The sequence below is a fragment of the Eptesicus fuscus genome, chromosome 16, assembly GCF_027574615.1.
Source record: "Eptesicus fuscus isolate TK198812 chromosome 16, DD_ASM_mEF_20220401, whole genome shotgun sequence".
Classification (NCBI taxonomy): domain Eukaryota; kingdom Metazoa; phylum Chordata; class Mammalia; order Chiroptera; family Vespertilionidae; genus Eptesicus; species Eptesicus fuscus.
In genome coordinates, this window is record NC_072488.1 from 7,301,575 (window position 1) to 7,372,934 (window position 71,360).

At 49.4% G+C, this 71,360-nt stretch overlaps 2 protein-coding genes across 2 annotated transcripts in view; both read right to left on the bottom strand.

The window, feature by feature from the left end:
* MATN3 (matrilin 3) overlaps nt 1–1,735 on the bottom strand; it is a 17,342-nt gene extending 15,607 nt beyond the window's left edge. The window contains exon 1 of the mRNA XM_008138369.3: nt 1,516–1,735. Coding sequence (XP_008136591.2) covers nt 1,516–1,735 — 220 coding nt within the window. The remainder of the gene's footprint in view (nt 1–1,515) is intronic.
* Nucleotides 1,736–5,172: 3,437 nt separating this feature from the next.
* On the bottom strand, nt 5,173–24,442 carry LAPTM4A (lysosomal protein transmembrane 4 alpha). Its single transcript, XM_028140354.2, has 7 exons — nt 24,177–24,442; nt 13,049–13,169; nt 10,240–10,316; nt 10,022–10,144; nt 7,478–7,573; nt 6,878–6,976; nt 5,173–5,790 (listed from the first exon to the last, which is right to left on the bottom strand). The coding sequence occupies exons 1-7, from the start codon at nt 24,285–24,287 to the stop codon at nt 5,716–5,718; spliced, it is 702 nt and encodes a 233-aa protein (XP_027996155.1). The 5' UTR covers nt 24,288–24,442; the 3' UTR covers nt 5,173–5,715.
* Between the last annotated feature and the right edge of the window lie 46,918 nt (nt 24,443–71,360).

A 71,360-nucleotide genomic window follows, 5' to 3' on the forward strand; every position in this document is an offset into this window, starting at 1 on the left:
ACTGTCCGGGCAGCCGCATTGCACGCCACCCTGCCCACTTCCCTGGGGTGAACACTGCTCCAGAGTAGCCCTAAGTCTCCCTCTAGCTCAGTGGTCGGCAAACTCATTAGTCAACAGAGACAAATATCAACAGTACAACGATTGAAATTTCTTTTGAGAGCCACATTTTTTAAACTTAAACTTCTTCTAATGCCACTTCTTCAAAATAGACTCGCCCAGGCCGTGGTATTTTGTGGAAGAGCCACACTCAAGGGGCCAAAGAGCCGCATGTGGCTCGCGAGCCGCAGTTTGCTGACCACGGCTCTAGCTGGTCATTAATTCATGGTTAGTGAACTCAAGGGCCCAACTAGCCCGAGCTACGTTGAAAGTAGAAAGAGGGATGACAACTTCGTCTGATTGAGGCATGTTAACTGCACTTCCCACTCGGTGGGTGTTTCTTGTTTAAAGAAGCAGAGATTGGGATTTGGTACCAATCCCACGTCCCCATCAAACTCTTAGTCACCTCTCTTTCATTGTTTCTTTCACCAACGTTTTTTTGAGGGTGGGGAGAGGAAACACTTCCCCACTGCTCCCCAATCCCCCCAGGGCAGTGGCGGCCACTGGCTGCTGGGCCTAATCTAGGTCAGGAGGCTTAGAGAGAAGCCAGTTATTAAATGTCTTTTTCCAAGTCATTCCTCCTTTTCTCCCAACACACACACACACACACACACACACAAACACACACACTCATCACACACACACACACATACACACACACCGAGTCCTAAATGGAAATAAGATCCCTGGGCATTAATTGTCAATCAAAGTTCTTTCCTTTCCTAATAGGGGCTGGAAGTTGATGCTACTCGAAGGCAATCTACTCAAGTGAGTAGGGAAAAGGTAGATTCAAAATAAATCCCTAGGCTAAGCATGGGACAGGAATTATATAACCCTATAGTTTAAAAAAAAAAAAAAACCCTGAAAATTATCCTTTTGGTTTTATCCTGCTGCCTGGAGGTATTCGATTAAGAAAATAATAATATCCTACCATCAATAACACTTTAGAGATCACAGGGTACCAACACAACAGTCGGAGGTGCAGAGGTTGCTTTTATACCCATTTTACAGACAAGAAGCCTGGGTCTCGGGGTGGGGTAAGAGCTAGAGAGTGGTAGATCCTGGATTGGACTCCAGGTTTCTTGACTCGCAGCCTACCGGGCTATTCCCCGCATGGTTACCTCTCTCCGAGGCAACGTTTTCCATCACAGAAGTCAGCATTATCTCCTGTACCTAGTAAACATCCCGCTGCTCTGGAAGCTTTTCCTGCCACATGAACCAACTACTGACTCAAAGGGGAAATGGCATTGCTCCCAAAGACCCCCCTAGCCCTGACTCCTTCCTTCTTGAACCTCAGTTTGCACCAGGGAGGGAAGGAACGCTCTGACGCCGGGATTGCCCTGACCACCCAAGCCGGGCTCTCCCTCCCACCGCGCCCCCTGCCAGGTGCCCCCCCTAATCCCCCAGCCCGGACGGTACCTGCAGCACCGGCCCCTCCGGGCTGGCCGGCCCCCGACGAGGGCGCGCGTGGGGGGACGCCCGGAGCGAGGCGGCGCCCGGGGCTGCCCCCCGGGCCATGGGTCCCCCGCGTCTGGAAGCCCGGGCGGGCCAGGGGAGCGGGGACAGTGGGGGCTGCGGGGCTCGGCAGCAGCAGCAGCAGCGGCAGCAGCAGGAGCAGTCCCGAGGGGATGCGCCGCATGGTGTCCTCGCAGGGTGATCGCTCGCAGGCTGGGCTCCTCGCGGCCCGGACCACGCGCACCGACGGATTTAAGTGAATGGCCCGCGCCTGGACCAGCGGCCACGAGCCAGCGGAGCCAATGACTGAGCAGCTGGGCCAAGGAGGCGGGGCCAGGTTTAAGCCAATGGCCCGCCCCCGCCCAGCGGAGCCAATGACTGGGCAGCTGGGCCAGGGAGGCGGTGCCCGGACCCCCTCTCCGCCCCCTCCCCCCCCCCACCCACCGTGGTGGCTGGGCCTCCGCTGGGTGGGCTCAGCCCTTGCCGCCCTCTCTAAACCCTGGAGGGGCCAGCCCAGGGCCTCAGCCCGCCCGCCCCTCCACTCCCGCTAGAAGCCACCTGACCTAACCCCGGGCGCCTCGGGCCGTCCCTAGCATCCCCGGGACGAGGCCCGGGTCCGCCCTCCCTCTCCGCGCAGCCCTGCCCCAAGTCTTGATCCTGCTCCCCACACTACATTCCTTGGCCTGGCCGAGGGACCCACCTTTTGCGGTGGGCTCTCGGTTAAAAAAAAAAAAAAAAAAAGCCTCAGATTCTAGCAGCATGAATAGCAATGCTTTCATCCCGCTTCAAACATCTGCACACACTATTGAGCTTACAGGGGTGGGCAAAAGTATGCTCCCCAGAATAGAATGGCAAACAAACATTCCCCAGAGGCCCTACTAGCTGGGGAAGCGAAGACAAGGCAGCCTGCGAGGCGCTCTCCCGCCCACATCCTCGTTCTTCTCCGGCAGGTGGCCACCTGGTCTGGAATGTGTGGGTTCCTGACTTCAGGCAGGAGAGACTTCACGGCAGCGGGTATTTTGAGAGTAAGTTTATTGAAACAAAGGAAGGGTTTAGGATAGAAGAGGCACATCACAGCAGCAGGAGGGAGCCTCGATGGGGCTACCTAGACTGAGGCGGGGGGGTCACATTAGTTAAAAAGGTATTTTCCACGACAGCACAGAGCTGGAAGCTGGCCAAGGGAGTCCTCCAGGAACTCAGTCTCCTGGGAGAGAAGTGATAAAAACAGGTGACTTTTGAGTGAGTCATAAAACATGATAAAGAACATGAATTCCAGTGGAACCTTTCCGGTCTTCCTGCTTCCAGACATTGACCCTTTAAAACCCACGCTCCACACAGTAACCTTAAAGTCACTTCTCTTCTTAAACCCCGCACCTTCACTTCCAGGACAACCCCAACTGTCCGACCCACTTGGTTGCAGGCTCCAGGAGGACAGGGCCGATGCCCGCACTGTTCGCTGCTGAATTCCCCTAGGCCAGTGGTCGGCAAACTCATTGGTCAACAGAGCCAAATATCAACAGTACAACGATTGACATTTCTTTTGAGAGCCAAATTTTTTAAACTTAAACTTCTTCAAAATAGACTCGCCCAGGCCGTGGTATTTTGTGGAAGAGCCACACTCAAGGGGCCAAAGAGCCACATGTGGCTCTCGAGCCGCAGTTTGCCGACCATGGCCCTAAGCTCTACCTCACCACCGGCAGGTTCAGCCTATGGTGGGGCTGAGACCTCAGGGAATGGAAGATGATACCACAGAGCTGATACCTAGCTCTTCCTGGGCAGGCCCATGAGCAGGAATGACAGTTTGTAGAAGAAAACACCTGGCATTGCTTTTTCCAAGAGTCTAAGGACGCCGAGGAAATGGCTTTGCTGTTTCACTTCACTGCCTGGCAAGACAGCTCTGTGCTGGGCGGTGCCCCCTTCCTCTGGCCTCCTCCGCCACCCGGCTCCTTCTCTGAAGCTCAGAGGGAGAAGCAACATAAAGTGCTAATGGTCTGCTTCAGCCCATCTGCATGTAGGCATATGGAAAATTTAAAACTATTTGGTTAGACTAGGGCATAAATTATGGTTAGCTTTCTTTAGAAAGTCACGTTAATACTGCTGTATTGTTTTTACAATTCTAAAAGGACTATTTATAGTCAGCTCTGGCAAGGTTCTACTGTGGTAACTAATGACCCCAAAATCTCAGGGTCTTATCACAATAAAGATGTATTTCTTGTTCTGTTACATGTCCTTTGTAGGTTGGCTGCAACTTTTCTCTACATGGTCGTTCTGGCACCCAGACTTGAGGGGTGCTGGTCCCAATCTGGGGTACAATGATCATGTGACAAAGGAAAGACAGGAAAGATGGCAGAACAAGAGGATGGATCTTAATGCTTTTGCAAGGAAGTGGCTTACATCAATTCCACACAAGTCACACAGCCAAGCCATAAACTCAAAATGGATAAAAGACTTAAATGTACCGTAAGGCGCAAAGCCATGAAAACCCTACAAGACATAGGCAGTAAGATCTCAGACATCTCTCATAGTAATATTTTTGCCAATACATCTCCTAGGGTAAGGGAAACAAAGGAAACAATAAACAAATGGGACTACATCAAACTAAAAAGCTTTTGTACAGCAAAAGAAACCATCAACAAAATGAAAAGGGAACGCACTGCATGGGAGAACATATTTGCCAATGATACATCTGATCAGGGGTTAATTCCCAAAATATATAAAGAACTCATACAACTCAACACCAGGAAAACAGAAAATCCAATTTTAAAAATGGGCTAAGGACCTCAATGGACACTTCTCATAAAAGGACATACAGTGGCCAATTAGACATATGACACAATGCTCAACGTCACTAATCCTCAGAGATGCAAATTAAAACTACAATGAGATATCACCTCACACCAGTCAGAATGGTTATCATCAATAAACCAACAAACAAGTTCTGGTTTGGTGACAGCCAGAGGGAAAGAGGGAGGGGGGGTAGGTGAGAGTGGGCAAAGAGGGTGGGCAAGTGGGGATGGAGAGAGTTTGCTTGGGATGCTGGGCACATGACAGTGTGCAGATGATGTTTTATTGAGTTGTATACTTGAAACCTGTATGGTTTTGCAAACCAATGTCACTCCAACAAATTCAATGTAAAAATATGTAAAATATGTACGTCTATAAGCTAGATGAGCACGTCACCACAGCTGCATTCTTAGCAAGATGCAAAAGGGAATATTTTCAGGAGAGAACGTCAGCTGTGGCGCCCATAAGCTGCAGTTTGCTTCTGCTTTCTGTTTGGTTCCCCGCTGGAGGTCAAATGATGCCTTTCAACATGAACTGCTCTGATGAACTCATTACCCAACTAAATGATCTCAACATAAAAGCAGAGCTTGCCACACTACCCGCATAATTTTTCTATCAAACCATTTATGTTAATTTATGACCTAAATTAACATAATAGTCTCTATAAGGTTAAATAATACTTCAGAGTCACTGGATTAAAGAAATGCTTTATAATAAAGAAAATCTAGCATTATAGTCTCAAAGTATCAAAATCCATGGCAGTCTGAGCTTATTATAATGAAAAATATTAGGCTTTATCAAAAAAAAGGGTAATAGACTTCTTAAAAATGACAACAGTAAATTTTAAGAAATTTATTAAAGCATCTTATCACAAAATGGAAACATACAAATTAGAAACATGCAACCGTCATTTCCACAGTCAAGTTAAAACGTCATACATTTTTTCCTGTTTTCACAGCTGAAAACTTCAGATCTTATACCTAACTCACTCACCATGAATATTTTATTCATTCCTCCTGAAAGTATCCAGGGCAGCAAATAACCAAAATGCAAACTATTATATAAAGGAAGTGCAAAGTTAAAAAAGAAAATGTGTAGAGAGCACCCCTCCCCACCCCCCAATTAAAGGCAAACAATGGCACTTTGCTCTTGCTTAACTAGATTGTCTTCAAAAACTACTAAAATGTAATAGACTTAACAAAACAAAAACAACTGACTTCTAATAGATGTCCCAAAAGCTTGTTAGTGTTTGAAAATAAATGCTTACACAAGGAAATGTAGTTTATATCAAACAAGTTTAAGAGCCCTGTATTGCAGCATTCTGTAAAACAAACACGACAAAAGGCTGGAATAGGGTTTATTGACAAAGGCAGGAGGTCTTCAGGCGGGTATGTAAGGAGGCGGTGGTTCTTTTTCAGGCATCTTCACTGCCATTTCATAGGTTGGCAAAACGTACTAGAGAGAGAGAAAAGCTGTATCAGACTCAATTCTCCTTTAAAATCCTACTTGGAATAATTCAGCTTTCAGATTTTAAGTCCTAAAAAGGGACACACAACCCCACAGAGAAGAGCTGAAGAAACGGTTAGCTAAGCAGGTACTGAGAGGAGAGATGACTAGTAACCTGGACCTGTACATGCAGATGAGACATCTGATCCCGAATGTTAGAGAGGGATGAAGGGAGGAGGGAGGAGGGAGGAGGAGGGGAAGGAGGGATGGAGGGATGGAAGGAATGGCAGAATTTTGCTTCTGAACTAACGCTGGGGGGCTACCAAACACCTGGACAGGAAGCATGTGCCCCTGCTCTTCCCACCCTTCCCATGTGACTGATCCAGTACCAGCCACACGTCCGGTAGTTGCGTGTCTAGATTAAGGGCCCCAGGAACCATGCTAAAGGAAGCCTCCCATAAAATGCTGCATCCTGGAGTTTCATCATCATCTACAGTCAAAGGATGGGTGCTTATTTCTTCTGGGGTAGAGGGCACATCTATGTAGGAGAGCAGCATTCTAACCTACTGACTCCAAGTGTGACAGGCTGCCCCTACACGGGCCACAGAGATTCTACATGTTGAAAACCTGGAAAGAGTCGAGTAGCAACTAGAGGGCCCCACGAGGTGAGCATCCCCAAAAGACTCGTGGAGCCCATTCAGTCATCTCCCCACAGAAAGTCAGCTTCTCCTTTGGATCGTATGCATGTTTTATGAAAGCAACACAACTGATGGCCCCTCCATCCTCAAGAGTTCCAGAACCCACAAGCCTGGCATGGGTCACACTGCTGTTTCCTGCCTACTCTCCCCCCAAAATGCAATACTCTTAGGAAGCACTTAGGAATCAAACCTAACAGCCAAACTGAGTAAGACTGGCAGTGCAGGCTGTCTCTCGCCCATGTACCCAGGATTCCAACTGGGAAATGCTCAATCTTGTGGATTTAAGCTATTCATGCCCTAAACCACAGTCATGGCATTGAAGAGAAAGTCAAGACCCAGGTTCTTGAGAATAATCAATAATGGCCAGTGAAGTTTCAATATATTAGAAGGTCATTCACCTGTGGAGGTGCTTCAAAGGCAGGGTACACAGCAATCTCTGGTGTGTTTCTGTTGTTGATGTATTTATAGCAGTTCCAAACACAGTTGATTAGATAAGCCTAAATGAATAAAAATAAAATTTACATATGCTAGAACTCAACAGACTACCTGTTCTAAAACTAAGGGGCCTTCTAATGCTTTCCCCCACGGTTCTCCATGGAGAAGGAAACTGACCCCCTACAGGCCAGGCCCTATCTCCACTTGCTCTCACTTAATGTCACAAGTTTTATTATCACCATTTTACAGAAAAACCAGATGTGGGGTATCAGGTCTGATAACCATTGTTCTGCAGAAGAAATTCTATTTCTGAACCTTGGGAATTTTAACAATTTTCAATCTAAATCATGAACCACTTCTAAAAACATGACAATCCTTAATAAGGATCCTGGCATTTCCAACCATTCTCTGGAAACAAGAGGGAGGACATTCCCTGAGAGCTCTCTACTGCTGTCAAAATGAACAGTCACTTACCGTGAACTGTAGGGAGATAAGGCAACAGGAGGCTTAGATGGACAGTGTCACAGTCTAACTGGCCCCCAAATATTTAGTCAGCAACTCACCTTAAAAATGATGAATAAGACAAAGAACGCAAGAACAATGAACAGGAGGCAGCTGGAGTCCAATGCCAGGAGGTCATCTTTATAGGGAAAATCAGGCTATAAAAAAAAAAAAAAAAAGGAGGGATGAAGAGGCAGAGCAGAGAGGATTTCTAGGGCAGTGAAACTATTCTGAACAATCTGTGATGAATACATGTCATTATACATGTGCCCAAATCTGTGTGGAATGTACACCAAAAATGAACCCTAATGAAAACCATGGATTTTAGGTGATAATGATGTGTCAATGCAGGTTCACAACTGTAACAAATGAATCACTGTGGTTTGGAATGTGGGTAGTAAGAGAGGTTATGGGGGCGGAAGTAGGGGATATGTGGGAAACTCTCTGTACTTTCTGTTCAATTTTGCTGTGAACCTAAAACTGCTCTAAGAAATAAAGTCTATTAAACATACACACACTTATAATTCAGCCACAGCACCCGCACTCTGTGACAACCTAAAGAGCATGGCACAAATACAAAGAAAAGGCCCCCAAGTCAGAACTGGTATTCTAATAAAAACTTACAAACAGAATTTAACTCAAAATGCTTTAAAGCCTCATCATTAATGCATGTGATTGATCACGTAAAATACATTTGTTTGAATATTCAGAAGAGTCCTAGGAGTCTAAACTGAGCTTACTATCTTTTCAAAATCACTAAATCAAGAAGTGCTGATATTTATCTAAAGTCCACGGGCCATTTGGTTCTACCTGGGGAAAATAATTCATCTAAAAGCCAATCGTCAGTCTCCCTGCTCATTAGGAGGGGCAAAAGAAGGCATGCCCTGGTTATAAAGCCAGGCGGATTACATGATTTGCTGCAGGCATACCACGTTCTACTGAGAAGGATCAACGATATGTATTCAAATATTTAGTTAGCATTTACTGTGTGCGAGGCAATGCGCTAGGTTCAAGGAGAAGGGCATTACAAAAGAATCGTTTAGGATGTACAAGGTGGCCAACAGACCAAGTCCCTTCCAGGCGGAGAGACCAAGTGAACAAAACGGAGAAACCAGAGAGGTCTGTAAAAGTAGTAGTAAACATTTCATTTTCATGGGTTTCCATATAGCTCATGTAATCGTTTTAAACCAAGTTTCCCAATGGAAATGTCAACACAAATAGTCTCACATTTTCATAAAAAAGTAGCACAAAGAAATCCCAAAGGACCAAAAAGAAAGAAAAATCCACACAAGAACCCCAAACTAAGTGTCCCTTGGGACAAAACAATTCTTTAAGCTTTTTCACCTGTAAATAAAAGGACAAACACACAATGGAACCAGCTCATGGCAGAAATGCTATGACTTTATTCAGAAGGCTTGCAATTTTCAGCCAGCGATGACATAAGCAGAGAACTGTGTTTAGGCAGCTGCTGACCAGGCCAACAGGCCCTGCCTGCGCCTGGCCACCTCTCTCCAGGCTCACCGCATTCCTCCCTCCATTCCTCTTGTGGCCAGCCACCAGTCCCCTTTCAGTCCTGGCCACCACCCATGCTCCTTCCTGCTTCGAGGTGTCAGTTTTACCCGGAACATTTTCCTTTGCACTTTCCCTATCTTAATTCCTACTTAGAATTAAATCTCGCTTCCCAGCTCAGGCCTGATATCCACTCACACAGCAGTCTCCACTTTCCCTTCACAGCTTTTACCACAATTTTAATTCAGTAACTGTCCATTTTCCAATTCCTTCACTAGAAAGTTCTACTGACATATCCCTAGGACCCAGCAGTGCCCTGCACATAAGAAGCAACCAACAAGTGTTTTTTAGAATGAATGATAAATTTGGTGGTACACAAAATGGATTAGGCAGAAAGTCTGAAAGTGGGGTGAAAATTCTTGAAAGGCAGAATTTTTTAAGTGAACTTTCATCTATCTGGGCCCCACTCCTCCTTCTAGACCTTACTTTGGTCCAGAGTGTTCCCTGCCCCTCTGACATACAGCACTTAAGCTCCGCATTTACCACCGTCCTGTGACAGCTCTAGTTCATTATCACAGATAACATCTTCATGTCCTGACTCCTCAATGGTTTGCTCCTTGAAGGGCAAGTTATCTTTTTTTTGAGGGGTGGGGTGTGGGGAGGGTGGTTCTTTATATCTACATCATTCACCAACAGTTCGCCTAGAACAGAATAAGCAAACAGCAGGCACTCAAATATTTGCTATGAAGGCTTGTAAAAATAAAAAGCTAATACTTTAATGAGTGCCAAGTACAGTCGAATTATTACACTTGTAGTTTATTCAAAACAAAAATTGAACTATTCTTCAAATTCCATAATAACCATTTTTAGGGACTTCTAATATTGACTATCCAAATGGTATGGTAAGAAGATAATTCTATTTTCATCTTACTGGTTTTCAACATGGTAGTTAAGAGTAGTGATATTATTTTAGAACACCTTAAAAAAAATAAACAGGGTCAGTTAAAATAAAAATAGTGCCTAAAAAACTAAGAATTTAAATTTAAATATTTTACTTAAAATGGAAAAAAATAAATTTAATTAGCATACACACTTACTAATTGATCCAGATATTCTTTGATTCTTGGCAAGTAAGTGAGAGAACTGATAGCAACCAGGCAACTGAGGACGAAGTCAAAAAGCCGGTAACAGAAGAATGGAATAAGCCAACCCACTTGATACTGAAGAAAAAAAACCACATCATCACATAAATGGAAGTACTAAGTACCGCTCAGTAAAAAGCAAAATCCAAAAGTTGAAAACATAGGATACTTACAGAAATTGCTCCATATACCAGCATTGAACTGATTATAAACATAAGAACAGAGACGGCAAAAAGAACACAGGCATTATCTAAGAAAACAAAAACCAAAATCTAATTAAGCGACTTACACAAAAAGAACAAAACTCTTCATAACAAAATAACACTTTAAAGCTAGCTTACAAACATCAAAGTATTTTCAAGATTGGCTATGAAAATAATCTAAGAGGGTAAAAAAATTCAAAAGGGTTAAAAAAAAAATCTGCCTCAGCTTTAAGTAATGAAGCTTAAGCAATTAGTCCCTTTGTTTTCTTGTTAAACTGCTACAACTCACTGATACTTATTAAGGACTGGAGACCCGGTGCACGAATTCATGCACCAGTGGAGTCCTCTGGCCTGGCCTGTGGGATAGGGCCAAAACTGGCTCTCCAACATCCCCCGAGGGGTCCCAGATTGTAAGAGGGCGCAAGCCAGGCCAAGGGACCCCACCTGTGCAGGATCGGGAGCAGGGAGGGACACAGGAGGTTGGCCAGCCAGGGAGGGACCACGGGAGGGCTCCAGGGCATGTCCAGCCCATCTCGCTCAGTCCCAATTGGCCAAACCCCAGCAGCAAGCTAACCTACCAGTCGAAGCATCTGCCCTCTGGTGGTCAGTGCACATCATAGCAATGGGTCAACCAGTCGACTGCTCCCTGGTGGTCAGTGTACGTCATAGCGACTGGTCGACGGGCTGACTGCCTGCCCCCTGGTGGTGAGTGCATGTCATAGCGAGCGGTTAAGCAGCCTTAGCATATCATTAGCATATTACGCTTTCTTTGGTTGAACGGATGACCACTTAGCATATTAGGCTTTTATTATATAGGATGGCACATGAACCAGGTACCCTGCTAGGGAGACAGATCTCTGGCCAGAGTCTAAGAGGCTAAGATGTGCAAGCAGAGAATTATAATCCAAAGTGGCAAGTGCTATAATAGAAGCAGAAACAATCAGCTTTGTCTGGAGAATCAGGAAAAAATATATAAAAGAAATAACATAAGTTGGGTTTTGTGATCTGAGCAGGGTTTAACTGAAGGGAAAGGCTGGTATTTCCTTAAAAGACATGTGTATTACACACAGAATGCTACAGATGCCCCCTTGTGCCTTAGATAAAATACATGATCTGAAATTAAAGGTTATCCTTAACTACTCTCCTCTTCCCCACCCCAACACCCATGCTCACTGCTCTGCATCCTTCAGCTGGGCATCTCTGCTATATTCAGGTCTGTTTTCTTTGTTTCTCAACTTCCTCATATTGTTCCAAAGAAACACAGATACCACATGACCAAGAACTATGTATTTTTCTATTCTCTCCACAGCAAGGGCTTTTGTAGAATTATAACTAATAAAAACTGATAATGAATACATCCGCTTCTCTGGAGAGTTACAATCCTCATGCAACATACAATAAACTTGTGACTTCACACCTGGAGCTCTGGCCAAGGCTGGGAGCCGGTTGTACAGACACACAAGAATCTCAATAACCCTGAATCCTTTTCTACACCTCCATTTTAAGAGAAACACACATGACCAGGGAAGAGGCTGACATGAGGAGGTTCAGTAACATTTTATAACCTAAAGTAAAATTTTATAAATACCATAAATGGCCATTAGGAGCTAAAGTTTATTTAGTGTTGTATCTTGGTTTTTAAATAAAAACAGGTAACTCAAAAACAAAACCAAAAAAAAACAAAAATGCCAGAAGGAACGTTTCTAATATGTTCTTGGTATTTTTTCTCACATTTGACAAAAAAATTAAAGGATTATACTATACTTTGAAAAGACCATCAGGAGACCCTTTTTTAAAAAAGCACCTTAGTTACAAAGTGTGAAAAATTGTTAGAGCTTTCACAAACGTATGACGGATGCCCACAAACCACTCCCTGGCTCCTGGAAACAGAAGTCAGCCCTGAGGACAATGAATCATTTGAATTAACCACCAAATTTAAAAAAAAAAAAAAAAAACTTCAGAAATTGATCAGAGCAGGTCATAAATGTAACGAAGCACACAACTTTATAATAAAAGCTAATTATTTTTAAAATGATCATTCAGGTCCTGTAATATAACATATAACATATACAGTGAACTGGGAACATTCTTCTGAAGTGAAATTTTAAAAAAATCAACATAAATTATTTGCATTGAGAAGTCTGATGCATAATTTCCTGCTCAAATATTAAATTTCTAACATAATTTATAATAATGTAAAACTACAACTTTTCTGCACCTGAACCGTAGAGAAGATAAATGAAAATACTGCTATCAGGAAATGCATAAGTTTAAAAAGGTAATATCTATGAATGTCCTAAGGTTCCTCTATTTTTAACTCTAATGTGGTCTTTTTCCATCCAAACAGAAATATATTTAGAATAGTGACCCTAAGCAAAAGATATCACCAGATATACAAATAATTTGTATTTTATATTTACCGTAAGTCTTTTTGTTTCATGAGCAAATCTCCCATCCTCTGCTACACTTGTCAGCTGACCCTCAAAGGTTCACAGTTTTTTTGTAATTCTTTCTTTCCCTCTGATCTCCACAACACCAAAACAGGAGGCAAAGTATAAAATACCATTTCTAGCCATTACATTATCTGGCTAGAAATGCTCAATTATACTAGTAATCCTCACTGAGTATCTTTGAAAAACCCACAAAACACTTTTCTGCCTCACCAAGTTGAATAACTTAAACAGAATTTAATTAATTCTCTTCAAAATAACGTGTGTGTGTGTGTGTGTGCGTGTGTGTGTGTGTAATTAGCAGGAGATATTTTCACCTAAAAACATACCTGTCATTCTCTCAGATGAATAGTAGTTGCCAATGACTTCATACTGAATGTTGACAGATGGCATTGAGTTTGGATGAGTTACCTCCACAGTCAGCAAAATTGCCATCAACAGGTTAACCACCTATGGAAGATAATTTTATCAATTATATTAGAGGCCTGGAGCATGAAATTCTCACACTAGGGGGGGGGGGTGGTGGTGTCCCTCAGCCCAGCCTGCGCCCTCTCGCAATCTGGGACCCTCAGGGGATGTAGCAGTGCAGCAGGCAGCCAGGGAGGAGCCAGAACCGGGCCGCTTGCACTCATCCCAGCTCGCTGCACCTGCTGCCCCGGCTCAGTAGTGCTGCCACGGAGTAGGAAGAGGCTTCTGGCTGAGCGGTGCTCCCCTTGTGGGAGTGCACTGACCACCAGGGGGCAGCTCCTGCATTGAGCGTCTGCCCCCTGGTGGTCAGTGTGCATCATAGCAACTGATCAACGGTTGTTCTATCATAACGGTCGCTTAGGCTTTTACATATGTAGATTATTAATCAGGCAGCAGTTTGCAGCACAATCTTTAAATGTCTTCCCATATTTAAAATTGTTTTACTTGAAGTAAGAAAGACATGTAATTGGAGACTACCTGTGAGATAAAATAATATGCAATACAATTATAAGAATATTTTTAAAATAAATAAATGATAAAGTTAAAGTACAAACTTATCTGTTTCCAAGAAAAGATGACTGATTTGATTCAATACAAAAGAATAAAACAGGGCAACAATTAAACACAAGGGACCATTACAAATCGTTCGAGTCACATCTTTAGATGTCTGGTATTGAAGAAGCTAGTTCATCCAATATACTTACCCATCAGATAATGTAACAGCCATCGGACAAACGTACAATGAGCTATCATAAAAGCTTGAAACCCCTCCACAATATTTCCTCTCCAGTGATAGAGAACTATTTCCTCTTGACTAAATGCTGTAAAGACTTCCCAAGATTTTGACGATGTCACTTCACATACTAGTCTTAATTCTGCCCTTTGAGATAATCTGCTCCCCGTTCTGAGTAAGTGCTCCTCTAACACCTACGCACAGCTGACATGTGCCGCCAAATAAGTCTTTTCCAGAGCAAACCCTCAGGTTCTTAAACTGCTTCTCTCACAAGCATCCTGCCAGCTACGTCACGAACTCCCCTTTGCTCTCCTCTACACACATGCCCCAGTTCGCTGGACACACCATTCAAGTGAGCTAAGATGGGCCTGGAGCGAACACAGGGGGTCCCAGCTAACATATTTCAGTTAAGGCAGCCTGAAATCGCACCGGCCTCCTAAATGTTTTGAATGTTATATGAGAGTAACTCCCTGAAACCCCTAATTCTTTTCCACACTTGATCCCACTAGGCTGCCATCTGAACCTGTACAATTGCGTTCAGAGGCCCAAGCATAAGCCCGCACACATTTACAACAGAATTTTATCTTATCATACTCTTGCCTGTTCAGACGTTTCTCAATCTAGATTCTGATACCATACGGATTTCCTCTCTCCCTGCATCCTGCATTTGAAAATATAATCAGCATGTAATCAGTATTTCCATTGTGAAGCCGGCTGCCAGAGGCTGTCTGTCCTCTTCCCATTCATCAGCAACGTTTCAGTAAAGTTCTTTTTCTGATCCAGAGGAACATCTTGAGACCTGGTCAAACACCTTGCTGAAATCCCTTCATAATCATCTGGTAAATTTTCCGGGGTGGCATGGGCGGGTTGTAACTCCATTTAAAAAGGAAATACTCATGCCTCTAGTTTTGAGTCCCTGCAGTATCCCAGGAGGCACCCGGCCGTTTAAATACTCAAACTGGTACTCATGATTTCATAGGAAAAAATCGCACCTAGAATTGGAGTCAGGCTTTCCTATCTCGAGTTCACAGAATCTGTCCTTCTCCCCTTTTGAAATTTGATACTTTCAAGGAATGTTTGAGCCTTACTTATCATCAGAAATTTTTGCTGTTGATAATTCCCACCCGGGGCCTGTTGATTTGTAGACAGAGTGGAAGGGAGGGTGAGAGACAGACAGATGTTGGGGAGCACACAAGACTTGGTTGGAAGTCTGTAAGGAGGACATCTGATAAAAGGGAAGTGTGTGGAAGGCCGCCTGCCGTTCATCGGAATTCCGGCTTAGGGGAGTGTCAAAGGCGGCGCCCCTGGTTATTCCCTGACTTTTCCAAACAAATCTGTGCGTGTGCAGACCCCCGGGTGTTTACTGGAATCCTTAATCATTTTTTTATAATTTTTTTTATTGTCTAAAGTTTTACATATGTCTCCTCTTTCCCCAATTGACCCCCTTTCCCCCCAGCCATTCCCACCCCGGGCAAGCCCCCACCGCCCCAGTGTCTGTGTCCATTGGTTATGCTAATATGCATGCATACAAGTCCTTTGGTTGCTCTCTAACCTCCCCATGCCCTGCCATTTGTCCCTGGATCTATTCTTGTTCATCAAATTATGTTGATCATTATATCCCACATATGAGTGAGATCATGTGATATTTATCTTTCTCCGACTGGCTTAATTTCGCTTAGCATGATGCTCTCCAGTTCCATCCATGCTGTTGCAAATGGTAAAAGTTCCTTCTTTTTTACAGCAGCATAGATTCCATTGTGTAGATGTACCAGTTTTTTAATCCACTCATCTGCTGATGGGCACCTCGGCTGTTTCCATATCTTAGCTATGGTAAATTGTGCTGCTATGAACATAGGGGTGCACGTATCCTTTCTGATTGGTGTTTCTGGTTGCTTGGGATATAGTCCTAGAAGTGGGATCACTGGGTCAAATGGGAGTTCCATTTTTAACTTTTTGAGGAAACTCCATAGTGTCTTCCACAGTGGCTGCACCCGTCTGCATCCCCACCAGCAGTGCAGGAGGGTGGAATCCTTAATCTTAATCCCTGGATGCCCTTGCCTAGAGGACAATGTAAACACATGTGTCCTCCCAAGATTGTATGTAAAGATAAAAATTGCAATAAAGGCTAATGAGGCAGGCAATCGAGGCGGCCTGGCTTCAGCGGGCCTTTCCTTAGCCCTCTCCCCTCAGTGAAACTGTGTCTGAGTAATCTGTTCATCCGTCCTTCAGGAGCTGCTGGTCAGCCCTGGCAGACAGAGAGAGAAACATCGATGTGAGAGACACACATCAGTTGGTTGCCTCCCACACACACCCTGACCACGGCCAGGGGTCCAACCTGAAACCAACGTACGTGCTCTTGACCTGAATCGAACCTGTGACCATTCTGAGGCTCCAATCACTGAGCCACACCAAATAACTACAACTATCATCAGAATTTTAAACAAATGGTATTACGTAGCTTTCCTGTCCACCCTGAATGATAAGTAACAGTTTTATCAGCACTTAAATTTTTCTAGAGGTGTTTATCACTCATTACACATTCTCTAAGACCAAGTCTTTATCTTTAAGATAAGGCTAGGAGATCTAAACAGTGTCACAATATCAAATCCACTAGTATTTCTGAAGATATACTATATACCAAGTATTCTGATGTATATCACTTCACTTTACTTAAGTGAAGTAAATATTACTCAAGTCCACTTGCAAATGAGGAAACTGAGGTTCAAAAAAGCAAAATAATTTGTGTAAGTTCACAGAGCTGACAGAGGATGGAGCTAGAATACAAATCTGGCTCTTTTTAAGACAGCCTGCTTCTTAGCACCGGAGGTCTTTCCAAAACAAATGATTACCTAAGGCTATAAAAGATTTATCCTTTACTCTCCAAATAAATGTTCAGTAACATGCCTTCTAAGGTACTTTATCCTTCAACTCCGGAGAGGCCTTACAAGGGAAAACCCTATTTGTGATGGCTCCCAGCTGAAGGCTGACTTTTCCATTGTCCATTTTCATTGCAATGGGTGTTCCCAGTGCATACGGTACAAACATACGAGTTAGTATGATTAGATGCATTAACCATGGAATAATCAGATACATCTACCAAAGTTATTATCTATTCTGTTTAAAAAAGCTTAGAATCAATTCAGCCAACTCTTTGCTAAACACAATATACTCATAGCTAAAAAGCTCTGCATAGAAAACCATTCTTATGTCAAGAAAAACATGCAAACTCAATTATTAATGAAGGACATGACACATCCAGAATATTTAGAAGTTTATTTTTTCCCTTTTTAAATCTTTTTTATCCCATATAGAACTTATTAAGAAGTCTTTTCTTACCCTGGCTGGCCTGGCTCTCACACAAAAGGGTCTCTGGTTCGATTTCCGCTCAAGGGCATGTACCTGGGTTACAGGTTCGATTCCCTGTCCTGGTTCAAGTGAGTTCAGGAGGCAACCAATGGATGAGTCTCTCTCACATCAATGTTTCTCTCTCTCTCTTTCTTCCTCTCTGTCTCTGTCTCTCTCTCCTCTCTCTCTCTCTCTCTCTCTACCCCTCATTCCTCCCTTCCACTTTCTCTGAAAATCAATGGAAAAAATATGCTCAGGTGAGGATTAACAACAAAAAAAGTCTTTTCTTCTCTTCCATGGATAAGTCACAATCATCCACTATTATCTTCTTCTATTACTGACACCTCAAATTTCATTTCAGTGTGAGTCATACCCCTGAATAATAAAACAAATCATGGGTCTAATCAAAAGGACCAAGAAATGGTAAAATAAATTTCAGTGCTACTTCATTAAAAACAGACAATTTTTCAAATCTTCATTGAGTTAATTATACTCCATTACATCACCATATTTCATTAGAACCCCACGTCACATTTTAAACTACTAGCCTGGAAACTCATCCTTGAGGCCTTAAAAGATTCACCAATACACACCCATCCTGTGCTTAAATACAGGCAATTCACTTGATTTCAGTTGATTATTTCTAAGTTCCATGTAAGCATTTTTCAAAAAATACATAAAACTAATTTTATAGTCTTGCGCTAGAAAATTTCTCTGAAAATAGCAAATATGTACAATTCCAGAATATTTATTCCCAATTCATTTTTCCCTTTATTATACTTAACAAAGAAAATTAACAAAAATGCAATTTAAATAATTCATTTCTAAATCTAGTATTATGGAGAGGTATAGAATGCAGCAACTATGCAAATATGTTAACACCATGGGCAATGGACAAACCACTCAATGTGGGAATGGTACTAAAAATTTAGTGGGTCAAAAAATATTATCTTATTTTTAGAGAGAGAGAGAGAGAGAGAGAAATATATAGATGAGAAATGCCCGCCCCCCCCCCCCCCCCCAACCGGGGACTGGGCCCAAAACCTGGGCATGTGCCCTGACCTGGAATCAAAATCAAGACTCTGGTACACAGGATGATGCCCAACCAAACCACCCTGGCCCACACAGTTTGCATTATACTTGAAAGCCTTTTTCACACCTTATATAAATAAACAAACAAAAACAACAAAAACCAGAAATACTAGATTTCACTTGTTACAAAGAAACAGGATCAGGCCATGGAAGCAGCCCTTTGCTTTCTCATTTCATTGCCTCACTCAGCCCAGAAGATTCTTTTGTGGACTGGTTTTTGTTTTTTAATTATTATTCTTGACTTTTCCCACAGCATATTTTGCCACAACCCAATATCTGTGGAGACTATAATTAAAACAATGTGTTTGCTTCAAGGCATCCCAACAGGGTCTCACAGGCAAAGAAAGGGGGAATCCACAGGGAGCTAAGTCAGCAAAGAACTGTCATCAGATAAAGATAAAAATTAACTATCTTTAACATTTAATTCGTGGAGGGATTAAGCAAAATACAACCAACCAGCCAACAAACCTCACAGACAACAGTACGGTGATTACCAGAGGGAAAGGGGGTGGAGGGAGGTTGGAGAGGGCAAAAGGGGGATAAACAGTAACAGAAGGAAACTTGGGGTGGTGAACACACAATACAAGGTACAGATGATGTGTTACAGAATTGTACACCTACAACCTTTATAACTGTACTAATCAATGTCATCTCAATAAATTCAATAAAAATAAAATAGAAAATTTTAAAAAATTTATAGAGATTTTAAATTACAATAAATGTATATTATATGTTTTTGTTGTCTTTTACCCTTATGTGCAGTTACTAATGAGTTATTCCTCCTGTTTTTTGTAGGAGACAATTCATTTAAAAAATCTCTAGCCCTGGCTGGCATGGCTCAGTGATTAGAGTGCAACAAAGGGTCTCAGGTTCGATTCCTGGTCAAGGGCACCTACCTTGATGTAGGTTTGAACCCCAGTACAATCAGGGTCCATGCAGGAGGCAATCAATCGATGTGTCTCTCTCACACTGATGTTTCTGTTTCTCTCTCTTCTCTCTCTCTCTCCCCCTCAATCCCCTTCCACTCTCTATAATAAAAAACAATGAAAAAAAATATCCTTGGGTGAGGCTTAACAAAAAAAGTAAATTTAAGAGATGTAGAAACTTTTCCAGGTACACAATGAGAAAACCAGATCCCTCTGGCTGGGAAGCAAGGAAAGTTTCCACCAAGAAACATTTGAGCTAACCCTTAAAAAATTAACTAAATTGGCAAAATGTTAATGGTTGAAGCTGGGTGATTTTTATATACTACTTCACTATTTTTGTACATTTATAATTTTCCTTCATAAAGTTTTTTTACCAGTTGGGGGAAGAACATTTCAGGGAAAATAAATAGCGGAGAACAATGTGTCTGAGGAAAGATAATAACTTTGCAATAAAAACAAGCTATACTTATGTAAAGGAATCCAGCCGGGGTGAGGGCCAGAAAGGAATCCAGCTTGAGGAAACCTGCCTTTACTTCTCTCCCAGCTACCTAACTTTAGATTGGTTATGTTTGAGGCACTCATGAAAAATTAGCCACACATTGAACAGACAATAGGGTTCACCCCAGAGAAAGATGAATAATTTCAAAATAAATTCTGTTGTCAAATGAAAAAAAAAAATAGCCATATATTAAATCTTTCCCAGACCTAAAATTATTCCAAATGGTCAAAATGCATTCTTGGCCCTAGCTGGTTTGGTTCAGTGGATAGAGCGTCCGGCTGCGGACTGAAGGGTCCTGGGTTCAATTCCGGTCAAGGGCACATGCCCGGGTTGTGGGCTCGATCCCCAGTAGGGCGGTGTGCAGGAGGCAGCCAATCAATGATTCTCATAACTGATGTTTCTCTCTCTCTCCCTCTCCCTTCCACTCTGAAATCAATAAAAATATATTAAAAAAACAAACAAACAAAAAAAATGCATTCTTGTAGTACACCATTAACAACAGAGGACATCTCCTGCAGCAGAAATTAATGCCCATTTTCAATTATTCAATAAATATTACATAAAAATATACCACATAAGAAACTATTGTTTAAAATAATCAGTCTTCAAATTCTTTAATAAATGATAGAGAAAACAATTTCAGAAATGCCAGAATTTAAACTGGAGCTCATTCTGAAATTTCATATATTACTTAACCCAGCTTTAAGTCAGGTGTGCTTCGTTCAAACCTAAATGCCGAAGACTAACACTTCAAGCCGGGTGCATGTCAGTGGCTCTGGCTCCTCCATATCCTACTGCACTCCTTAGTGCCACACAATTAATACTTTAGTGTATAGTATCACCGTCTCTTTTCTCTAGACCAGTAGAAACAGTTGCTAGAAAGCAACGACACAGTATCAGATACAGTCACTGATACGTGCCTGGGCCCAGGAGGGGGGAGGGCTCATCTCTAGGTTCCAGCCAGCACAGAGGCCATCCATCTAAAGAATCACAAATATTCTCCCCCCGGAAGAGAGGCGAATGTCACGGCAAGCTGAGAGGGGCATGACATCCCACCTCACCCATTTCCCTGTTTTTTCTCTGTCCTTAGCAAAGGAGCTTCTGGCAACAAAATGCACTGCTAGGACAAATCCTTTGTTTAGAGATATTTTATTACTCTTTTCTCTAACTGGTCTTCGTTTTCTAAATGCTATATGCCTCCCCAAAGTCGCCACCAACCACACCCACAGGAGATCCCCTGGGTGTTGCATTTTGGAATATATACTCATGAAAAGAATAAGACCAATGCTTGAGCCCTAACCGGTTTGGCTCAGTGGATAGAGCATCGGCCTGCAGACTGGAAGGTCCCAGGTTCGATTCCGGTCAAGGGCATGTACCTTGGTTGCGGGCACATCCCCAGTAGGGAGTGTGGAGGAGGCAGCTGATCGATGTTTCTCTCTCATCGATGTTTCTAACTCTCTGTCCCTCTCCCTTCCTCTCTGTAAAAAATCAATAAAATATATATTTTAAAAAAAAAAAAAAGACCAATGCTTGACCTAGCACTGGCTGTGCCAGGCACTGGGCCTGGCCTCCCAAGAACCTTCTAGAGCAGGACAGTCTGCAGAGAAGGCACCACGACATGAGTCCAGGCGGTGTCACTCACCAATAAAAGTCACCAGCAAAACTGTATCGAAAACCAATAGCCTTTTCCAATCTCGAATCTGATTAGAATCTGGTAACTTTTTCATCCCGCCCCTCTTATTAATGTACCCTGAGTTTCATTTGTGTGTCTGTGCTCCCAAGTTCTTTGTAATACCATACAAATCTTGAGGGCAGACGCCATGTTCAAGCCAAGAAACACTTGAGAGAGCCTCTATTGGCAGGTAATACCAACAGAAAAGATCAATGACATACGGTCCCAGTGGCTTATTCTTTTTGCATGTCCACCAGACTTTTCCACCCTAGATAGTCAATAAATCTCTTAAGATTGATTTAACCAGTTAACTGCCACGATATTTTGAATTTAATTAAAAAGGTCCGCCACTTGCGTCTATGGATGCTTATGGCGTGCAAATGGTGAAGCAGCTTATAATAGTCTATTAACCAGAAAAGTCCACGCAAAGTAAAGACAGCTATGGCTAAAGCAGGGAAAAGGGAGATATGTGAAATGCTTACACATCAAGTGCTTCCAGAGAAAAGAGATTTAAACTCCTCATTCCCTGTTTTGGGAGAATAAATGCATTTTGAGTTTTGTTGTTTTTGCTCCCACTTTTCCCTGCTATTCCTTTCATTTTTATGAACTGAGCCCATAGCATTAAAAAAATAAAATCTGCCTTGAGCCCTGGCCAGGGAGCTCAGTAGGATAGAGCCATCGTCTGCATACACCAAGGTTGTGGGTTCGATCCTTGGTCCGGGGGTCAGAGCACACACAAGAATCAACCAATGAATGCATAAATAAGTGGGACAACAAATCGATGTTTCTCTCTCTCTCTCTCTCTCTCTCCCTCCATCCTTCCCTCCGTCTCTCTGCCCCCACCCCTTCCTCTTTCTCTAAAAAATAAATAAAAATTTTAATATGCCTTGCAAAGAAAAAAAGCCAATTACATTCAGATGGTTGAAATTGCGGTGGTGGTTATTTCTTCTTGAGAAGTTGGAAATCCTTTGTTCCGTGAAAGGAAAGGCACTGAGAAGAAAAAGGAAGCTTGGGTTTGCAGGCAAGAGTCCTCGACCACGGAACACTCATTCTCAGTTAAAGTAGGAGGGAAAGGTCATCTTCTAGGGATGAGGGAGGCAGGGTGAGGAAGAGGTTTGAGGACTCTGAAGATTTCAGTGATCCTTTTAGGCGAGCCAAGGCAGAGTTCAAGGCAAACAAAAGAAAGTAATGACCCATACCCTTAGCAAATGGATTAGAAATAAAAGAAAATTAGAAATGCAACGGCTCCTATTGCCATTAACTGATCGGTGTCCCCTATGACCAATCAGTTAAAACACAGAACTAGAAAGGAGCCTTTTCAGGGAATGTGAAGGAACTACACCAGTAAAATGCTTATAATATAAAAGTACAGGAAGTATTTCTTAAAAACAAGCAAATGAGCCTACACATTCACGTTTTTGTTGTTGTTTCTAGTGTTCCTAAAGAAGCACGGCTGTAAAAAAAAACAAAACACAAAAAAACAGGGCAGCCGGGAATAATGTGTAGATCAGATGCGGGGGAGGAGGGGAGGGATGAAACACGATCTGCCCAAGAGTGAAGATGATGCTCATCTGGTGTTTGTCCAACAGTAATGACTTCAAGGCGCTGGGCAGGGGAGTAACGAGCACAGAGAGAGGCAAAAGGAAAGCCTGTGATGAAGCTCTCCCCTCTTAAACTTATCAGAAACAATGCCACCACCTCCCCCCCTCCCTCCCCCCCCCCCCCCCTCTCTCTCCCCACCCACACACACACACACACACACAATCACAAAAACATTAGGGAAAGCGGCCAAGTCGCCGACAAGAGAAGTGTGTCAAAGCCTCTGCAAAGGCGTCACAACCCAAAACGACCTCAACCAGACACACAGGGACAAGTCCCGGGCAAATCAGCTTCAAGGTGCACGTATCCCGGCGATGATGTCAGAGTTCACGCAAGTATTAGGAGGGAACCGTCAATCAACTTGGCCACGACACGTGATCGCCCAGGTCTCCATCCAGGGGACCCCAGCGCCCGCGGCCAGGACAGAAGAGGCCCTCGAACATGTCTCTTAAAGGGACGCCAGGCGCCTGCCTAGTGCTGGTAGGGGGGGGGAGGGGGGGTAGCAGAGCTGCACCCCAAGCGGACCGAGTGCGGATCCCGACAAAGCGCCTCCTAGCAAAGGAGGCCCAGGAGCCCCAGATGGAGGCGCAAGCTGGACCTTTTCCCTTCCCGGCTACGCAGGCAAAACATATCGTCGAAACTAGGCTGCATGCGCTTAGAAACCCGCTCCTCATTGTTTCGTTAGGGAGAAAAATTCCAGGGAGCAGGGAGGGGGCCGGAGGGTGAGGGCGGCTTTCAGACCAAGGAAGTACAAAAAAGAGCTGAAACTCGGTCATTTCCAGAACTTCCCACCAAAACACAACACCCTCATTCCCCTCCTCCCCCTCTGCCCGCACCGCCTCCGCCCGGCCCGGCCCCGCTTCCCAAATCCTGGCCAAGGAACCACCTCCCCATCCCCACCCCCGCCGCTCGGATTCTTGGACACTGTCCCCCTCCCGCAAAGTCAGGGCGCCCTAAAAAGAAGCTCCCCTAGGCCTGGCCGCCCCACCCAACACCCCGTTTTCAGTCCCACCCTTCCCAGGGAACACTCTCTCCCTCTCCCACCGGGACCCCCCGGCCTCCCGCTCCGGCGCATTCCTCCCACACCCCCAGGGCCCTCGCCTCCCGCCCCGCCCGTCCTCACCATGTACCAGGTCCCCAGGATGATCGTCCCGGTGCGGACATGGCAACAGCCGCAGCACCGGGTGCTGTAGAACCGGTCGCTGCGGCTCCGCTTGAAAGTCATGGACACCATTGGGAGTCTCGCGGGCCTCGTTCTCGGCCGGGACCCGGACAAAAGCTTTCCGCTCCACGGAGGAACCCAGCTAGCTCTGTCCCTGTGTCCGACACCAAACGACGCGTCTTCCAGCCCGCCCCCGGTCCGGGCCCCAGCCAGCGCCTGCGCGCCTGCGCACTGAGGGCCGAGCGCCGCCCTCGCGCGACCTCGGTCTACACCTTCTTTCCCCGCCTCCCCCCTCCCACGGGCCAATAGGAGAGCGGAAAGCTCGGTGGACCCGACCTCTGATTGGAACAACTGGGGAATTGACAAGACGTCCCGCCCAAACAGAAGTGCAACTCGCCTCCGCTCCTAAGGGAGGGGAAGGGCTGGCTGGCTCAGAGGCCTCGGGTAGTTGGCGTCGGGTGTAGCCCCGTAGGTTAACCACCTCCGAGACGAGAGCGGCAAGAGAAAAAGGCATTTAACAGGAAAGGGGAGAGACGGGATGGGGAGCGGGCAGAAAGGGTCGAAGGACTTTTCTGAGTGACGTCATTGCCACGTACGGCTTCGGGAGCGTCACGGGAGGGCGGCTGCTCACGTGACCTTCGCGCGCTGCCATTATTGGGCGGGCCGGGGCGGTGCCTGTGGGGTGGGCGGGGCTAATCCCCGAGCGTGAGCCCTCCCCCTGCTGGGGCGGAGATTTGGTTCCCCGTGTCCCTCACCCTGAGCCTGGGTGGTGGGAGCAAAGAAACACCATCGAACCCTGCCAAAGGCAACTCAGAGGCAAGAGGATGGAGACTAATGAGGATAATACAACAAAGATAAAGAGAGAGAACTGCTGAGGTGCTGGATGTTTGCAGATCATCAGAGTGATTTTTATAGGAAAATGGTAAACACGTTGAAATGGACCAAAAGTTCACTGGGTGTCTTCCCTACTGGCTCACCTTCCCGGTATTCTGATTCTAAGGGGGCTCTCCATCTTTGTGGAGCTCTGTGCAACTCTAAATTGTAGGTAACTGAGAGCAAAACAAAGTTCTTTTGCCCATTAAGCCTCACATTGAATCGTCCCCCTCCTTGGAAAAAGCCGTTTTGCATCTATTTGTAAATTCATTTCCTATTCCTGATTCAATAATATAAGTGGGTACTTAAATTCTGCTTTAACCTGGTTCTAACACCTTACTGGTCTCCTCAATGAGTAAATAAAACATTTGACACTTGTTGATTTTGTATCTGCAAGAGAGTTATGACTCTTTTCCTTTAAAATAATATATTGTCGAGTCCAGCCAGTGTGGCTCAGTTGGTTGAGCATCCTCCCTGCACCAAGAAGTTCTATTCCCAACAGGGAACATGCCCGGGTTGCAGGCTGGGCTCCAACCCCAATAGGGGGCTTACAGGAGGCAGTAGATGGATGTTTTTCTCTCATCGATGATGTTTCTCTCTCCATCTCCCTCTCTCTCTCTAAAATCAATAAAAACATATTTTTAAAATATATATATCGTCAAATTAAGAAATGTCCAAACTTGTAAGGAATTTTTATAAGTTTTTATTTGAGCCAAACTGACAGCAGTGCCAGGCAACAGGATCTCAAATGATCTGGATGATGACAGTTTTGCAGTTTCTTTAATGCTTGGGAGGGAATGCAAGGAAGATTACTTAAAGGTGGGAGAAAGCAAGGCAGGGACTGGATTATAGGAGAGGAAAGACCATGTGTTCTCTTGAGGGTAGTTACACTTATTTGAAAGGTGGGTTAACGTCCTAGATGCATGGAAACAATGGACAGGGCTTGCTTAAGGGAAATAGAACCCTTTTACTAAGAAAGGTATAGCCCTGGCCAGTTTGGCTCGGTGGATAGGGTGTCAGCCTGCAGACTGAAGGGTCGCAGGTTTGATTTCAGTCCAGGGCACATGCCCGGGTTGCAGGCTCAATCCCCAGTAGGGGATTCAGAAGGCAGCCAATCAATAATTCTCTGTCATCATTGATGTTTCTATCTCTCTCTCCCTTCCTCTCTGAAATCAATAAAATTATATTTTAAAAAAAGTTATATGCCTGGGGCATGACTAACCACCATGACTTTCCCAGTAAGCAATTTATTATCAGATCACCCTGTGAGGTTACTTTTCCTAGAACCCCCTTTTCATTTACACTACAGTTTAACACTTTGGAAGTACCTACACGTCCTTTTTAGGGAATAGAAAGGCCTTCCCGCTGCCAAATATATTCTTAGCTGGAGAGACCACAGTGAGTTCAGAGTAAAGGTTATTGCATTGGCATGGCTTCAGTGAGCACTGCCTGAAAGTATATGTTGATTTGTTGATTATTTTTCTCACCTACTAAAACGTAAATTCTGGAAAAGCAGAGACTTTGTTTACTTCCTCAAATGAAAAAATTGTCCAAGGACAATTCTTCTAGTTTGGATAATCCCTGGGAGGGATTATCCAAAATCCCTGGGAGGCCATAAATAACCCAAGCTACACTAAAAGGTGGAGTGGAATGGTAGCAATTTAACTCATAATGAATTTGGACATTGCTCTACTATCAGGGAGTAGACTATAATAATGCCCCCCTGAAAATTTACATAAATTTACATAGCCCTTACTGTGTTCTCTGCATGGATCACTTTGTTTCTTTTGAATAATTTCCTTGCATCCATTGGCCAGCATCCCTTATTTCTCAAGGTAGCTGTAGGCATAGTCATTACCAATTAAACGTGAGCAGAATGATGTGCACACAACTGGGTCAGGGCTTTTAGCACTGGAGAACTGAACTATCTGCTTTATTCACACCACCGTTTTTACTTGAAAGAACAACTGACCAGCAAATATTAAAATTCAGACATGCAGCCGAAACTGGTTTGGCTCAGTGGATAGAGCATCAGCCTACGGACTGAAGGGTCCCGGGTTCGATTCCGGTCAAGGGTATGTACCTTGGTTGCGGGCACACCCCCAGTGGGGGTTGTGCAGGAGGCAGCTAATCGATGTTTCTATCATCGATGTTTCTAACTTTCTATCCGTCTCCCTTCCTCTCTGTAAAAAATCTATAAAAAAATAAATTAAAAAAAATTCAGACATGTATATTTGGCATTCCATTTTGGGGGAACAAATGCAATTAAGCCTGTCCTAACCGGAATATTTGTTGCCAATGATAAAATTGGGCTTTCAAAAGAAAAAAATAGAAAAAAAAATTATATTCACCACCATGAACTTAGAAATAGAGATATTTTTCTGATGAGAATGGAGATAAAATAAACTGTTATTTTTTTTTATGTTGTTTAATGTCAACATTTGAATAACTGCACAACTCAGTGAACCAACATCTCCCAGGTAACCAATGCACAATGTTACAAAACCATGCATAGTAAAAGGACCAGTCATTTTTAATGTAACTATAAAAAGGTCATTGATATGGTTTCATATTCTACATTGTAACTGAACTTTAGGGAGTTACTACTTACTAAGTTTTAGTGTAGAATCAAAGAAGAATAGCCACGAATATCTAAAAGGGCTATTAAGCCCTGGCCGGTTTGGCTCACTGGATAGAGCATCGGCCTGCAGACTCAGGGGTCCCGGGTTCGATTCCGGTCAGGGGCATGTGCCTTGGTTGCGGGCATATCCCTGGTGGGGGGTGTGCAGGAGGCAGCTGATTGATGTTTCTCTCTCATCAATGTTTCTAGCTCTCTCTCCCTCTCCCTTCCTCTCTGTAAAAGATCAATAAAATATATTTAAAAATAAAATAAATAAAAGGGCTATTAAAATACTCCTCCTTTTCCCAGCTACATAAGTGTGTGCTACTGAATTTTCTTTGTATACTTCAACTAAAAGAACATATCACAGATTGCATGCAAAAGCAGACGTGAGAATCGAGCTATTATTTTTATCCAGCCAAACATTAAAGAGATCTTCATATAAATATAAAATAATGTCACTCTTCTCATTCCTTTTGTAAATTTTAGAAAATATAGTTATTTTCCATAAGATTATTTTATGTTAACATATAATGGGTTATTGTCATTTTTAAACCAATTTATAGATATTTTAAATTATCTCAATTTTAATTTCTAGTATGGTAACTATCAATAGCTATAACCCACATAAATAAAAGCTCGTGGTGTCCTCTATCATTTTTATTTATTTATTTTTTAAACTCATTTAATCCTTAATCCATTGAGAAGAGTTTATTTTTTATTTATTTTTTAAATATATTTTATTGATTTTTCACAGAGAGAAAGGAAGAGGGATAGAGAGCTAGAAACATCGATGAGAGAGATACATCGACCAGCTGCCTCCTGCACACCCTCCACCGGGGATGCGCCCGCAACCAATGTACATGCCCTTGACCGGAATCGAACCCGGGACCCTCCAGTCCGCAGACCGACGCTCTATCCACTGAGCCAAACCGGTTTCGGCCTCTATCATTTTTAGAAGTATAAAGGGTTCTGAGACCAAAAGGTTTGAGAACCAGTAACCTAAGCCTTCTAACCACCACAGTGGACAATGGTTACTGACATTTGACGTGGGGGCTTGGAGGTACTAAGAGCTGCCCTCAGATTTTTTTTAAATATATTTTATTGATTTTTTACAGAGAGGAAGGGAGAGATAGAGAGTTAGAAACATCGATCAGCTGCCTCCTGCACACCCCCTACTGGGGATGTGCCTGCAACCAAGGTACATGCCCTTGACCAGAATCGAACCTGGGACCTTTCAGTCCGCAGGCTGATGCTCTATCCACTGAGCCAAACCGGTTTCGGCCTCAGATTATTTTTTAACAGAAGAGGAAAGTGAGTTTAGGGTTTTCAAAATTCTTAATAGGGTGGGTTTACACAACTCTCACATTAACAGTTTGGATTACTGGCTAGTCAGCATTTGCCTGGACAAGAAGCTTGTCTGAATCTGTTTTTTCACCTGTAAAATGGAAATAAGATCTGCTCCCTAATGAAGCTTTAATTTCTTTGCTCTGATGAAAGCAGAGGCAATCATGCCTTGAATATTCCTACCACGATTTCCTTATTCATCTCCAGTCCCTCAAGGTAGCTCTTGTCTGCTAACATTGGTAATTATCTCCTTTAGCCAAATTAAACATGTGGTTTCTATTTTTAATTGCTCCAAGGTATTGAAAGGAGTAATTGGTAAGTGCTGTCCAAGTATCTTGAAGATGAAAAGTACTATGTAATTATCACCGTGGGAAAATTACTTTCCATGCACTTGGCTAAAATCACCACTTGGGCTGTGGGAGTACATCTTAACCTTAAGGACTTCTGGCATGCACAAGTAAGTTTAGCATCTTTCTGTTTCTTCTCCTTTAAATCTTACAGAAGCATCATGAAGAATGCCAAATCAGTGAACTTGATGTTCAGCAAAACTAGGAGCAGATATCCATGGCCTTCAAAATACAAATCAGGGCTGCTAAGAGCGGCTGAGATTAGACAAAAGCCGTAGACAGGCCCACGCAGAGCTTAAAACACATCAACAGACCTGTTTCCCCAGGCCCCTGAGAGCTATCAAACCATCACCCAAAGGGCCCACGTCCTTATAAAAAGGGGAATTTGGACAGTGACATGTACACAGGGGAGAACGCCATGTGAACATGAAGGCAGAGATCGAGGTGGGGCTTGGAGGGACCGAGAGCTGCCCTCAGATTATTTTTTTTTTAACAGGAGAGGACAGTGAATCTAAAGTTTTCAAAATGCTTAATACTCTGGGTGTAGACAACTCTCGCATTAACGACCCACCACACCCTTGCAAAACCAGACAGAACAGCCCCATGGCTGACATTAGGACCAGATGCAATGATCAACTACCCCCTCCCCTAGTGCCAACCATCACAGTAACCACACCCTTCACACCACCAAGATTGATGACTTCCCCCTGTAGAATCCATCCCCAGGAAGCCGTCAGGGGGCCAGGTCTTTGAGCATTAGCTCACCTGTGACTCGGTGCAGCACCATTTTCTTCGCTGCAAACCCCCTTGTATTGGGCTTTGATATGCGCAGGTGAACGAGCTCCCTGAGTTTGAGAGCAGCGTGGGCAGGGCTGGTTCCTTCTGAGAGCCGCTCGAGGGCATCTGTGCCAGGCCTCTTGCCTCGCTGCTGGTGATTTGCTGGCAATCTTTGGCATCCCTTGGTTCGTAGAAGCCCCACCTCAATCTCTCCGTTCATCTTCACATGGCGTTCTCCCTGTGTACGTGTCAGTGTCCAAATCCCCCTTCTTATAAGGACGCGGGGCCCTTTGGATGAGGACCCGTCCTGATGGCTTCTGTTTTCCCTGTAGTGCAGAAAGAATGTATTTGCCTCATTAAAAAAAATCTCAGGGGTGCCTTTACCTAAAAATCCAACTTTCTCATTCAAGGAGTTGCAAACAACGTTTAAATAGAAACTTTCCATGGCTTTAGGTTGACAGTTTGAAAACGCCCCAGTTTCCCGAGGGAACATATCAAAATGTTTTAAAGGCATAAACTTTATAATTAATGGGTCTACTGGTCTGCTCCCAGGGGCCGCCCTGCTGGGAGAACAGCTCTCTCCGCTCCGACCCACAGCGAAAGCAGGGAGTAATGTGGGTACCAACTAAATCCTGCATCAGCAGCTGAAAGAAGAACTGAGATAACTCAGGGTGGAAACGTTATGTGTCAGTATCTTACACAACTTTACTCCTTCAAGAGTGAAAAAAAAACAAACCCAAAGCTTTCCCCATCGCTTTAAAAATGTCCTGAGCCACCCCCTCCCAGAAACTCCTTCCTTCCTGCAGGAAAACACAGAACTAAGGGTTCCCTGGTGGCCTGGCTGGCTGAGCGCCCGGGCCTCTCGGGCTGTCACAGGCCCGGAAAACAAAGGGAAATCCCAGCCAAGTCTTCCGGGGCCTGAGCATCGCGAATGGCCTCTTCTTAACTTAGCTAATTCATCGGCAGTGGCTCTATTTTTTTCTTTTCTTAATTTTAAAAAAATATTATTTAATTGATTTCAGAGAGGAAGGGAGAGGGAGAGAGAGAGAGAAACATCAATGATGAGAGAGAATCATGGATCAGCTGCCTCCCGCACGCCCCACCCTGGGGATGGAGCCCACAGCCCGGGCATGTGCCCTGACCGGGAATTGAGCCGTGACCTCCTGGTTCATAGGCCCACGCTCAGCTACTGAGCCAAGCCGGTCGGGCCCCGTGGCCTTATTTCTAAATAAGGTCGCATGCTGAGACACCGGGGGTTTGGATGTCAACATCTGAATTTGGGGGATACACATTTCAACCCGGAGGACCCCACGCCCAGGAAGCAGTCTGTTGCTGCAATAGCAGAAGAGAGCCTTCGGGCAGTGACACCTGAGGGCCGCCTTAGCCTCTCCCCATAGTCGAATTGCCTCTTAAGGTAACTTGAAGCAATTCCTCTCTCCGTGGTATGTCATCAACTGAACGTACAGCTACATGTATGGACGTTTTCAACTTTTTAGAACCGTTTTTTCATTTCGATTTTTTTGGAATAATTAAGTAAAATTGACATGTTTGCAAGGTCAAATCTACAAATGAAATATATTCACAGGTATCCAGCTTTTATTCCTGTTCCCTATGCACCACCCCTCTCTCCTTCATGGATATATTTTTAATTAAAAAAGAATTTTAATCTAAGCACATACGTATTTATGTTCCTCTGCCCTCCCCCGTGTATTGGATAAATAGTTGCATACTCAACACTCTCCCACCTTTTTTCCAGTTAACAGCGTCTTTGGAAACCACCCCTAGTAGTAAACAGAGATGTTGCTCATTCCTTCTCATAGCTGCACAGCAGTCCCTGTGAAGGTGTGCCATGGGTGATTCAACCAGGCTCTTTTCGATGGATTTTTTGTTTTCCTTTCCAGTTTTTGCTGTTACAAATAGAGCCACAATCACTATCCTCTCAGACATATTTTTTGTATTTTTGCTGGTGTGCTTTTGGGCTTCCTCTTCAATATTATCACCAAGTGTTGAAAAATATGGCTCCAGCCCTAGCTGGTTTGGCTCAGTGGATAGAGCGTTGGCTTGCAGACTATAAGGTCCCCAGTTTAACTCAGGTCAAGGGCACAAGCCTGGGTTGCAGACTGGATCCCCAGTGGGGGGCCTGCAGGAGGCAGCTAATCAATGATTCTCTCTCATCATGGATGTTTCTATCTCTCTGTCCCTCTCCCTTCCTCTCTGAAATCAATAAAAATATGTTGTTGTTGTTTTTTAAAAAAAGCTCGGCATTACTAAGCTTGTGTCGTGCAAGGGGAGTCCGACTCCTCTGAGGTGTGATGGTCAGTGCCATCGCATGAGGCTGGAGGCGGCGCCAGGGAGGGTGTGGAAGAGCTGGGCTAAGACCATCCACCACACACGCATCACTCGCTGCCAGGTCCTCACGGCGCTGAGTCCACCTGCTGGGGTGGATCAGACAGGAAATGGACAGGATGCTGAGGGAACCAGGGCCCAGCCGGACTCTAAGCTCCCACCTTGGCTACTGCAGGGGCACCATTCGTGTGGCACACCCCGCTGGCTTTCTTCAGTATCTGTGTGTGAGTTCGTCTGAATGCCTTGGCCAGACAGCTCCTGCCGGTCCGGGACATGTTTACAAATCGTTTAATATACCACACCACCTAGCGCGAAGCCCCGCTTGATAAATATTTGCTGATGGATGGGCAATCCAGAAACGGGGTCATCGACCCCGGACCACAGATTAAATGGATTATTTTGTCTGGTGAGAGCATCTGTGTCAGAGCTCTGCACACCGGCTTCTGCCCAGCTTCGGCATTTGGGGCTTACATGAGTCACTTAGAAATGGGACCTTCTGTGGCGTGTCTGAGCAGCGGTATGGGCGACCCACGTGGCTTTCTGTCCCTGCCATGAGTCACGGGGAGAATTGACGCACTCTACGAAACCCAGAACGGGGTTTGGGTTAGTCATGCTCAGAACCAATTTCTCCCAGAGGCCCAAGCTATTCCTGTGTGATTGATTGATTGATTGATTGATTGATTGATTGATTTGAAGCATGAGGCAGCAGAACCATACCTGAATACTTCTCCTCTAACATAAGCGCTTCAGTCGCTACATTCTACCTTATTGGCCCTCTCACCCCTGCCTACCTCCCATCTGGCCGCCGACCCGCGACGAGAACACCGTGAAGGCCCCGTCTGTATGCTGGGCTGGAATCCATGAAAACGAGTGGAAACAGTGGCGAGGAAACAAGAACAAAAGCAAAGACAATGAACTGAGGATTAGAGCCATGGAGTTCGCAGTCCGTAGCCCATCGGATGTCCTTGAGCCGACTACTTCTCTGAGCTCCCTGTAGCCATCTGTAAGGTGCAGGCCAGGGCCTAGGGGAGGGGGCCTCTGCCCTGCCATCCACAGGACACCTGTCCAGAGCCGCGTGTCCCTCCGGGGATGAGAACTGGGGAGGGCAGCATTGGGGGGCGAGGGGGGAGGGGGCCTGCACAGAGCCACTCAGCCTTCCTGGTGCCTTGGATTGGACGGCTGAGGTGGGGTTGTCCTCTGAGAACACAGGACAGACTTGGTTGTATTTGTTTAGGCAGAGACTGAGTTTGGAATTGTTCTCCTGGCACCTTCCCCAAGCCCTCTGGTTTCTAAAGGAATGATCCAGATTAATGAATTGATTCTTCCAAAGGCCTGAGGGCACGAGGGGCAGCCTTTTGTGTCCCCAGCTCCCTGGGCGGGTAGGGGGGCCGGGTGGGCAGTGGAGGGCCTGGCTTCGGTTCCAGTTCCACCCTTAAGTCACAGAGTGACCTCAGCTCCCCATCTGTGCAATGAGGGGGTGAACCTTGGGAGCCCCAGCGCTGAGCTTGGAGGATCTGTTTGCCTTTCCTTCTTCGTCAAGCCTCTTCCCTTCCTTCCTTAACTTCTCCATCTTCACATTCCTTTCCTCATCCTTGCAGATGGGAGACCTCGATTCTTTTTTTTTTTTTTTTTATTGATTTTTCATAGAGAGGAAGAGAGAGGGATAGAGAGTTAGAAACATCGATGATAGAGAAACATCGATCAGCTGCCTCTTGCACACCCCCTACTGGGGATGTGCCCGCAACCAAGGTACATGCCCTTGACTGGAATCAAACCTGGGACCTTTCAGTCCGCAGGCCGATGCTCTATCCACTGAGCCAAACCGGTTTCGGCAGACCTCGATTCTTTTGCTGGCTGGTCTCGGCTATTTCATGATCAGGGCCACAGTTTTCTCAATGGCGATGAAAGGATTTGACGAAGGGTCTCAAAGGCCTGCCCATCTCTGATGCTCTGGTCTTCCTGGGAGTCCGTGTGAACAGTCCCATGTGGTGCGCAGCCGGGTAGAGCTGGGTAATCTGGGCTGGAGCCACTCCATACACCCATCACAGGGGCCCTCATCCCACTCAGATGCTCCAGCTGTCTCACCTACTGGTCCACCACACTTCTCAGGAGGACTCCATGGAAATGGTTGAGAATGAGGCCAACAGGTGGAACATGTTGTGATGGCTTTTTGTAGGTGGCAACTTGGGTGAGGAACAGCCTCCACTCATTCAATCAAACATGATCTAGATGTTGCAGTGAAGCTATTTTGTAGATGTGATTCGAGTCCGTAATTAGTTGACTTGAAGTAAAATAGATGCTGGTAGATAAGCTGGGGGGGGAAGGGCGGCAGAGGGGGCCTGATTACATCGGTGGAAAGGCCTTGAAGGCAGAGCTGAGGCCTCCCTGAAGAAGAAACCCCACCTGTGACAGGAGCTTCCCTCCGCGCCCCTGAGTCCCAGCCTGCCCTCCCTGATGGCCTTCCCTACAGAGTTCAGATATGGTCCTCAGCCCCCACAATCACATAAGGCAATGCCTTGCAATACATTGTTTTATTTTTCTTTATTGATTAAGGTATTACATATGTGTCCTTATCCCCCCATTGCCCCCTGGTGTCTGTGTCCATTGGTTAGGCTTATATGCATGCATACAAGTCCTCTGGTTGATCTCTCCCCCTTACCCCCACCCTCCCCTACCTTCCCTCTGAGGTTTGACGGTCTGATCGATGCTTCTCTGTCTCTGGATCTGTTTTTGTTCATCAGTTTATGTTGTTCATTATATTCCACAAATGAGTGAGATCATGTGACATTTATCTTTCTCTGACTGGCTTATTTTGCTTAGCATAATGCTCTCCAGTTCCATCAATGCTGTTGTAAATATTTAAGAATTCCTTCTTTTTTTACAGCAGCGAAGTATTCCATTGTGTAGATGTACCACAGTTTTTTTTTGTTTTGTTTTTTTAAATAAATCTTTATTGTTCAGATTATTACAATTGTTTCTCTTTTTTCCCCCCATATCTCCCCATCACCCGGTTCCCTCCCCCCCGCGTTGTCCTTATCCATAGGTGTCTGATTTTTGTCCAGTCTCTTCCCATACCCCCAACACAGACACCCCTTTCCCCCTGAGAATTATCAATCCACTCCCATTCTATGCCTCTGATTCTATTATGTTCACCAGTTTATTCTGTTCCTCAGATTTTTAATTCACTTGATTTTTAGAATCACTTGTTGATAGATATTTGTTGTTCATAATTTTTATCTTTACTTTTTTCTTCTTTTTCCTCTTTTAAAGAATACCTTTCAGCATTTCATATAATACTGGTTTGGTGGTGATGAACTCCTTTAGCTTTTTCTTATCTGTGAAGCTCTTTATCTGCCCTTCAATTCTGAATGATAACTTTGCTGGGTAGAGTAGTCTTGGTTGTAGGTTCTTGCTATTCATCACTTTGAATATTTCTTGCCATTCCTGCCTGGCCTGCATAGTTTCTGTTGAGAAATCAGCTGACAGTCGTATGGGTGCTCCCTTGTAGGTAACTAACTGTTTTTCTCTTGCTGCTTGTAAGATTCTCTCTTTGTCTTTTGCCCTTGGCATTTTAATTATGATGTGTCTTGGTGTGGTCCTCTTTGGATTCCTCTTGTTTGGAGTTCTGTGCGCTTCCTGAACTTGTAAGTCCATTTCTTTCACCAGGTGGGGGAAGTTTTCTGTCATTATTTCTTCAAATAGGTTTTCAGTATCTTGCTCTCTCTCTTCTGGCACCCCAAAAATTCGGATATTGGTACGCTTAAAGCCATCCTGGAGGCTCCTTATGCTATCCTCACACTTTTGGATTCTTCTTTCTTTCTGCCTCTCTGGTTGGGTGTTTTTTTCTTCCTCATATTCCAGCACTTTGGTTTGACTCTTCGGGTGCGGTGGTCTACTCTGTATATTCTTTATTTCAGACAGTGTATGCATAATTTCTGACTGGTCCTTTTCCATTTTTTTGGTATTCTCATTAAGGTCCTTGAAGGTCTCTTCAAGTTTCTCAGCGGTTTTTAGAAGATTCTTGAGTAACCTTATAAATATGGTTCTGAACACTGTGTCGTCCATTAGTTGGCTTTCATCTATTTCTCCTACTTGTGACATACTTCGATGTCTCCACATTTTGGCTGCCTCCCTGTGTTGATGGAGTGGCTTTGTGTGGTCGGTGACCTATAGGGGCCGGTAGCTCAGCTTCCCCAATCACCCTAGGTGGTCGCTCTTGGTACTCCCCTTTGTGGGCTGAGTGGAAAGTCTTGGTGTAGTTAAAAGCCCTGATTGCTGTTGGTACACTGGGAGGAATTGATCTCCGGACCAATTGGCTGTGAGGGCCTGCTGTGTCTATAACGGAAGAATTGCTGTGCTGGAGACACAGTAGGGCTTTGGTGCTCACTGAGTCTGCCTCTTGAATGTGTCCCTTATGAGGTTGAAATCTGGTGTCGTCCACACCGACAGAAAAGTCACTCTCACTCTCCGACCGGCCAAGAGTCCCTCCCGTAGGCGTCTGGGTCCCCCGCGTGTCCCCAGAAACTAGTTCAGAGTGGTTGGGATTGTTGGTATCACTGGCGGGAATTGATCTCCAAGCCAGTTGGCTGTGAGGATCAGCAGTGTCTCGGCTGGGAGAGCTTCTGTGCTCAGCTTGGATGGGGCGGAGTCTCAGGGTGGCGCAGACAAGCTTTGGTTTCCCGTCTGCTCCGCCCTAAGAGGGGCGGGTTCTCCGTGCCGGAATTAATGGCTGCGCGCCTCTGAGAGAAGGCAGCTTTCGAGCCTCTCCCGCTGCCTAACAGACCAGTTTCTCCCCAGCTGGGGCTTTGTTTTTCTCCCGAACGAGAAATGCAGTCACTGGGAGGGCTGTGCTCAGCTTGGATGGGGCGGAGTCTCAGGTGGCGCAGACAAACTTGGTTTCCGTCCGCACCACCCTAAGAGGGCCGGTTCCTCCATGCCCGAATTAATGGCTGCGCGCCTATGAGATAAGGCCGCTCTCAAGCCTTGTCCGCTGCCAAACAGCCCAGTTTCTCCCCGACCGCAGCTGGACCTCAGTGCAGTCGGGCGACCCTGCTTTTCTCCCAAAGGAGAAGGCTCGCCACGCAGCGTCTGCTGCCCTCCCTCTCTGCACGCGTGCCGCAAGCAAGCCTGCCGCGTATTCAGCCGCCCGCCCTTTCCGCGCTCACGGATCTCCGCACCTCCACAGCTCCTGAGGCTCAGCGTCCCCCTCTCTGTTTTTCTCTAGTTGTAGGTTTTCCACTCTGCCAGCTTTCCGGTGGTTCTGGACGGTGTGCGCTCTGTTTTCCAGTTGTAGTTTCAAAATTGTTGTGGTAGGCAACAGTTAGGTGTTTACCTTATGCCGCCATCTTGGTTTCTCTCCAGGTATAATCCCTGTACCACAGTTTTTTAATCCACTCATCTGCTGATGGGCACACAATACACTTCTTAATATCTACTTCCTACTCATTCTGTTTCCCTGACTGACCAGTGTACTCTTCTTTGAGGCCCCTGGTTCGGCCTGTAGTCGCCAGGTTATTTCTGAAAAATATGAAACGCGGCTCCCTAGTTCTCTAGTCCTGACCCTCATGACCTTGACAATGTGTGGCAAACATTTCCGACCAGAATACATTTGCCTCTACCCTCAGCCACATTCTGGCCAAGGTGAGTGAGGCTCTTGAACTCTTGCCTTGGCTGGGTTTCTATCACCTCACAAGTACTTGATCTTGGAGTTCTTTGTACATTTCCTGTTTATCCAATGTTACCTTTAGTGGCAGAACCTTGTAAATACCTCTTCCTGAGAATGGAATATTCCACCACTCTCACCATTTCATTTAACGGCTGTTCCTGAACATCTAAAATAAAGACCAATGGCCACGTGTAGCTAAGCGTGTGAGTCCCCAGAGAACACCAGGATCCTGTGTCTGTGAGCTAAAGCAATCCTGCAAACGAGGACCCGAGGCCTGGAAAGGGATCCTGGGAAGGTGAAACCAAAAAACTCGCAGCCCTTTGCCTTTTTACTTCCAAGAACTGAGCTTTTAATCATCTCTCTCTTCATCCTGCACATATGAACTTGCCAAACATCTGGACTATAATTTAAAAAATTTTAAGAACGCAGATTCCGTCCATGTTTGTCCCTGCTGGGTGAGCAGGATGTGCTGACCTTTTTCTTAAAACGACTCATCACATGGAGAAGATTGTCCTCTCTGGTCCAAGAGCACCTGCGCCCAGAAGATCCCTTCTTTCGGGGGTTGAGGGGCGGGACTGGGGAGCGAGGGGGTCCCTTGCACTAACACGGGCGTCAGTGAACATGACAGAGAAGACAAGCAACTTTTGTGGGGTCTTCAGCTTTCAGACAATCCTGGGCGATGGGGCTCAGGGCTTGCGGAACTCGGGTGAGTGTGAGACTTAGGAAGGCTGCTGGCCCTGTCTGGTCTGCAGCCTCGCGGGAGGGCTGGGCCAGCTGCTGTGGAACCCTTTCGGCCCCCCCTGCAGCGTGCCCCTCTTCCTCCTGCACTCGCTGCATCCATTCGCTTTGTGCTTCTGGCCTGTGCTGACATGGAAGGGGGGCCAGTGGCTTCCTCCCAGGTTACTCATCCAGCTCTAGATCCGGGGCAGCTGCTCAGGGCCTGTCTGGGCCTGGCAGGGCTGCCAGGGGCGAGGGCTGCCCGGCCTCTGAGTTAGCCCCTTGCAGGCTGCACCGATTCATCTGTCTCCTCCCACAGCTCACAGCCAGGCAAGGAGAGCTCAGCTCCCAGCAGGAAGGGCATCACCCCTCGGACACCCTTAGGCTTCTTGCCCTCGAGGGGGCAGCAAGCTCCTGGCCTCAGCTGGGCCCCCTCCACAGGTCACAGTGGGTGTATCTGGGAAACTAACAGTTCAGTAAGGTGTGGCTTAGCTGGCATTTGCGGGGGGCGGTGTGGTGAGGCTGAAGAGCCGGGGCGGGGTGGGGGGCGGGGCATAAGGCATAATCCTATCTAATAATAGAGTAATATGCAAATTGACCGTACCTTCGCTACACCCACAAGCCACGCCCACCAGGAAACCATTGCAGGGACGTTGGGGTGTGGCAGAGGCTTTCCCGGCCTTGGGCACCAGCAGGGAGCCTGCACAGATCGAAGGCAACGACCGGTCAGCTCCTACGATCCGTAGCAGGGACACTGGGTGCGGCTGAGCCCAAGGCTGGGAAAGCCGCCCCAGGCTTTCCCGGCCTTGGGCACCAGCGGGGAACCTGCATGGATCTCAGGCAACCACGGGGGTCGGCTCCTAGGATCCGTAGCAGGGAGGCTGGGGTGCAGCAGAGCCAAGGCCGCCGCCCGGGGCCAAGCCCCGACCCTGAAAGAAGGCAGAAGGCGGTGGCCACAGCCAAGGCCTGGGCCCCCGGTGCCAGCAGAAAACTGGTGCAGGCAGCCAGGTGAATGAAGGTCTATTGCACGAATCTTCGTGCAAATGGGCTGCTAATCACAATATAAATTTGTAACTTACCGGGGTGATACTTTGGGAAAACGTCAATGTGCTTTTCCGTTTTGCCTTTCTGAGTATGTGATATTCTCTAGTCCTCCCGAGCATTCACTTCCATGGGGGAGAGGAAGCTTGTTCTAGAAGGAACACAGAAAGAAAACCTTAATATTCACCTTTTGACATTCAAAATACGATTTTTACAGCTTTGCTGATATGCTTAGGCTTGAAATACAATAACTGCACATATTCAAAGTGCGCAGTTTGATCTGTTGACATATGTGCACATGTGTGAAGCAACCTCTTTTGAGAGGTGGGGGGACCGAACGTTTTTAATAGATGTTTTTTCCTTCTTTTCCTTTTTTCTTCTTTCCAGAAAACCAGCATTCCCTGGTTTTATCATCAAGACAGAGAACGTATTCAGCACCCCAAAAGTTTCCTTGCTCCCCAACTCGGCTCCCAGGCAACCACTGATTTGTGTTCTGTCTCTATAGATTAACTTGTTATTTTCTAGAATTTTATTTTATTTTTTTATTTTTTTAAAAATTTCTTTATTGATTAAGGTATTACATATGTGTCCTTATTCCCGCATTACCCCCCACTCCCCTATTTTCTAGAATTTTAGACACACGCAGTATTTACACGTGTTTTGCCTGGTTTCTTTCACTCTGCATATTATTATTTTTTAATATTTTTAAAAGAGAAAGGGAGGGAAAGAGAAACATTGATGTGAGAGCAGAACATGGATCGGGTGCCTCCTGCACACCCCCTACCGGAGACCGAGCCAGAAACCAGGGCATGTGCCCTGACCGGGAATCGAACCAGCAACCTTTGGGTGCACAGGATGCCCGACCAAATGAGCCACACCGACCAGAACTCTGTGATTAATTTGGGACGCACCCTTGATGTCGCATGCATCAGCAGGCCATCCCTTTTTGTTGCCGAGTAACATTTCATTGTAAGCATATCCCACAATGTGCTTCTTTACCCCTGATGACCATGTGGTTGTTTCTGGCTCGGAGCTGTGACAAATAAAGCGGCTCTGGACATGTGTGCACAAGTCTCGCAAAGGGGGAGGCTGAGGGGCAGAGAGCTGAGGTCATTGCTGGGGTCACCCAGCTAGTATATGCTTGCATTTCTCTTAGGGACATTCCTAGGCGTGGAATGGCTTTGTCCTGTCATCACTGACTGTGCTTTTGTCTTTTAAGAGACTGTGAAACTTTTCCAAACTAGGTGTCCTGTTTTAAGCTCCCGCCCCGCAGGGCAGGAGAATTCCAGTTGTCCCGCACCCTCGCCAGCACTCCTGATGGCCAGTCTTTATCGTTTTAGCTGTCCTACCGGGTCTGTCGGGGTGTTTCATCATGGTTGCAATTTGCACTTTCCTGATGACTAATAGCATTCAGAATAAGATTTGCAGCAAGATGTCACCCACGCTAGCCTGGCTATTGCTTGGGGTGAGGATTTCCTAAATTCCTTCAGACTGAAGCAAAATCCTGAGGTGGTTAGAACACGGGCGTGGCGTGGGCGGGCACCGGGCAGCCACCTTAGAGTAAAAGTGGTGGCAAGGCGGGGTGGGCAGGGACGAGGCCAGCGTGTGCTCCCAAGGGGACAGCATCCAGACTGCGAGTCGCCCCTGTGTTGTGGTTGTGGATGGCCCGGGCCAGGGCCTGGAGAAGACGGGGCTGGAGCCAGGAGGAGGCTGAGCCCCCGAGAAGTCCACGGGCTCCACCCCGCAGGGCGGTTCGCTTTGCCGTCTGCGGCCTGCTCACTTCTGGGCCCAAGGAGAGGGAAGATGACATAGGTCTCCGAGGGATTGGACCCCACCCTGAGGAATCTCTTCCTGGGTACAGACCGGACTCTGCGCTGACACTTGCAGTTTACTCAGCTGTGTAGAGACCCCCTCCTCTTCGGGGGCCAGGAGAGGAAACCCTGCATGGGTTGGACAGTGAAACCCTGTGCTTTGCCAAATCTAAAAAAAAAAAAAGAATAAAAGGAGGGCAGGGGCAGTGGGTGTTGCAAATTCACGATGAACATATGGTCGTAGTTAGTAGCGTGCTGTCATTTGCCAAGTCATTCCAGAACCCTCCAGCCCTCCCTCCTCTCTCCCTCCCATGCTCCTACTTCCCCCTCCCCATCTCCCACTTCCCCCTCGCTCCCCCCACACGCTGGGCTGACTCGATCCCCTACTTCCCCATCTCATCCTGACCACCGCGCCCACCCCTTCGTCACGTGTGTTCACAGAAGTGAGCAGAGCCCCCGCCCCCACTGCCACTCACATTGCAAAGCTTCGTTTTTTGGTTCTGTGGGACTTTCTTTGGGGAGGTGGGGGGAACGAAGGTTTTTAATAGATTTTTTTTTCTTCTTTTCCTTTTTCCTTCTTTCCAGAAAACCAGCATTTCCTGGCTCAGGGTGCTGTGGAGAATCCAACCTAAGTCCCAATAAAATCAAAGAAAAAAGTTTAAAAAAAAAAAAAAAAGAATTTGTCCCCTGGTCAAACTGTCTTTTAAAATGTAAGATGTTTTTTATTTTTTTTTGTTTTTTCGATGTAAATTATAACTAAAATCTCATTTCCTTCCTGAATTCTTTTAAGAGGTGGAAGCACGTGTTTGCCATTTTTGAGCAAAGCACAGTGCGTGCCTTCCCCATCGGGCATCTTGTGTGCTGGGCACCACATTTCAAAAGACAAATATATCACCACGTGGAATAAAGACAAATGTTCCTCCAGGGAAAATGGAAGCCCGTTTGCCTGCAGCCCATTACAAAAAAATTGGGGCTCCCTGAGCTTGGGGTCCCCCAGCTGTGACACAGACCCACTGCATGTCCAGCATCCACCTGGGCCCTTCCGTATCACCCTCGTGGGACCTGAGGGGCAAGAAGAATCGGCACAGCAGTGAAGCTCCTGCTGCCTGCTGTGCGGTAATGAAGTCCTGGTCTGTGGTCCAGGAGTCTCGAGTCTTCTGGCAGCATCCATGACACTGTAGCAGGCCACGTTCCCCGATGGCAAGTAGGGTCATTATTAGCGCCGCCACAGGTCTCGACTCACACAGAACCTTGCTCCCAGCAGCAGACAGTGCCCTCCTCTCAAGCAATGCAGGGACGTGTGCAGGGACGTGTGCAGGGACGTGTGCAGGGACATGCTGCAGGGACGTGCTGCAGGGACGTGTGCAGGGACGTGTGCAGGGACGTGTGCAGGGACGTGTGCAGGGACGTGTGCAAGGACATGCTGCAGGGACATGCTGCAGCGTTTGCAACGCTAGGACCCACTGAGCTGGACACAGGCTGCTCCTGGGCTGCTCTCCGACTCCAGGGGTTCCCGCATCCACGATGGTTCTCAGTTCTTCTCGCAAAGGGGGCGGCCGAGGGGCAGAGAGCTGAGGTCGTTGCTGCCGTCAACCAGCTAGGAGCGGCAGAGCCTGCTCAGCCGAGGTCTCCTGTCTCGAGTTGAAGTGTTTCTTCCATTTATTTGCATTTATTTGGGTAATCGCAGCGAAGGAGATGCCTGTGAAGGGAGCCAGGTGCCCAGCCAGTGAAATTCCTAAGATGTTTCTGGTTCCCACGGGTCTTCAGGAAAGGCACACAAAACAGAAAGGGCAAATTTCTTGTTCTTGATCCAGGGCAAATTATATATCTTTAATATATATATGGAGAGAGAGAGAGAGAGAGAGAGAGACAGACATTAATAATGAGAGAGAATCATTGATTGGCTGACTCTTCCTACTGGGGATTGAGCCTGCAACCCGGGCATGTGCCTTGCCTGGGAATCAAACTGTGACCTCCTGGTTCACAGGTCAAGATTCAACCACTGAGCCATACCAGCCAGGCCGGGGCAAATAATATTTGAGGCGTTTGGTAATACCTACCCAGTGACCCTCTAGAAAATGTTGCCTTGCCTGACCCTACGTATCCATGGTTACGGTTTTCAGTCTACTAAGTGGGAACTATTCATTAACCAACTCATCCTTTCCTTCAGCTGGTATGGAGGACAGGGGGAGATGAGTTCTGTGCTCTCAGAGCTCCCCGTCTTGTCGGGGATGGCGGTGGGTGGGGGGGTGGAGATCAGCAGGTCACCCACGACCACAGTGTGATATGTCCTCAAACACCAGGGGAACACAACCCGTAACTAATTCAGCTGCGGGAGGGGGGCCTCACGGAGGAGGTGACATCCGAGGACCGAGCTGGGTCTAAGTAACGTTGTCGGGTGGAAAGTGAGCGAAGGCTCAGCTTCCCATGTGCAGGTGCCGAGGTGTAGAGTTCCCCTGGTGGTTCTGGAGCCTGGGCCACCCTCGCCTCTGCCACGTGGGACCCAGATTTGACCCCAGTGCTGGTCATATTTGGGAGGTAGCAGTGGTGGTGCTGGTTGTAAAGGTGGTGCCCTATGTCCCCAGGGTGGGGTGGGGGGGTCTCTTAGAACAGTTGTGAGGGTTTTTTTCAATTGATTTTTTATTGATTAAGATATTACATATGTGCCCATATCCCCCATTGCCCCTCCCACCCCACTCCCGTACATGCCCTCACCCCCTGCTGTCTCTGTCCATTGGTTATGCTTATATGCATGCACACAAGTCTTTTGGTTGATTTCTCCCCCTTACCCCCCCCCCCCCCCACCTTCCCTCCGAGGTTTAGTTGGGAGGGTTTTTGTCAAAGCATCCAGGGACCAGGGTTTCAGAATTAACGTGAAGGTGACCACTGTGTGCAGACAAGCCCATACAGAGACGGCAACTTCCAGATCTCCTCAGATCATCAGCCTTCTACACTCCCCCCCCGCCACCCCCTGGTGGGGAGCGGGAGTCTGAGGACTGCAGCCGGACATCTGCATCGCCAACAGCTGAGGCCGAACATTTCGCCTGGAGCTTTCCCAGCAGCATTCTGCAGGCCTGGGGGCCGGTCTGTCGGGGGCGTGGTGGGAGCTCTCTGAGGCTGTCTTCCCAGCCAGGACTCAGAAAGGGTTAACGGAAAAGAATGAAAGGAACGGACCAGGGTTGAGGTGTGGGCAGAGTTCAAGGAGGTCAAAACACCCTGGAGCCAGCATCGGAGGCGGAGGCGTCTGGAGGGACCAGGGGGGGCCTGTGCTACCTGTGTGGACGGAGAGGGGCCACATGCTGACTGACGAGCTCAGGGGAGGCCCGCGTGATGGCCTTGCGAACTCGCAGACCTAAAGCAACCACAAAGGGTGGCCTGAAATGAACACCTTTCCGTTCAAGAGTGCTTTGTAGTGGGTAGTCCTGTCCTAGGCCAGGATCTTCCCCGACAAAGATCTACTTCGATCTCTACTGAGCCTATTGTCTTTTTGCATCTAAGATAACATACCTGTGGCATGTCAGGGTAACTTGTAACTTCCCTTTTTCCAGACCCCGCAGGGCACAACCAATGGCGCCAGGGCCACAGACCACAAATCCCCTCCCCATGATGGTTACCATGATAGTTGTTGGCTGTTAACTACCCTGCACCCACCCATGTAAAAGAAGCATGTGTTAACCATTTTACCGTTTATCCAATCCCCAAGGATCTCCCCCGCTTTGCTTTCTCCCACCTCCCTAATCTATCTCCAACCGATTTCGTGTAACCTCCTTATGGCTCCTCCTTCGATGGCAATTTATAAAAGTATGTGAAAAACCACCATTCTCCAGAGCATTCTCCCCATATGTTGAGATTCTGCTTCCCGGCAATGGTTGACAGTTTGGCTCAAATAAACTCACAAAAATTCTTTATAGGTTTGAATGTGTTTTTTTTACGTTAACACCTACAAAGAGGGAGTGAGTGTATGTGTGTGTGTGTGTGTGTGTGTGTGTGTGTGTGTGTGTGTGTGTAGAAATGGGGTGAACACCTAGCTCTTACCCTCCTCCTGCCCTGCCCATTGGCCAAACCCAAGTGGGAGCCAGAGAGCATGGCACGCGGGTCACACAATCCATGTCTGTCCGCCTTCCAGGGCAGATCAGGGCAGAGAAGGGGTGGGAAATGGGACCTAAAGGGAGAGAATGGGGATGGTTGGGAGGAGAAGCCACGCTCAGTGAGAGAGCTCACAAATTGGTGGGGGAGGCAGACACCACGGGATCCCCACGGTCCTCCCTAGAATAGGCCCGGGGGCTGTGCGGGGGTCCTCCCACCCGGTGAAAAAGGATGAAACGTGTCTCTCAAGAATCCTGCCCGGCACCTAAGTGGGTCCAGGGTTTCAGCTGTGGTCAGCAGGCGCCCTCCAGGGCTGCAGCAGGTCTGCGGCCACACACAGGTGTCCTCGTCCTCAGAGCCGTGGCCACCTGATGTCACACCCCGAGCCAGGTCCTCTCGCCTCACAGCTACGTGGTCACAAAAACAACCGGAGAGGGAGAACTCGGAGACCTCCAGGTCGTGCGTCACGTACACCGCCCTGCACGTCAGCCACAGACGTGTCCTCGAGTCACTCCTGGTTCCCCCAGCGACCTGCTGACTCTGTCATCCTTGCCTGTATTGAAGCACCTTCTCTGTTCGCCACGGGGCCCACTGTAGATCTATTTCTCAGCTCAGACTTGCAGAGAGCACAGCTCTGTAAATTTTGCAGAGGGTAGATCTAATCTTTCTAGCAAGCTGCCCTCCCCTGAGAAATGCAAGCCACCTGCTCAGGGAGTTTATCTGATGCATTCCTGTACCTCACCCCTCCAGGCAATGCCACGGGGCAGCTGTCTCAGCTCTCCTCCCCTCCCCTGCTTCTCTGCAGAGTGGCGTCTGGGCCCCGGATGGGGTGGGTCTGTGGTTTGTGTCCCCTGGCAGAGGGGCGGGCCCCGGGGTGGGCCAGGTGGGTCTGATCCTCCCCGGTGTCCACGGCTGTACCTCCGGCCTGGCCTGGCCTGGCCTGGCTCCGAGCATGGGTTTCAGGGAGGTCGCCGTGTGGGGAGCCCTGGAGGTCTGCGTCCGGGAGGGGGTCTGCGTTTGTGTGGCCGGCTGTTGCTAATATGTTTGTTTTGAAAAGCCCAGATGAGGTCTGTGCTGGGTGGTCTGGGACAGAGCTGAGCCCACACCCAGCCCAGCGTCAAAACAGGAGTCGTCTGGCCCCAGGGTCCTCAGATGCCCCCCTGTCTCCTGGGGGCCGGGGTGTAGGAGCTGTACTCGGGCTTCCTAAATGGACCCGTTCAGCCCCACCCCTTCTGCAATCCACCTCAAAACCCCTGGCCCTGTGCCCCAGGGCATCCCAGAGCTGGTCAGTGGCTGCGGCCCAGGCGGAACCAGCCAAGGCCAGACTGGTCCTGCCAGGCGGTGGCCCTGGGGAGAGATCTCGGCTCTCCTGAAGAACGGGATGTGCCAGGGGCTGCGGGAGGGCCTGGCACCCTTGCCCCAGAAATGCCCTGACCCAGTCTTACCTCCCAGCAATCACGTCATCGGCAGATAACGCTTGTACTTAAGGCATCAGCCAAGCTGGGTCACGTGCACAGAAAAGATAGTGAGAGGCATTGGTGGCCGAACACATCACCAGCGTGATCGTGGCCACTGTGCTGTTTTTTTTTACAAGGGGCCCAGGGGCCTTGAACGTCCGAATCTGGCCCCCAGAAGCCCTCCCTGCCCAGAAGCCCGGCCCCCAGCAGCACGCTCTCGCCGCCCGTCCTGTGGCTGCGTCAGAGGCAGCTGAGCTCAGGCCCCGTGACATTTCTGAGCTCTGCCCTCTGCAGGCCCCGGCCCCTGGCTGAGAAGACAAGTGGGTACGACCGGTTCCTGGCCTCCAGGGCTCCCAGCCTTGGGGGGAGGCAGACACATACAATTAAGGAAAATGACAATAATGACTGCTTTGGGAATGCTTTCCATGTGCCAGCATCCTGACACAGAGCATGTCTATTCCTCCTGACGCCCTGAGACGTGTCATCTCCAAGTACGGGTGGGGAAGCGGAGGCTCAGAGCGGTCAGGGCCACCCAGCCAACACGTGGTGGAGCCGGTCAAGTGTCTGGCTCCCGGCCACCCTGCCCCTGCACCCCGTCCCGCCACAATGCTTCGGGCATCAGGGGGTCTCCCCTCCTCCCAGACCCCAGACCTGTGCGGGAGGCTGTCCGCTCAGGCCCAGGACAAGGTGGGCCCTGCCCTGTGCGGGTCACCTGTGCCTCCTGAGTCATGTGAGGGGCTCCCCCAGGGCCTCCCTGCAGCCTGCACTTCGGGAAGCAGCAGGAAAAGGGGGTGCACGCTGGCGGACCTTGGTGGAAAGCGGGAGGCGTGAGTGGGGGCCAGCAACGGCAGGAAATGAAGGACCCCGCCGAGAGGGCCCCCTGGAGAGTTTCACGGAGGGCCCATTGCAGCATGCGGGCAGGATTAGGGGGATTAAAATGGGGTCACTAGATGGAGCACATAAAAATAGAGATGACCCGATACACTTAAATTTCGTATAAGCAATAAATAATTTTTACCGATAACATTTGGGACATCCACCAAAAATTATTTATTATTTATCTGACATGCAAATCTAGCCTAGCACCCTGTCATTTTTTTCTGGCAACGCGAAGCTAAGGACAGCAGGCAGTAGAGAGAGGGTGGGGGTTGGGGGCGGCCCCCCTCCCCAGGACCTGGTGGAGCGGGAGCTTTCATAGGCAGAGAAATGCAGCCAGCCAGCGCCAGAGTTCAGCAAGACAGGGAAGCAAAGTGAGGGGGGCAGTAAATACCCCATCTCCTTCTCTCCCTGCCTCGGACCTCCTGTTGTACCTCCCTTTAGCAAGGGAGCCCCTCAATGCCATCCTCTGGGGGTCCATGGCACAGAGCAGGGCAGAGAATGGGCCTGGGCAGAGGGACAGAAAGACCCCACACAGCTCACACACAGCTTCCTATCCACTCCGCGCTGCATCCTCCGTGTTTGCCATCAGTTTTACTACTACCTCCCTCTAGGACCTGCAATGGCTCCCACTGCCTCTAGCATTCAAGGCGTCTCCCTTCTCACCCTCTCAAACACAGCCGTGCTCTGAGCAGGCAGGACTCTGGGGAGAACAATGACTTCATTGAGGCTCAACCCAGCCCTGGGGCCTTTGCTTGTGCTGGGCCCCTGGGCAGTCATGGAATTTGGAGCTGGAGAAAGACCCTCTGGGGGATCCATGCGCCAGACAGGAAACTGCAGGCTTGGCAAGGGGAAAGGACACCCTTAAAGCTACCGCTTCTCCAGCCAGCCCTCCCTCCCTGGCCTCTGAGGGGTCCCCCAGGCCTGCCCAGCCCACGCTCAGATGCAGCTGTGGCTCACCCCTGTCCACACGGGCCGCGCTGTCCCTACGAGCCGCCCGAATCCGTGTCCTTTTCCCTGGCCAGAGCCCACGGCTCCTTTTCTAAGCGTTCCCTTCAGCCCAGTGCTGGGAATGTCAACCCAATGATTTTCTTTTCAAATTACATCCTTTGATTACAGTTCAACAATTTAATCATAGTAATTGAATAACGAAAGGCCTGCCTAATTTGGTACTTGCGGTATAATGAGAAAAACACACACACACACACACACACAGAAACACAAGCTTTGGAATCAGACAACCTGGGTCTGTTTACATTTCTTTCCCCCAAAGAAATTTTTGTTGAGTTTACTCTGGTGAAAGAAATCCTACCGCAGGGAGTGGCCCAGAGGGGTGGGGACCCCGCGTCCTGTCCCGGCAGAGGGGGGGCCTTTCTGAGGGGCGTTACCCCCTCCGCTTTCCGCACCACTTCCCCGGGGGCCTGTAGCATCTGAGCAGGATGGATTTTCCGTACACAGTATAATTTTTTATTAAAATCAAGATGATCAGATCTTTTTCACATATTTTTTTTCTTACAAGGGCTTGCTGATTCAAATGACTGATGGTGCTTTTTCCCGTGGAGGAAAGCATCCTCTCGCCTTTGCTGTTCTTCACTTGGGTCCCCAGATGCCTTTCCGGGAGCCTGCGAGCTCTTCAAACAGCGCAGGGGATGCCGCAGCTGCCTCGGCCTCCTCCCTGTGCTCATGTCCCCTCAGGCTGCGGCCGTCACCAGCACACGCCACAGCACCAGCGCGGGGAGGGCTTCCCTGTGCCATATACCACACAGAGCCCTGCTGGTGTGGCGCAGTTGGTTGGGGCATCGGCCTGTACACAGGAAGGTGGCGGGTTCAATTCCCGGTCAGGGCACATACCCAGATTGCAGGTTCCACCTCCGGTTGGGGTGCTGATGGGAGGGGAACTGATCGATGTTTCTCTCACATCCCGGTTTCTCTGTCTCTCTATCTCCCTCTCTCTCCCTTCCACGGTCTCTAAAATCAATAAGGGAGCTCTCGGGTGAGGGTTTAAAAAAATAAAATGCACACACACACACACACACACACACACACACACACACACACACATCAGCTATGGATTTATGCTTGTTGATGGTGCAGCTTTTATAGTATATTTGCTTTTCAGAAACAGTTCTTTTCGTTCAAAGCAATGCTATGCAATTATCTGTTAGCATGTGTGTGTTTACAGATTATCCCTGAAAGAAAAGACTTGAAAAAGAAAATCACAGAATGTCTGGCGCAATAAGTCCCTTACTTCCTCAGGAACAAACAAGGCAGTTAGTCCTCTGCCCTCTGTTCTCCATGCTTCCAGAAACTTTCTTTCCCCTTCCTCTGTACCCCCCCCCCCCCACCCCCCCACACACACACACTGCCAGCAGCTTTGGTCCTTGCCCCTCGCCAGTCTCTGCTCTGGCCCAGCCACCCTCTTAGCCGTCTCCGGAGCTAAAGGTCTTCCCCACACACAGGCCCTGAGGTCCACGTAGGACATAAAGCTCCATGGACTCATTTCTTTCTTTTTTAGAAAAAAAAAATTTGATTATGTAAATTGTTTCTTTTTTAAAAATCACTTTTATTATCAACTATGATGTACTGGACATAATTATGTTGCTATACTTTTTATTTTACTTTTCAATATTATTTTGTATTCATTATAGGCGTATAGCGTAGTGGTTAGACAGTCATATTTTACAGAGCGTCCCCCTGATATTCCAGTACCCCCAGCACCATACACAGTTATTACAATATCGCTGACTCTATTCCCTAGGCTGACTTTACATCCCCAGGACTATTCTGTAGCCTCCAGTTTGTACTTCCTCACCCCCTCATCTTTTTCACCCAGCTCCCCTCCCCTCTGGCAACCATCAGTCTGTTCTCTGTGCCTATGAATCTGTCTGAAGTTTGTTGGTTTATTTTGTTCTTTAGATTCCACATAGAAGTGAAATGATACGGTATTTGTCTTTCTCTGTCTGACTTAGTTCACTTAGCATAATACCCTCTAGGTCCACCCATGTTGTCGCAAATGGTAAGATTTCATTCTTTTTCACTGACTCATATTTTTAATCCTTCCAACTCAACTTTAATCTACCCTAAGCTCTCTCTCTCTCTCTCTCTCTCTCTCTCTCTCTCTCTCTCACACACACACACACACACACACACACACACACCACTAGGACTGTGTGGAAACTTTAGGAGCTTCCTGCTGTCATAAGTCACTTGCTAATTAATTTTATTATTTTTTTAATATATATTTTTATTGATTTCATAGAGGAAGGGAGAGGGAGAGGGAGAGAGAGACAGAAATCTCAATGATGAGGGAGAATCATTGATCGGCTGCTTCCTGCATGCTCCTTACTGGGGATGGAGCCCACAACCCGGGCATGTGCCCTGACCAGGAATCGAACCGTGACCTCCTGGTTCATAGGTCGATGCTCAGCCACTGAGCCCTGCCAGCTGGGCTTGCTCATGGTTTTTATTACTGGGCCGCCCACTGACATAGGCAGCCTGGCAGGGCCCCGCAAGCCAGGTGGCTCCGTACTTTCTGCATTGCCAGGGCAGGAATTCCGGAATGCTGGGAGCTCCAGGGCCTGGGGTCCAGGAGGCCCAGGCGCACCTTGGGGCCCGCCTTTTGTTCACACAGGCCTCACTGATTTTCCTCCAGCTGGAGTGGGGAGAAGAATCTCTTCATTGCTAGCTCAGAGGCGCCCCCTGCAGGACATCAGCACAATCTCTTCCATGAACTTGGCTGTCATTAGAGACCCGTCAGGCCTGCTTTGCAAAATTCTCTCAGGGAAGGACATAGCTCAGAGGAGCAGAAAACGCTGGGAGAATACATAGTAATATCTCAGTGAATCGTCCCTCCGCCTTTTCGAGGAAAGCTGGCTCATGTTGCACCAAATTACCTAGCAATGAGGGTGAGAGTCTGGAGGCACAGACTGAGGGGGGTGTTGGGGTTGGCCAGTAGATGGAGGGACCTCAGAGGGAGCCTCTTGTCTGTTCATCATGGAAAAGAGGGGCAGGAGGACGTCACAGTCGGTGACCCTCCCAGTCCTGGGTTTCAGAGCTCCCGGGTCACCCCACATATACATACGTCTGGCCCCGATGCCAGGAGCTGAGATGGAACAAGACCAGTGAGGGCCAGACGCAGTGTGCTGGGCCCTGCAGGCGGGATTGACAAGGGTCACAGACTCTCAGGATCCTACAGCCCAGTGGGCAGGCAGCCTCACGCACTGATTCATAGGCTGTGATGGACAGAATAACTGACGTGTGGATAAGGAAGTCTGACAATCTGATTCCTGTTGGGGGGGCTGGGTGGAGCCTATGAGATCTTAGAAGGCTTCTTGGGTGAGCTTGGGTTTAAGCTGTCTTTGGTCAGGAAGTTGACAGGAGGTAGACAGGGAAATGCATTCCGCACAGAGGTGCCGGCTTCTGGACAGGAGATGTAAGGAAGGCTGGCACATCACAGGGGTGTGGATAAGGTGGAGGGCAGTGGGAAATAAGCTTAGAAAAACAGCCGGTGGCCAAATCACAAAGAACACGGAATGCCTGTCAGTGCGGTATGTGCTTAACATTCGATGGAATTTTTATCAGGTTTACATGCTCATGGTTTAAAGACCCTTGTCCCAGTCCCAGCTCTCACCTCTTCCTCCCCAAGCTCTCAGCTGGTTCTCTCCGTATTTACCTCCACAGCTCTGAATGTTACACGGCTATTACTACTATTTCATTTTCCAATGTTGAATATCATTCATTGAATTCCCACTACGGAGCACGCGGCTTCCACTCCTTTCCACTATGCCTCAACACAGTCCCTGTCCCTTCCCAAGTAGTTACATCACCATCTCAGTCAGAGCATTATTTTGCGTTTACATTATTGCTATTTCAATGATATCCGCAGCTGAACAACAGTGGGCGCTATGGGGACTTCTTTCTTGCTGATCGTTGGACTTTTCCTGACATTAATCTTGGTTTGTCTGGTTGACTGGTTTGTTTACGTTTTGACGTACTTATCTCTAACTAAACCTCTAAGTGTTTGTCAAGTACGCGAATCTCCTTTCAAGGTGCTCAGAAACCTGTGCTTCCTACCAATTTGACCTTCCCCGGAGTCCCTCCTGAAACCCTGCTCCCACCCGGAGGCCTGAGCCCCGCGCCCTGGGACCTCCCTTCTCCTCTCTCCTGGCTTAGCGCTCCCTCGCCTTCCTCTTTCTTGTTTTGCCTCCATTTTTTATTTATTTATTTATTTTTCAGAGAGGAAGGGAGAGGGAGAAAGAGATAGCAACACCACTGATCAGAGAATCATTGATCGGCTGCCTCCTGCACACTCCCTACTGGGGATCAAGCCTGCAACCCAGGCATGTACCCTTGACCAGAATCGAACCTGGGACCCTTCAGTCCGCAGGCCGACGCTCTATCCACTGAGCCACACCGGCTAGGGCTGCCTCCATATGTTTTGGAGCATCTCCCTCAGTAGCAGCCTGAGAAAAGGTGCATTGGAGGCAGATTTTTGACACTTGGCTATCTGGAAAAACCTTTTTTTTTCAATTACAGTTGACATTCAATATGACATTAGTTTCAGATGTACGGCGTAGTGGTTAGGGAATGTCTTTGTTTTACCCTTGCAATAGATGTTTAACTAAGTTTTTTGTTTTTAAGGTGGAGAAAACTGCTATTTATATTGGTAATCCGTGAAGCTAGCTTGACAAGAAATCTGCCGGTTGGCAAGGGCGCCCTCATGTGGCATTGATGTGCAATGCCAACATGGTCTCACAGCTGTAATGACCCCTGAGAGGCCAGTGTGTGCTCTGAGAAACACCAGGCCGCCATGGCCCCCTGGGTCAGGGCAGCAGCAGGCTTCTGGCAGGGGGGGTTGGGGGGGGCGGTGGAGAGACTTCTAGCCAGACCGAAGGCTTTGTCTCATTACACTTCACACGTTTGTACTAAAATATTATTGAGGATCCCAGTAAGTTTATGTGGGTCATAGCCACTGGTTATACTATGTTAGAAACTAAGGCTGAGGATTTTAAAAAGATGTGTTAATCTATTTTTAAAAAGCAACAGTAAACCCATACCAACACAATGTTTTAAAGAAAAATAACTAGATTTTTTTAAAACAAAAGGAGCAAGAAGGGTGGCATTGTTTTACACTTTCACAGACCTCTGTAACGCCGGGCTTAGTGGAAGAGAGCTAGATTCTTACACCTTACGATTAGCTTCGGCCCTCAGTCCCTGCCGTCACATGTCCTGTGGCCTCCGGACACTCATGAGAGAACGCGTGAAAAGGCATTCAACATCTGGGTATTGCTATGAAAACAGTTTGACCTCCATGCCCCCTGAAAGGGTCTTGGGAGACCCCGCACCCCTAGGGCCCCCAGACCACTTTGGGAACTGCTGAATGAAGAATATAGTCACAGGCCTGGCTGGCGTGGCTCAGGGGTTGAGGGTTGACCTATGAACCAGGAGGTCACGGTTTGATTCCCAGTCAAGGACACATGCCTGGGTTGTGGCCTTGATCCCCAATGTGGGGCGTGCAGGAGGCAGTTGATCAATGATTCTCTGTCATCATTACTGTTTCTCTCTCTCTCCCCCTCTCCCTCCCTCTCTGAAATCAATAAAAATATATTTAAAAAATAAAGACTATGATCACAGGAACCACAGCCTGGGTAAAATCTAGAACCTAAAGTCTGTGATGTTCAGGTTACCTTTTCCCTGCTGTCCAAAGAGCCACCTTGCACGGAGATGGGCAGGGTTCCTGCTCCCGCGAGGATCTAGAGGCAGGAGCAGGGAGGGAACGTCCCCAAATGGCCACTCTGTCTGGTGAGGTTCTGACCGGCAGTCCCGTCCCAGGCGGGAGGGTGAGCCCTCGAGGGAGGCATCACTGCCATCTCTGTCTGAGCCCTTTCCACAGCGTTTCTCACCCACCTTCCTGCCGGGCCCCGTCGTGGAGCCTGGAGATTTCCAGACCATATACCCAAGCCCCGGTGCCTGGCAGTGTCCGAGGGCCCTGCCTTCCGTCCGGGCTACTCCTGAACGCCTGCGCAGACGTGGGGCACAGCCGCTTTCCCCGCTAACACAAGGAAGCTGAGAATGGTTTCCTGATTCCCCCTCAGCCAACCCTTGCCACCCCAAAGCACTGCTCGAAGGGCCCTGCCTAAAGGCTCTGCCTTCTGCCCCCCACCTCCGGGGCCCCTGGCCTGCTCCTCGCCCCCTGAACTCCACCAGGACTTCATGAATCTCTCCTAGTGGCCGGCAAAGCTTCACCCCTCAGAGAACTCTCTAGTGATGGGGATTTCAGACAAATGGGAGCGCCACCAAAGGGGGCATGTTAGGGCAGGAGATTTTGGGGTGCAGTCATAGCCACCCTCTCCCCGGGGCCTGGCCCATGGCAGTGTCCACTGAGACCTCCAGGAAGGCGTCTTCAATCCCCGGCGTCTAAGTCTGCTTGATGCTGCTGGCCACATCGCAGGTGCTCAGTTTATGGAATTGGGTTGAGTTTGGACGCTCTAGGACAGTGGTCGGCAAACTCATTAGTCAACAGAGCCAAATATCAACAGCACAACGATTGAAATTTCTTTTGAGAGCCACATTTTTTAAACTTAAACTTCTTCTAATGCCACTTCTTCAAAATAGACTCGCCCAGGCCGTGTTATTTTGTGGAAGAGCCACACTCAAGGGGCCAAAGAGCCACATGTGGCTCGCGAGCCGCAGTTTGCCGACCACGGCTCTAGGCTACACTTTTTCCATCTTTAAAACCAAGGGTTGGACTAGAATTCTCAGGGCCCTCCTAGCTCTACGGTCTCATAACTGCATGTATGTCCCTGGGTTGGAAGATGGCTTGTAAATGAGAATACAATCGTGTCTGTAAATGTTCGTCTCCCTGCGTGGAAAGAGTTATTGAGCACAGTGACCCAGAGCCCTGATGGTCTCCTGATTCGGCACGAGGGACATCACAGGAGCCGAACCCCGCCCATCTGCGGACAGTTTTGTAGGTTTTTGTTTTGTTTTGTTTTGTTTTTTGAATGAGCAAAGAAAAGGGACCCTGAGCTCCAAAGACAGCCATTAAAAAAAATAAAAAATCAGGTTTCAGATTTATAACCAGGGCCATGGCCCACATGACCATATTCTCAATTCAGCAGTTTTCAAGATGGTCTGAGGCCCATTGGGGGTCCCCAAGACCCTCTCAGGGGGCCTCGAGGTTAAAACAAAGGCCCCTTGTTGGTTCCTCTAGCTCCGGACCGGGGACAAGCACCCCCAGACTCCTTTCCTTGACTCCTGGCCTTCTGCTCCGCCGGAGAGGCCAGCGTGTGATCCTCATCAAGGTCACCGGACCCTCCCCGCCCCCATCCCCCCCGTACTCCCCCGGGCTCTGCGGCATCTCTGCAGACACCTGTGCATGGCGGCGAGAATGGTGCCCCCCACCTGCGACACACCCTGAAGCAGCCCGCCACGGCTCCCTCGGCTCCCACGGCGCCGGGTCTCCTGCTTCTGCTTTAAATGCGTGGGGGGTTGGCAACAGAGGTTCCAGAAGACAGCCCGTGTTTAAAACGTAAATGTGTGTATGTAGTTCTGTGCCCAGGCAAACTCGAGCAGGCAAGTCGTGGCTGTGGTGGGACTTCTGGATTGCCCCGCCTGTCACCAGATGCCTCTGGGAGCTGGGGTGCCACTGTCCTTTCTTTTGAGAAACAACATCTCCAGAAAAAGACACAGCAGCGGGAGGGCCTCCCTGACTCCATCCTGCCCTGGCCCCTCCGACCTTTGCCCCCATTTTTTGATCTCTCCGCAGGAAGGCTCTTGTGCCCTGGGGTCTCCTGGGACTCTGATGTCTGTCCCTCCACCCCACCCTCCAACCTCCACCCCCCACACACACACACACTCCGCTCCTGCCTCCACCTCTATTTGGTATCGGCCACTCTGCGGCCCATTCTGTCATTTGACTCCAAGTTTGCCCCCAACTGCGAGGGTGCACAGCGGAATGAAGCCCGATCCCCAGGTGACGCTCCGTGAAGGTGAAGGTGAAGGTGAAGGTGAAGTCTGTGGGTGGAGAGGTCGGTGCAGCCCGGCTGCGGGGTGGGCAGGGAGGTGGGGGCGCCTGCAGTTCCTGCTCCGGCCGCATGGTGGTGCACCGGGCTCCGCACCCACCGCTGACTCCAACCGGCCCGCCCGCCCTGAGCCTCCTCCGGGAAGAGGATGTCTTGGGAAAGCTGGGAAGTGGGTGATTGGGGCCGGGGTGAGGTGAGGGTGGGGGTGGGGGTGGGGACGGGGACCCTGGGGAAGCGGGGGTTGGTCCTCCCTGGCTGGGACCCAGTGAGGGACACGTGGGATGACCAGAGGCAGTGGCCACCTCCTGGAACACAGGACGCGCTGTACATTTCCAAATGTGAGAATCGCCACTGGCGACCCCCCCACATCCCTCACCCCCACCCCCACGGCCTCTCCACACCAGCTCGGGCCTGAAAGCTGCCCTGAGCCTGCGCTTGGCCACTCGGCCGCTGGGTGACCCTGGACCGGTGGCCGCACTCTGGGCCTGGGGCCTTGTGGGAACGAAGCAGAGGGGCGACCGTCTGCCCAGAGGAAGGGACAGAGGGTGAAGGGCGTGTGGGTGCAATGGGGCCTCTGGAGCAAAGGCCAGAATCCCGCTGACCTGCCCCCCCCCCCAGAGCCCCCACGAGCACGCTGTGTGCTGCCTCCTAGCCCTCAGCACCGTGGGTGGGAGCCGGGGGGCACCACTGGTTACCCCAGCTCCAACGAAGTCAGGAGCGCACAGGCAGTTCCCGCAACGCCCCGGGCCGGCCTGGGACCCGGGAGCTCCCTGCTGCCCGGCTCATCTCTGCCCGAAACCAGCGGCTCTGCTGGAGGAGGAGGGAGGGCTGGCCGCTTGGCCTCCTTGCAAGCACACCCTCCCCCAACCCCCCCAACCCCCCCGCCCCGGCTTGTAAGTCTGAGAGAAGCAGACTTCCTTTCGTGGTGTTCGAGGACAGGTGCGCCAGGGAGTGTGTCCCCAGCAGTGCTGCTTGAAACCAACTTCCCGGGGATGAGAGAGAGGCCTCCTGCCTCCCTTTCGCTTTGATACGCGCCCATTAAAGCAAGCTGGAGTGATGGGCACCACGGCCAGAGCCGGGGTGCTGGGCGGCGCGGGCACCCCGCCCCGCGGGCAGTCCTCACACTGGGCTCTGCCAGCCTGGGCTCTGCACCCCCAGCTCCTGCCCTCCTCGCTCCTGCCCTTTGTTTCCTGGTGCTCTCCCCACCCCAATCCTCACCCCAAGTCTGCTGGAGGGAGGCTGTGGAGGTGCCCACATTGCCCACAAATTCGCCATCAGCCAGGAGTCCAAGGGGCTCCTAGCCTGCTTCCCCACCTGCTCCCCACCTCTCCACCCTCATTTCTCTCCGGGGACCCAACAACTGGGTGGTGTTGCCCTCTCCTCATGCCTGTCAGCATTTGGGGGAACCTGAGCATTGCCCGGTGTTAGCTGTCCCTCCAGCGTGCGCCCCTCAGGTCTCCCCACAGCCCTCCCCGGCACTCCGGGCAGCCTCCTCCTGACCGCCCAGGCACTAACGTGTGGGCCACGCGGGGGCATGGCCAGCCCCTACTTCTGGCCTTCCTGTGTGCCCCTGACTGTTCCCAGGCGGTGGCCGGGCCTCCTCAGTCGGCATGCGCCCTAGCAGTGCCCCTGAGCGCCTGGCGGGTGCTGGGCACATGGGCACTCAGAGGGCTCGCCAGGTGCCAGCCACGGAGGCGGGGGCAAGGCTGGAGGGGGCAGGGCCTGGGCTGAGGCTGTGGGCAGCGGTAGCCCTGGAGTTACTGTGAGTGACAATAAACACCACTTGCAGAAGGAAAAGAAACAGTTCTATGTGTTTTTTTAAAAATTAACTAAATAAAAGAGGATCACTGACAGGTCACCAGCTCCACCTCCCCCACCCGGAGCTGTTGAAATCCATAAAGGGAGCAGAAAGGGCCTCTGAGTGGCCGAGCCTGATGTCACAACCCCACGCACTAACGCGCATGCACCTTCCCCTGAGCTGAACCCTCCGTTCTGTGTACTCAGGAATCCCTGCCTTCGTGAACATTCCTAACAAATGCAGGCAACCGGCCTGCAAAGCCACAGCACATCCAAGTGTCCTTGAACTGCTTTGGGCCCGCATCTGACAGCTCGGCCAGGAGGCGACCGCCGACAGCCGACAGCCTCGGGGAGGGAGGCGTCTGATCTATAAAGGGCTGCGGTGAGGCCTGGAGAGCCAGCAGCCTGGAGGCACGGGCTTGGGACCCGAGCCACCCCTTGACAGGGCAGTGCCCTCAGCCCATGTCACTGCAGCTCGGGACGGACATGGATGTTCAGCACGATTAACCCTGAGTCGCCAAGAAAGTTCGGTGACGTTCCAGGGTGTGTAAGTCGCTAGGGAAGCACCTTCTTCCTGTTAAGTATGTTTCCCTCCAAAGCGCTTCCAATCCAGTTAAGGAAGCTGCGAAGGATACACCCTTTGCTAACTAGCTAACAGGTAGCTTCTTCCGCGCCCGCGTTCCCACGCACTTTGCCCACATGCCCTCGTCTGGGAGGCGGGCACTGTATCAGCACTTAGCGGCGAGGGCACGTGACTCACGGAGGGTCCCATGGCCCAAGTGAAAGGGCGAGTCTCAGTGTCAAGTGGCCTTGACGCGTCCCCCTCCCCGCCCCCCCCCCCCCCCCCAGCTCCACTTCCCCACGGCGGCCTCTCTGCAGGGTGACTCAGCCCCCGAGGACTCCTGATGGGTAGCGCTGTCCTGATGCTGCAAAACGTCCTCTTCCTCGGCTGTCACTTCCCTCCTGGTCTCACACACACACACACACACACACACACACACACACCATAGCAGCCCAGGGCTGCTGGGTGTGACTTTGACCTTCACTGTGTCCCCATTAGCACTCCTCAGCCCTAGGCACCCCACCACTGATAGCATATGGGCTCAACCCCTGCAGCTCTTCATACTGGTTCTTCAGGAAGGGCATGGGCCGGGCACGGATGCCATCAGCACCCCTACCCCAGAGTTAGCCAGTTCCAGAGGGGCCGTGTGGCCTCGTGGGCTCTAGGGTCAGATCCCAGCTGTGCCACCGACTAACTGTGAAGCCTTGAGAAAGTTCCTTAACCTCTCTGCGCCTTGGTTTTCCCATCTGTAAGATGCAGACGATGGTGCTGGGCAGACTCCCAGGGCTGCTGTGACCGTCACACCCGTTAATTTGTGCCTGGCACTTAGTAAGCACTTGACCAATCCCAGCTGCTATTGCTAATGCAAGGCCATTCACATAGAGCATCTCCATGACTGTCTCAGCTCCTTTCCTTAGAATAAGACTGTTGCAAAGAATCTCAAATTGTCATACCAACCCAAAAAGGTAGATAGCAGTTTTCCCATTTTCTTTAATATATATTTTTTATTATTGATTTCAGAGAGGAAGGGAGAGGGAGAGAGAGAGAGAAACGTCAATGATGAGAGAGAATCATTGATCAGCTGCCTCCTGCACACCCCACCCTGGAGATCAAGCCTGCAACCCAGGCATGTGCCCTTGACCGGGAATCGAACCGAGACCTCCTGGTTCACAGGTCGATGCTCAACCACTGAGCCAGGCCAGCTGGGCAGTGTTCCCATTTGGTAGCTCAGGCTCCGGAAGCAGAGAGAAGGGACAGGCCTGAGGGCAGCGTGCCAGGCGGAGGCAGAACTGGGATTGGTGCCTGGGTGCTGTGTCTGCGTGTCTGTGTGCCCCCAGGAGGGGGCATTAGCAAGGGGACTGGGGGAATGACTAGGTGCGAGGGCTCTGCCGTCACGGTGGGGACAGTGCCTGTGAGAGAGACCCCCGAGGCCAGCCTGTCTCTCCGCCTGTGGCATCACAGCGGAAGGCGCCATCTGGGACGCAGAGGCGGCCCTCGCCGGACACCACACCTGCTGGCACCACGAACGTGGACTCCCGGCGTCCCGAACTGTGAGAAATGCATGTTTGTTGCTCAGGAGCCTCGCAGGGTCTGGTGTGTTGTCATTTCATCCTGAACAGACCAAGACACCGGGTCTACCTGACGTCTGAGTCACGATCTTTCCCCGCCATCACGACTGCCTGTCTCAGGAGAGAGCCTCCTGGGGACGGTGAGCAGAAACGGGAGCTCCCATGTCCAAGTCCTGCTCGGAGAGGCGGAGTCACTCGATGTTCCAGTGTCAGCCGCCGGGGCAGAGAGTGTGAGAGGCAGGAGCGCACGCCCGTTTCTCACTAACAGAGATGCCTGAGAGGCAAAGGCTGGCCATCACCATCGTTCAGGGCTGTCTGGGGCTGCGTTGCTACACAACCAATCATTAACCATCTTACTGGCTTCAAACGAGAGTGATCCCTTTATCAGTATCCCCCACAGTTCTGGGGGCTGTCTAGGCTCAGCCAGGTGGGTCTCACTCAGGGTCCTTCATGTGGTTGTGGCTGGTGCCACAGTCATCTGCAACGTCTCCTCCCTCTCGGGCTGATGCTGGTGGTCAGAGAGGACCCAGTTGGAACCATGGGCCAGGGCACCTACATGAGGCTTCCCCGTGTGGCCTGGACTTCCTCACAGCATGGCGGCCGGATTCCAAGAGCAAGAGTCCCCCCAAAACAGGGCGGAGGTGCCTGGCACCTTTCTGACCCAGCTGTGGAAGTCCCAGAGTGTTGCTTTGGCAGTGACTTCTACTCATCAAGGCAGTCACAAAGTCCCACCCCGGTTCAAGGAGGGGGGCCTAGGCCACTCCTCAACGGGAGAGCGTCAAACAGAGCGTGTGACACAGGATCTACCGTCTGTGAAAAATACAATCCGCCACATGGCAGGCTTTCCTGGAAGAACTTCCCCTTTGAAGGGAAAGAGCCACGAATGGTACATTGAGGCTCTAACAGTGGCCTCTCCCCACAGGCACGTCTGACACTACCTCCTTCGGGGAACCGGCCACCAGAGACGTGGTTGGAAGCCAGATTTACTGCTCTGCCAACGCTTCATTGACATACACAGGATTAGGCTGCAGTGACTTCATCCTCCGACTGTCCTCACAGTGTGCCATCTGCAGCCATGCTGTGCTCGGCCGAGCTGCCAGGGCCTGGGAGTGGGAATGCCCAGTCACGTCTGGAACACGTCCATCTGCTGGAAATCTCGCATGTCCTTGACCCCGACCAACCACAGACAAGTCTTAAATCCTCCCCGTATCAGCTTTTTCCACGCAGACGAGGCTGGAGGCGATTTTGCTTTTGAAGGTCCCGAGTCAGCCTGAGCCCAAGAAATGTACTAGGGGTACCGGTTAATAATGCGGATTTTTTTCCAATAGATGGAGTTACACATACGTTGATATATATGCGATTTGATATGTATGCTATTTTGTTGTATTGACAACAAGCTTCAAAACTTCATATGTCAAATTTGCTGAAGGTGTTAACATCATAGATATTTTTACGCTTAAAAATGTCGAATTTCATGCCCCCAAAAAAGAGCATTTGCAGGAAGTTTTAATTCATTACTTTATTTTGAGGAAAAAGTTATCCTATGCTTCGGGAAGCTTATGGTGAACATGCTCCATCTCAAGATAGTTGTGAACACTGGTTTAAATGCTTTAAAAGTGATGATTTTGATGTGAAAGACAAAGAACGTCTAGGTCAACCGAAAAAGTTTGAAGACCAACAATTACAAGCATTATTGGATGAAGATGCATGTCAAACTCAAAAAGAACTTGCAGAAAGATTAAATGTTGCTCAGCAAACCATTTCTGATTGTTTACAAGCAATAGCAAAGATTTTAACGGAAGGAAAATGGGTGCCACATCAACTGAACGAAAGACAAATGGAAAACCAAAAAGTCATCAGAAAAATGTTGCTTCAACGGCACGAAAGAAAGTCTTTTTTTTGCATCAAATTGTGGCTGGCAATGAAAAGTGGATTTATTTTGAGAATCCCAAATGCACAAAATCATGGATTGATCCAGGTCAACCATCAACATTGACTGCAAGGCCAGATCGCTTCGGAAAGAAGACAATGCTCTGCGTTTGGTGGGATCAGGAAGGTGTGGTGTTTTATGAGCTTCTAAAACCAGGTGAAACCATTAATACTGATCGCTACCAACAACAAATAATCAATTTGAACCACCCTTTGATCATGAAACAACCAGAATGTGCCAGAAGACACGGCAAAGTAATTTTGCTTCACGATGACGCAGCATCACACACTTCAAAACCAGTTAAAGACACATTAAAAGATCTTGCCTGGGAAGTATGAACCCACCCGCCGTATTCACCAGACCTTGCTCCTTCAGATTACCACTTGTTCCGATCGATGACACACGCACTTTCTGAGCAGCACTTCAAAACGTACGAAGAAGTGGAAAATTGGATCTCTGAATGGTTTGCCTCAAAACAAAAAAAGTTCTATTGGGACAGTATCCACAAATTACTGAAAGATGGGGAAATGTGTAGCTAGCGATGGACATTACTTTGAATAAAGCACTTTTGATGTTTCTCTTGAAATTACCATGTTTTCTTCGATTATAAAATCTGCATTATTAACCGGTCACCTAGTGCTCCCTCTTCCCCAGCCCCTCTCCCTGTGGCCCCTGTCTCCACCCTGAGGGCCCTGGGAAGCCAAGCAAGCCAGGGCCTAGGGGGAGGGCAGGAGGCAGGGCTGCCCCAATCTGCAGGGCCCAACCCCCGATGAGCCTGGGAGATGGTTCTCAGCCCAGCAGGCTCCGAGGAGGGCACCCAGGCAGCTGGCCAGGGAGCAGGGGGGCGGCCTGACTCTGGGCAAGGTGACTGTGACTCAGACACCCTCGGGGCTCAGGACTCTGGGGATGGGGTGGGGGTGGGAACTACCAACCAAGAGAACTGTCTCCAAAATGCCAGCTGTTCTTGCCCACATCCTCTCAGGAAATTCTCACAACCATAATCCTGGTTCAGAGGTGAGGAAATCAGGCTGAGAAATAACACATGGCTTTGCCTCCGGCCTCAGTCGGGAAGATCTGGAGCTGGGGTTTGAACCCAAGACCGTCCACCACTTTCCGTTGCACCAGGAAGAAGAGAGGAAGGAAAGAGGGAGTGGGCCCCACGGGGCAAGACCTTGTTTGCTGGGAACCCAACCCAAGAGCTTTGTGTGAGAGCGCCCTGCCCTCACTGGGGTGCCCGAGGGCTGGGAGCCCCGACAGGAAAGGCCGGTTTCCTGTGGCCTCTGCCTCGGGCTCTGGAGCAGCCAGGCCAGACCAAGAATTTCCGGCAGGGCAGAGCTGCCAGTCACAGAGCAGCTCCCCTCAGAGCCTCTGGCAGGGGCACCTACCCCCTGACCCCTGTGCCCACACGGAGAGTCACTGATGTGTCAGAACGACAAATGACCTTCTCCGAAGATACGGAGGCAAGAGGATGGGATTGCTGGGGTCCGGGTTCCCGCCCATCCTTCCCAGGCCCTATTCCACCTACATAACCATCACCCCTTAGGGTGAGGCTGGGCCAGGTGTGCCTGTGAGGAGCCCGTGTCCACCCCTGGGAATGCGGGAATACCGTGCGCCCTCATCACCTCCCCCCAAAAGACAGAGTCTGGGGAGCCCTCCTAGAGGGATGAATGACACAGGAGAAGTGGCTGCCAGGGGGCAGTGAGCCCTGGTTTGCCCAGAAGGGCCCATCAGGGCCTCCTGGTGTCTGGCCCCACACCCACTCCCCCACGCAGGCCCAGCAGGGGCTCCCGGCCCGTTCCCACGCTGCTCCGGCTGGCGCTGGGCCAGGCCCCGTCAGCGCTTTCACTGTCTGCCAGCTCGGCACCTCGGGGTTCGGCCTGAGGGGAATCAGTCAGTTTCAATTACCTGCCTAGGGCGCAAATCAATGGCTCTTTCTTTCCTGAAAAGCTCCAGGCTCAGGGCCACAGCCCGAGACAGACCTGCCGTCTCTTCCCATGCAGGGAGCCTCCGTGAGCTCCTGGTGAGCACGGAGAGGTGCCCGCCACACACCCCTGGGAACTGAAGCTCAAGTCCTTGACGGCGACCGCTGGTGGAGTGGGGCGCAGTGGGGGCGGGGGACTTGATCTACCTGGGGACCTGAACTCGTTTATTCATTCAACAGATGCTAGCATGTTCAAGTGGCTACCACCCGCCCGGCTGTGGCTGCCTGGGGCACGGTGGCCATCATGCCACCACGACAAAGCCCGGGGAGCGGGCAGGAGCAGGGAGGATCCAGGCATCACTCCCACCCTGTCTGTGGGGGAACTGATCCCTGAGGGACCCTCCAGCTAGATGCTCCTCTCCCAGCCCCGCGCTCTCAAGCATCCCTGGCACTCAGGGCCTCTCTGGTCAGCAGCCTGGCAGCTGGGCCTGCCTCTGCCCAGCAGGGCTTTGTTGGGGCCTCCGCAGGAGCCGGAGCCAGAGCCGGTGTGGGCACCCCCATATGCACCGCTGCAGCCCTCAGCCCACCTGGCCTCCTCTCTCCTGGCTCCCTGCCAGATTGAGGACTGATGCCTTCAGGACAACTCAGCAAGTTCTGGAAGTCAGCAGGGGTCACCGTGCCTGTCTAGCCAGACCAGGGCTTTCGGGGGGCTCGCAGGACAAAGGGGCAGCAGGAAGATTGAGGTGCAGATGACCATGACCGGGTGGGACAACCTGTGTGCCCTCAGGCCTGGACCCCCAGGGCAGGTCTCCCTCCAGCCTCAACCCCAACTGGAGCCCAGCTGCGAAAGGCAATGCCTTCTGGGCACGACCCCCGCCTGGCCGCCCCATTGTGCTCAGACAGCGCTGGACCTGAAGTCAGGAGCGCCCCCCACACACACTGCAGGGAGGAGCCGAGGCCTGTGTGCCTGAGGCTGCTTGTGCCACCGAGGGGTCATGACCAGGAGGTCACAAGAAAGGGCAGCCCAGCGGGTACCCAGCACGGTGTCCAGAACTGAACTGACACCAGACCCTTCTGTCCCAGTCTCAGTGCCCCTATAACCCTCTGCCCTCTCCTCCCAAGAGGAACTTTTTGAACCTGAGGACCTTCTGGCTCTGCCCAAGGTGGTCCTGGTCACTCGGCTGCACTGCAGGGAAGAGGGGAGGCAGGGAGGGGCTGCTCCGTCTGGCCACGTGGGAGGCAAGGGTCTCCTTCCCTTGCAAGGACTGATGCTTCGATGTGCCACTCATTCATTTATTCAGTAAGAAGGTACCCAGCCTCTTTCTGTGCCAGCCGCTGTGCTAGGCGCTGGCCCGGGGTGGTGAGAACGCGGTGGATGGGACCGGCTAATGTGCAGGGGTGGGTGACTAATGCAAGGAATGAAGGAACCCTTTCTCTGGAGGCGAGTGGGTGCCTGATGATGAAGCAGAGAGACACACATGCACCCCAATAAAACTCCTCTGGGAAGCTCTTTGTGGCTGGGCGGGGTCCCACACTTCACTATCTTTGTGTTCCCAGGGCCACCATATGGGAATGGTTACCCTATGTCATGCTGGAGGAGGGATGTGAGGAGGTCTGGGCGAGCAGGAACGAGCACCCCATGCAATGATGTCACCACCCCATCGCACATCCACCCCCAGATTGTCCCCCCGCCATTGAAAGGGCTGAGGTTCCCCAGTGCTGAACACGCCAGGCACCAGCAGCCATAGGACAGACCTCTCTGCCGGTGAGGCCAACGTCAGGCGATCACTGGAGATATTACATCCTCTTGGTCAGGCCCAACGAACACGCATCCTTCTCCATCATGCCTGCACCATGTGGCTGGAGAGAACCTCATGCCCTACTGACTGACCTCACTCTTGAGTGGGCACCCAGCACGCTATCCCCGTACACATCCCTGGCATTTCCACTCCGCCTTCTTCTCTGTCCTCTAATGCCACGTATCCTTCAGCTAATCGTTTCGTCTCACATTACATTGAGAAAATGGAAATATTAGAAGGAACCCCTTCATTTTCCCACCACCCCAATTCCTACCGAAAGCCAACTCTGCCTTGGGCTCTGGGTCCCATCCCTCTGACCTTCTCAATATCTTTGCTCAAGAAATTATTTTATTATCTTTGCTCTGTATCATAATTTCCCTCTCTATTGGGATCTTTCCCATCAGCATATGTAAAAGCTATAGGAGCTCCTGTCTCTTTAAAAACAAAAATCAAAACAAACAAAATACTTCCCCCTTGGTGCCCCTTCCCCTCCAGCAGCCACTGTTCCAATTGCTTGCTCTCCACTGCAGCGAAATTTCATTAAGAAGCTCTCTACAGCTCGGCCGGTATGGCTCAGTGGTTGAGTGTCAACCTATGAATTAGGAGGTCATGGTTTGATTCCTGGTCAGGGCACATGCCCAGGTTGTGGGCTCAACCCCCAATAGGGGGTGTGCAGGAGGCAGCCAATCAATGATTCTCTCTCATCATTGATGTTTCTATCTCTCTCTCCCTTCCTCTCTGAAATTAATAAAAATACTTAAAAAAAAAAAAAAGCCCTCTACATGCCCCTCTCCTCCTTTACTGCCGTTCTTTGCAGACCCACCCCACCTGGGCTCCCATCACCACTGCTCCTCTGACACTGCCCTTGTCCAGGCCTCCAGTACCCTGCACACTGCAGAAGCCACTTCTCTGACTGCTTGTTGGATCTACCAGCAGCTCTGGAATGGTTGGCTGTCTCCTCATTGTTCTCTCAGCTTCAGTGAAAACCACCTCCCTCCTCTCTCTGCTCTCTCTCTCTCCCCCCATCTCAGGCTCCTCTGTTGGTTTCAATCAACCTCTAAATGTTGTTGTGCATCAGGGCCTGGTCATTCTCTACCTAGACATTCTCTACCTAGATGATGTCTGCAGACATTCTCTACTAGATGATGTCATCTAGGCTTTGAAATCAAACGTATGCTGATGCCTCTCCATTGAGCACAGGCTCATATCCACTTGACATCTCTGTTTGGACATCTCCCAGGCATTTCAAAATTAACATCGGCAAAACAAAACTTTTGATTTCTGTCCCCACCCCAATCTGGTCTTTCCCATCTTGATAATTGGCACCAGCACGCACTGTTTCCCAAGACTATAGTCATTCTAGATCCCCCCTTTCTCTCTCTAGCCCCATGAGCTTCTCACCCAGTCCTGTAAACTCAACCCAAAACATCCCGCCCCAACTTTATTCTCCATCTCTATCACTGCCAGTCTCACCACATGACTGTTAAGAGACTCCAATCCTTCTCGTGTCCCCTACTACCCATTCTACCACGACAGCCAGCATGATCTCTGGAGATCTGAAATAAGATCATGTCACTTCTTTATTGTTATTTGAATAAAACCTAGATGCTTTGCCATGGCCTAAAATTTCGTACAAAATGGGATCCTACCTGCCGCTCTGAGCTCAACTCTCCCCACTCCTCCTCTACACTGATCTTCATCCTGTTGTCACATTTGGGGAGAAGGGCCTAGTGCCACCTGAGGGGGAGCCCTTCGGCTCTTCCCTCCGCTTAGAATATCCCTTCGCCTGTCTCAGCTCCAACATGGCCTCCATGAGAGGTGTCCTCTGACCTCTCCAGGCGCTCTCTCTGATCACCCAGCATCATCAAAACGATCTGTCTACTTGCTTGGTGTCTCTCTCCCCATTCAGGTGGATGCTCCGTGAGAGCAGGGAACTTCTCCATCATGTTCCCTGTCATGTCCCCTGCCCTGGAACTAAGCTACCACATTCATGGGTGTTCAATAAACAGCTGATGAATAAATGAACAAATGGAGACCAGGCAGTGAGGACAGCCCAAAACGAAATCTGACATGGTCCCAGCCCCACCGGCTCAACTATGGAGGCACGATGGAGACAAGTTGGCATTTCTAATGCAACGTGATAAGCACTTTCATAAATGCCAGGATGGGTGGGGTGGGCTTCCCAGGGAAGTCATGTCCAAGTTGAGACCTACCAGAGAGCAGGTAGGTGTAGGGGAGGAAGAGGATCGTGTCTCAGGAGGGGATACCTACACTTACAAAGAGCCACGGGTGAGTGAGAGCACAGTGAGGGGGTGTCCGAACCAGCACCTGCAGACCACCTGGCCTGCCTCACGGAGAAGGACGGTCCTGCTTCCTTCCTGGGCTGCTTGGAGAGGGGACCTCACGGAGATCAGATCATACATTCCTTCACTTCTGCCATGCTAACCCTAACCACTGGGCTCGGACAACATGCCAGGGCCGGGGCCACGTGCTGCGGGGGCAGACATAAAAGGCTCAGGTCCCTGTGGTTGAAGAGACAAAGCTGAGCTCTGAAGGTGAAGGAAGGGCCGGCCCAAGACCACGCCATGAGACCCCAGCCACTGGCTGCAGAGGGCACTGCTGGATCCCTTGGCCACACACGTGCCTGGGCCTCCAGGCTGAAGCAGGGACACTCCCGCCAGCCTGCAGGGACTTGTCCCTGAACTGGTCCCACTGCCTGAAGAACCCGTCTTGTTGCTCATGGGCTCACGCACTCATTCAGTGCACAGGTATGCACGTCACCTCTGCGCTGGTCACATGCACACACCACACCTACCCTCATGACCTCATGCAGGCAGGGACGTCCACCCACACGGACCCACCCCACCCCAGGCGGCAAACCCCGGGTGCGATATTCACTCCTGCCCTTTGGAAGCCCCTCTGCTCCTGGGAGGACCACATGGGTTCCAGCAGCACTCTCTTCCCAAAACGTCTACAATATTACAGACGAACCGGAACACGGTGATGCCATCTGAACTGCATAGATGTGATGGGGTACCAAGCAGGCCTCTTGGAAGAATTTGAGCCAGGTCCTGAAGAAAGTCATGGAATTGTGAGAATGAAGAGCAAAAGGTTTTGTTTTGTTTTTTAAGGATACTGAGTTAATCAGACTCTTTGGGCCACAAAAACGATGTGTTGATCGACTCACGGGATGGATCAGGCTTCAGGCAGTGTTGGATCCAGAGGCTGGGATGATGTCCGCGGGGCTCTGTCTCCCTCCGCAGATATTTCCCCGCTGGGTCCCACCACCTGGGAGGCCATGCCGACCTTATCAATGAAGGGACACAGAAACTGCCTTGCCAAGAGCTCTAGGAAAAAGGCTTGAAGGATTCGCATGGACCTCGTGGGAGGTCACATGCCGGTTTCTGAACCAACCCTTGTGGTCAACGGCATGGAATTCTCTGAGGCAAGTCCCTACAGCCCTAGCCTCTCCCAGCTCAATGGAATGGATTTCCTCAGAGGAAAGCGGCCTCTGGTTATCAGAAGAAGCAGGGAGTGGATACTCAACAGGGGTCAAACACCCCTGCCTTAAACACGATCCCTCCCTTGGTTACAGCACGCCACATTTTCAAACAATTTATTCACTTTGGTTGTCAGGAGATAATCTTGAGCCAGGGATGGCGAGCACCCTTGTTTTACTGTAGAACAAGAGCACTTCCAGACATTGAACTTGGTTTTTCTGTTCTGTAATAAAGGCCAGAGAATCCCTGGGAGTCCTCTGGGCCATCTCCTCTAGAAGGACTAATGCCCTTGGCGCTCTCAGTAGAGCCTGCCTCAAGAGGGCTGGGGGAGGAGATGGGGATTAGAGCTGGATGCACTGAGTTTCAGGTGCCTTTGGGATAACCAGGTGGAAGTGCCCAGGAAGCAGCTGGGCATAGGAGACTGGCATTTCCCCTGCAATGACCCGACACCCACGGCCATGCTGAAAGCTCCTGTTACCCTGTGTGTTAAAGTGGCCAGTCAGGGTGCATCCAGCCAGAGGACAGTGAGGCCAAAGCCCAGAGCACAGGCAAAGGGTGGGGACTGGGGGTGGGGGAGGTGCTATATGCCAGGAGGTCTGCCTGCACATGCCTTCTCTGTGCCAGGGAGAGCCGAGATCAGCCCAGGACCTCCTAGGCCCAGCTGAGAGGACCTGGAGACCTGGACCTCTCACTGACCACAGACCTCTTCTCTCCTTGGTGTCTCACTGCCACCTCTAACATGCCACGGGGCTGTGTGAGCTGGTCTCTAAAGACAGCCATCCCCAGGATGCACACCTCCCGGCGCTCATGCCATGATATAGTCCCTTCCACACAGGCTGGCCTGTGGCACGCACCATTCAACAGAATGCGGTAGAAGCGATCCTCTTAGCCTTTAAGAGGAATGGCAGCTTCTATTCCTCTTTCTTGGAAGGCTCACTATTGAGATACCTGAGTCACCATGTGAGATGTCTGGCTATCCTGCTGAAGGGACCAGGGGGAGAGACCACGTGGAGAGGATTAAAGGCCAGCTGACCCGTCATTGTAGGTGAACCTCCAGTGACCCAGTCCCAGCCTTTATCCAA

What these genes read in the sequence shown, in the direction of transcription:
- LAPTM4A (XM_028140354.2), bottom strand. Translation starts at nt 24,287, where the DNA reads ATGGTGTCCATGACTTTCAAGCGGAGCCGCAGCGACCGGTTCTACAGC. An exon ending in TCCTGGGGACCTGGTACATG is followed by an intron (nt 13,170 to 24,176) that starts GTGAGGACGGGC and finishes TATCTTCCATAG; the next exon opens with GTGGTTAACCTGTTGATGGC. An exon ending in TGGTATATGGAGCAATTTCT is followed by an intron (nt 10,145 to 10,239) that starts GTAAGTATCCTA and finishes TTTTTTCTTCAG; the next exon opens with TATCAAGTGGGTTGGCTTAT.